We start from the raw sequence: 72,089 nt of genomic DNA, 5'->3' as shown, positions 1-72,089 counted from the left end.
GAAACAACATCCGCATGGACTTTCTGACAACCATACAAACTAATCTTTCTCAGCTGTGTGCAGTTTTCTACTGCATGCTTCACTCCCTTCTTTGTGACATCATTACAATTTCTAAGGGACAATTTCAAAATCCCACAAAAACTCTTTGAGATCGTATAAAGTGCTTCATCATCAAATTTTGTATGTGACAAGTTCAACACCTCCAATTTGGGAACTTCCAAATTCATTTATATTTTTTCTATTGAATGCTGGGATAAGTTCAAATGTCTAATGTTACAACATATCCTTAAAATTTGAACAATACTTTCTTCAGGTATGCGACAACAATTTCTCAAATCAAGTAGCTGCAAATTTGAGAAGATAGAAGCAAACATATATAATCATCAAATAACCATGGATTGTGAGTCAAAGGAAGATACTTTAATTGAAGGCAAGCAACAAAATCCATTCAAGATTTAGTACTCTCTAGACTCTTTTTCCCAATACATGTGTGTTCCATTTTGATCTCACTAAGTGAAGGGCAGTTCTTAAGGAGTGCAAAGAAGGCTGATTTTGTAAGCATTGAACAATGAGTCAATTTTATAGATTCCAAATCAACAAGAAACAAAGACATCTCCACAACATGTTCATCATTCAGAAAAACAACATTTTAAAGATCCAAGTGTTGGAAATGTTGACATTTAGATAGCAAAGAAAAGATTCCAGAATAGCAATATAGCTGGTGCAATCTTGGAGAACAAGCCTTGTCAAAGGAAGACCTTCACATGCAACAGAGGAGAGCAACTCATCTGAGATATTTGAAGATAACAAATGAAGAGAAGTCAAGTACTTCAAACTCACCAAAGAGGAAATGAATTGTGAAGTGATATAAGTTGACTGGCGTGTCCGATCTACAGGTCCAACAGTATTGGAAAACGATAGGTCCAACAGTATTGGCGTGTCCGATCTTCTTCTTTTTGTTTGAGTGGACTTCATAGTTGCAAGATGAGTGTCGCCTGGGCTTGCACCACGGAAGACAGTTTGAACCATATCAATGAACTCTTGTTTGTCCTGAGAGCCCGATTAATCATATTGTTGTTATCTGTTCCAAGGTCAATCATAAAGTGCTTTAAAACATAACCGTGCAAGGGTGGTACAGCACGTACGTTACTGTGGAAGTATTAGCATCCCTTTTCTCAGTATCTTCTAATTCTTAGAATTTTTTTTGGTGGAGTTGGATTTCGGGACTCATGTAACGCTCACAAAGAAAATATAGACTCATGGAACACTAACAAAGAAAATATAAAACACCCACGTCAAAGAGGTCTTTCGGCAACTATATCATTTTGTTGACTAAAACTTTGATAAAAAGTATTGGATAGCTAATAGCGAATGATAGTAGCTGAGGTAGTTCGTTGTTAATATTTAACGCAACTATAGCTCTAATTTTTGGCTTATTATACAATCAAATAACTTTGAACAAGTCTAATAATTATAATCATTAATTAGTATTAGATTCATATATATAATTGAATCTCACTTTTCTCCTGATTGATCAACTTATTTGTTCATTCAACCACACGTACACTTGTTTACATATTTTTAAACATCAATAATTTCATCTTCTAAAATATGACCAATTTCTTGACAAAAAAATAAAATAAAATATGACCAATTTAAACTATAAGAGATATCAAACATTATATAATTACTTGCAATTATGTGCATCTCATCATTTTATCAAGTATGTGTAGCTGGTCCCTTCCATTGTATGAGTCTGGGTTTGCCCTTGTCGGTTCATAAACAAAATGTAGATTCAACCTAGGTCCTCTCCACCTTAATGTTGGTCTATGTTTAAGGGAAAGTTTGTGAAGCTCAAGGAACACGTTTTTATTGTCAAGCGCGAGGCGCTAAACTAGTACGCGTGAAAACTCAGCCCTAATATTAATGACCGCACGTAGCACTATAATGTGTTGAGCCCCAGGTGACATTTGTTTAAGGATTCTATGATAAGTTTATTGCATTTTTCCTCCATGGAAGTCATGTTCAACTTTGCAAAAATTAGAGTGCATGGGAATTAGATGATAAGCTTGACATCCTAACTAGGTTGAGACACTAAATTCACTACCTATCATTTGCAACATCCTAACAAATTTATTGATAAATAAAGAAATTCAAAAAATGTCTTGGGGGGACTAGACTAAAACCCAAGAAAACTACAAAGAGTTTTGGACAACTGCCTGTAAAAACCTTATCAAGAAAACCTGTTGTTTTTCGATTTAAAAATTATACCGAACGAAATTACTGGGTGAGTCACGACCAGGTCGCTTTCTTTAAGACGTTTCGCGGCACTACCCTAGTTTGTGCAAGGTAGACTATCAACCACGCCGTCTCCAGGATAAAACAGCCCAGATCACTGTTACGAGTATATACTGCACAGTATATAGTCGCTCGAGAATTACACCTCAAAGTATGGTTCAATCGTATGATCGAAGCCACTAGATACGGTACGCAGCCGCTCTATTCGAAACCGATGGGACAGAAAGGAGTAGAAGAAGAAGAACGATTTAAAATCGAAGGGAGAAGAGAGAAAATCGCACAGGAAGCATCAACTGTGAGATTTTGGTGTGAAGAATGAGTGGGGGGAGCTCTCCTTTTATAGGCAGAGTTCGCGAGAATTACTTGGGGATTAAGTTTGCTTAATCCTTAAGCAAACGCGTTTTACGCGTGACTTGGGGATTAAGTTTGCTTAATCCTTAAGCAATGCAAACGCGTTTTCTTTAATTGGAAATATCCGGAAGTTTCTGGATACTGGTTTGGATCGGGTCGAAATGTAACACATTAATTTGTTACGCGAGCGCTTTCGTATAATGAAAAATGAAAAATTAATTAATTAATTTAACATTTTCAAGTGACAAAAAAATATATATCAATTTTCCAACCCACGACCCAAGCCCGGCCCGGCCGGTCGGACGGACGGCGGCGTCGTCGTCGCGCGTGTGATATATGTATTTTGTAAGCGTTCACCCGTTCACAAAAATGGGTACCCCAAGGGCACACCCTTGGAGGTCACCCCACCCTTATATAAACACTTACTAGTTGGGGTGACTCTCCAATGTGGGACATTTTTAAGTCACATACCCACACACTAGTTTCTCATAGTGTTTTCTTTCTTTCCAATTTTTTTCACTAGACTTTAACTAGTGTTCCAACAATCCCCCACTTGACTTCAAAATGGTTTCGAGAAATAACGTAAAATGTTTCCATAAGATTTGCTAATATACAAAGGTGTTGTTAACAACTTGAACCTTTGCATAGTGGAAGGTATTCTGATTTAACAAGAGTTGCTTACAGCATTGAACTCTATCTCAGACATAGAATCCACACACAAACCTTTTCATAGGTGTATTCTAAAAGCCCGTGCGTTTTAAGGCCCTGCACGTGTATCCCGGTTTTAACGAATGCTCTAGAAATTCTGCCTCAAAATTCCATAGGACCGGCCTAAGTTCCACATTCGTATAGGTGAGTCTATCAAGGGTACTCCTGTAGCTGTGTACCCCACTCAATTAGAGTATAGATCTCATTAAGAGTTACCATTAACTCATCCTTCTTTCGCTGCAGGATCATGCTTTCTATATTCTTTCTCTCATAGCATGTTCTACCACTTCATGACTTGTTTTTACCCATTGAACCTAAATCTTGGGATCTCCAGTCATATAGGTCGGGTTACCATCATTTAGTGGGCTATAGACATTAGTCCCATCCTACTGGATGTTTCTCGGACTTTCTCTCTATTAAGTCCTTTCGTCAAAGGATCAGCTAAGTTTTCATTCGTACGTACAAAATCAACTCTAACCGCTCCATTAGAGATACACTCTCTAATCGTGCTGTGTTTTCGCCTTATCTGTCGTCTCTTACCATTGTAATAACGATTCTTAATCTTTGCAATAGCCGCGGTACTATCACAATGAATTAACACAGCTGGCAACGGTTTCTCCCATAAAGGGATTTCAGCTAGCAAGGATCTTAGCCAACTTGCTTCTTCACTAGCAGTAGCTAGTGCTATCATCTCAGATTCCATTGTGGACTGAGCCAGAATGGTCTGCTTCTTAGACTTCCAAGAAACAGCTCCTCCAGCTATGCTAAATATATAGCCGCTGGTCGCTTTGGAATCATCCGACAAGGTGTTCCAATCTGCATCACTGTACCCTTCAAGTACAGCAGGATATTTTTGATAATGCAGTCCTAATGTCATAGTCCCTTTCAGGTATCTCATGACTCTCTCAATAGCATGCCAATGCTCCTTGCTTGGCCTACTTGTAAATCTGCATAAGAGTCCCACGACATAGGCAATGTCGGGTCTAGTACAATCAGTGGCATATCTGAGACTGCCAATGATGCTCGCATATTCAGTTTGTCTAACACCATCTCCAGTGTTCTTAAAAAGTTTTACGCTTGGATCATAAGGTGTGCTTGCAGGTTTACAATCAATGTAGTTGTATTTCCTTAATATCTTCTCAATATAATGAGACTGATCCAAGGAAATTCCTTTATCTGATCTAGTAATCTTGATGCCAAGAATTACATCAGCTTCTCCTAGGTCCTTCATATCAAAGTTGTTACTCAACAGTGATTTCACAGAATTTATGGCAGGAATGTTTGACCCAAATATGAGTAGATCGTCTACATATAGACATATGATAGTGCAAATGTTTTTATCATACTTGTAGTAGATACATTTGTCACTTTCATTCACTTTGAACTCATTCGAAATCATTAAGTTGTCAAACTTTTCAAGCCATTGCTTAGGGGCTTGTTTTAGACCATACAGAGATTTGTCTAACTTACATACTTTGCTTTCCTGTCCATGGACTACAAAACCTTCAGGTTGTTCCATATAGATTTCTTCTTCCAGCTCACCATTCAAAAAAGCAGTTTTCACATCCATTTGGTGTACTATCAAGTTATAAACAGCAGCCAAGGAAATTAGTACCCTTATGGATGTGATTCGAGTGACTAGTGAGTAGGTATCGAAAAAATCTATATTTTCTCTTTGTCTGAAACCTTTGGCTACAAGGCGTGCCTTGTATTTGTCAACAGTTCCATCAGGTTTCAGTTTCTTTTTCAAAATCCATTTACAACCTATTGGTTTGCAGCCTGGAGGCAGTTCAGTCAAGTGCCAAGTATCGTTAGACTGTAGAGAATCCATTTCATCATTTATGGCTTCTTGCCATAAGTCTGCATCCAAGGAAGACAAGTCTTCTTTGAGATTTGATGGATCCTCTTCTACTGTATTGACCACATATTCAGGTCCATACTCTTTAGCAGTTCTTGCTCTCTTACTTCGTCGAAGTTCTGTAACATCAGTTATGATGTTTTCATCACTATTTCTGATTACTGGATTGTGATCAGGTGTAGTGTTCATGTTTGCGCCCCCACTATTACCCCCACTATCTCTTGATAGAAAGGGAAATTTCGTTTCATAGAAATCGGCGTCATTTGATTCTATGATCACCTTAGCCTTTAGGTCATAAAACCTATATGCTTTACTGTTCAAGGCATACCCAATGAATACACATTCATAGGCTCTACTTGCAAGTTTGACTCTCTTGGGATTAGGAATCCTTACATAGGCTAAACAGCCCCATGTTCGAATGTAAGACAAATTAGGTTGTCTTTTCTTCAAAATTTCATAAGGAGAAATTTTGTTCTTAGTTTTAGGTACTCTATTTAGCACGTAGCTAACAGTTAATAAAATTTCCCCCCACCAATGAGGCGCTGCACCAGAATTAAGCATGATGGCAACTACTAATTCGGTAAAGGTTCTATTTTTTCTTTCCGCTTTACCGTTCATCTCAGGAGAGTAAGGTGCAGTTGTTTCATGAATGATTCCGTGCTCTTTATAATACTCATTGGATGTGTGTGATAAATATTCAGTGCCTCTGTCACTACGATAGCGCTTGATTCTTTTATTGAATTGAGTTTCAATTTCTTTGACAAAATTTTTAAACATATCAAGCGCATCACTTTTGTTTTTCATTAAATACACATAAGTGTAATCAGAGCAATCATCGATAAAAGTTATAAAGTATCTTTGCCCGTTTCTAGTCAAGTTACCATCAAGTTCGCATATATCAGAATGTACTAATTCAAATGGTTCGGTTTCTCTTATTACAGATTTATGAGATCCTTTTGTTATTTTTGCTTGACTACAAAATTGACATTTTTCAAATTCATTCAAAGATAACTTAGGAATTAAACCGAGATTGCTCATATTAGAAATGATTCGTTTATTAACGTGACAGAGTCGTGCATGCCAAATATTAAAATCACACAACATATAAGCAGAAGGAGAAATTTTATTCATAAGATTCAACTTAAACATACCATCAGTAGCATACCCTTTCCCAACAAAAACCATATCCTTAGTAATAGAGTACATATCACATGCTATGATTTGTTCAAAACCAGCCTTATTCAGTAAAAAACCAGAAACTAAATTCTTCCTAATTCTAGGAGTGTGCAGCACATCCTTCAATATGAGAGTCTTCCCGGAGGTGAATTTCAGCTCCACATCTCCGGTTCCAGCAACTTCAGTGGTGTGAGAATCTCCCAACAGCACCTTCTGATCTTCAGCAGCAGTGTATGTCTTGAACATAGCACGTTCATAACAGACATGGCGAGATGCACCAGTGTCTATCCACCAACCATCAGATCCACCCACCATGTTGATTTCAGTTATCATTGCAGTATACGGCTGCTCCTCATTTGTTGTCAAGTGAGCCTGAGCTTGAGCCGGTCGAGTGGATGGGTTTCTACACTTTCGTGCCATATGACCTGGTTGTCCGCAATTGTAGCAATTAAACGGTTGAGCAGGGTCATTCTTTGATGGTTGAGCTCTTGGGACCTTTTGTGGGTTCCCATTCTTATTCCGATTGGAATTCTTATTTGCAGGACGGTTCTGATTCTTAAATTGTTTGCCAGCAGGCTTCAGAACAGCACCCACAGATTTCTTTTTAGTGTTGCTGTTCGAGACAGCAAACACCTCTTCATTCAGTTCTTGTTTTCTTGCCTCTTCTTCAATACGAAGTCGAGTAATCAGACTTTCAAGAGAAAACTCCTTAGTCTTATGCCTAAGGGCATTCTTGAAGTCCTTCCAAGCAGGGGGCAGTTTATCAATTATCACAGCAATCTGAAACTGCTCAGGTAATTGAATTCCTTCAACAAAAATCTCATGAGCTATATTCTGAAGCTCCTGAGATTGTTCTTCGACAGATTTCTCGTCGTTCATCTTATAGTTTAGGTACCGGCTCACAGCAAATTTCTTTGAGCCAGCCTCTTCAGTGTTATATTTATTCTGAAGAGCATCCCAAACATCCTTAGCTGTCTTATGAATCAGATGCAGATCATATAGATGATCCGCAAGACAGTTCAATATGTAATTCTTGCACATGTAATCCTCTTCTTTCCAGAGGAGTATATCCTTTTCAGCCTGTTTCACCTTTTCAGCATGTTCGGCAGTAAGCCTTTCCAACTCAGCATTTGCTGCAGATATAGAAGCATCTGTAGCCACTGCTGTCTTACCGTTACTAGTTGTTTCCATAGGAACCGACATCGATGGTATCACGGGTATGTTATCCTTCAAGACGTGGGCAACCTTTTTCGTAGTTAGAAAAAACATCATCTTTGTTTGCCAACGCTTGAAGTTACTACCGTGAAACTTAAACGGTTTGTTGAAATCGACAGCTGTTCCAGATACAGTAATTTCGTTGTTGGTATTCATGGTGTCCGAAACGTCTTAAAAATGTTGTTTTTCGATTTAAAAATTATACCGAACGAAATTACTGGGTGAGTCACGACCAGGTCGCTTTCTTTAAGACGTTTCGCGGCACTACCCTAGTTTGTGCAAGGTAGACTATCAACCACGCCGTCTCCAGGATAAAACAGCCCAGATCACTGTTACGAGTATATACTGCACAGTATATAGTCGCTCGAGAATTACACCTCAAAGTATGGTTCAATCGTATGATCGAAGCCACTAGATACGGTACGCAGCCGCTCTATTCGAAACCGATGGGACAGAAAGGAGTAGAAGAAGAAGAAGGATTTAAAATCGAAGGGAGAAGAGAGAAAATCGCACAGGAAGCATCAACTGTGAGATTTTGGTGTGAAGAATGAGTGGGGGGAGCTCTCCTTTTATAGGCAGAGTTCGCGAGAATTACTTGGGGATTAAGTTTGCTTAATCCTTAAGCAAACGCGTTTTACGCGTGACTTGGGGATTAAGTTACTTAATCCTTAAGCAATGCAAACGCGTTTTCTTTAATTGGAAATATCCGGAAGTTTCTGGATACTGGTTTGGATCGTTACGCGAGCGCTTTCGTATAATGAAAAATTAATTTAACATTTTCAAGTGACAAAAAAATATATATCAATTTTCCAACCCACGACCCAAGCCCGGCCGGTCGGACGGACGGCGTCGCGCGTGTGATATATGTATTTTGTAAGCGTTCACCCGTTCACAAAAATGGGTACCCCAAGGGCACACCCTTGGAGGTCACCCCACCCTTATATAAACACTTACTAGTTGGGGTGACTCTCCAATGTGGGACATTTTTAAGTCACATACCCACACACTAGTTTCTCATAGTGTTTTCTTTCTTTCCAATTTTTTTCACTAGACTTTAACTAGTGTTCCAACAAAACCTAGTAGGATAAAACCTCATGAAGGAGAAGAGTGCAATTCAATAACACAACTAACAACAAAACCAAACTCAAAATAAAGCAACTAACCATCATCTAAATTTGTAACATTCTAAAGAAGTCTTCTTGATACACCTTGACAGTAATATAGTTTGAATTTCAACATTTAATTCAGATGAGGAGAAGGAAGAGCTGGAACATAGTTGTCCTTATAGAGAGGTGGGTGGAAATTTCCATCCCATAAGGTAGGAGGAGGAGATGGAATGATGTCCCTGTAAAGAAGAGGGTTCAAATCTCCATTCAATGAAGTAATATTAAAGTTGCTTTTTTTTTTGTCTTTTTTGATGTAGCACTTTGGTGAAGGAAATGCTTTTGGGCGTGGCTAGCAACTTGACTTGGAATTTTTGTACGAACATGTTCTGAAATCAATTTCCCATTCCTCTTCTTATAAATCTCGAGCCCCTCTACAAATAACCTATATAAATAATACTTAGAGCAAGTCAATTTTATTAGGGGAAATATGTGTAAACAAAATATTTAATCTAACTAAAAAATGAAATAAAAAAAATGACTTTTTTCCTAATTTGATTACGAGGCTCCAAATCAAAACTTGAATCGGTGAAAATAAACACTGTACTATATTTGTTAGTCAACAATACTTCCTCAATCTTATCATCAATACTTTTTCATCTATTACCTGATCAAATGAGAATTCTTCGTAAATTTATTTTATATCATGGTGAAGAAAAAAAAAAAAACATCGAAAACCCAACATATAATTTGTTAGTGTCAAGATACATTAACATTTTTTTTTATTTCTTCAAGTTTGTTATAACTTTCTTTTTAATCCAATTTAAGGAATTAGGTATAGTAACACAAAAATTATCAACCGAGAAAGTAATGATGCAGGGAAATTAAAATCTATAATGAATATTTCAATAGAAAAATGGAATGAAAGTTTTCCTAACAAAAGAATAAACGTTTAACAAAAAAATAATGCCCCTTTCATAATAAAAAGTAATATGTTCTTGCCTTTTGGAATAAAATACTTACAGCTCCATCTTTTTATGGAATTCTCATCATGCATTAAGACTCATTCATATGAGAAAGAAAGAAAAAAAGTTAAGATAAAAATTAAAATGTAAGTTAATTAATTTCTAAATAATTACATTTACATGTGTTCTTCTTCACTCAAATGTTTCACTCCACTTTATTAGTCTTATTCTTAATTGGAGGAGCTTTATTCTCATCGGTTGAAGCATTGGCTTTTGAACTAAAATCATCTGAGTCAGTTGAAAAATCGATAAGATCTTGCTAAATGAGTGCTAAGTCATGCAACAATGCCTCACAGTGTTCTTTTACTTCGGTTGACGATCGATCACAAACAAGAGACAGATTTTCCCATCGACCTTCTAGTACCTCCTCAGGCTATTTTAAGGCTTTGTTTACGTTTGGAAGGGAGGGGAGGTGTTTGAAAAAAAAGGAAGGAGAAAGTGGAAGAAATAGATGACATTGACAGGGGAAGATTGTGGGGGGTTAAAGCTTTGTTCCAACAGGTAACATTCCAACATCTTTGATTTGATGCTTCTCAACGACTCTTTTATATGTAAACTCTTAGAAGTCTTTCAATTGTGATTGAGCATTTGGTAGTCTCTTCCTTGTGTGCTTGAGCATTTGAAGTCTCTTGGTTTTGTCCTTTAGTAATTGCAATCAGTTGTGGTTATGGTGAAAATCCCTTGGAAGTGCAAGGGGACTGAATTAATCCTGGATTATAACTAGTATAATTGTTCTCTCTCTCTCTCTCTCTCTCTCTCTCTCTCTCTCTCTCTCTCTCTCTCTCTCTCTCTCTCTCTCTCTCTCTCTGTGTGTGTTTGATTTTATATGTTGCACTCAGACTCTGACTTGTGAAACACTTTCAAAAAGTTTGAAAAAGCCAATACAATTCAACCCTTATTTGTGTTTTTCTCATCGTCGAAGTACTCTCATTGATAAAGAAACCAATACAGATATTCTAAGGTGCATATGACTCTAATTCATATCAAATTAAACTCGAGTTGAGTTTTGAGCTTAACAAATTCTTATCGACTCAAGTCAAGATGAGCCAAGTTCGATTTGGTTCGAATAATTTCCAGCCCTAAGATAAGGAAACTGTAATGCTTATTATTTCCCGCCCTAAGATACAATGTGTTGTATTTGTAAATAAAACAAGTTATATATTGTAAAATATATATATATATATATATATATATATATATATATATATATATATATATATATATATGTAAAAAGAGGTTTATCATACATCTAAAATTTATGACCTCTCATTCATATTAGTATATGAATTAATATGTATATGAGACATGAGATTTGAGCCTTTTTAGCAAGTGGTCAAAGTTTTGATTTCCGTGCATGACAAAAATCAGTTCAAAAGATATATAAAAATCACTTTGTGTACCTACATATTTCTCGAAAGAGATTAACTACTGTTAAAGAAGGAGGTGAAAACTTTATAATTGTAACATGGGTTTTTTAACGGGACTTGTAATTCTTTTTAGGGGACTTGTAACATGAGTTAAAAAATTGTGCATACATGTATAAAATAAAGTGGAAGATGCAAAGAATAATTTCTTAGAAGCATCCCACATGATCTATACGGTGCCTATGTAGTAATTATTTGGAATTATCAATTGAACTTATATAATGTATCATTTAGAATTATCAATTCAACCTATATAATGGGGAAAAGAATATAAAGAGGGTCCTTCGTTAAGGAGGGTCACAGTTGTGGGGCCCATAGTCCCCATTCTTAAAAGTATAAACGATAGAACCACCCACTTCTTCTCCTTCCTTCCTTTCTCTTATCTTATTCTTCATTTTTTTTTTTTTTTTAATTTCTAATTTTTCTATTTGACAATTCTCCCACTCCACCCTGGCATCCTCGTCCGTACTCTGTCTTTTTCCATTTCCACTTGCTACCTACCCAACCGGTCACCCTTCTCACACGTGCTTCCACTCCTAAAGCACCTTCACACGTGCCACCCTCAACCATACAATTTAACTAGAATAACACCCGTTTGTGGTGGTGCAAGTGCAACAAATAAAAAGCCAGATAGAAACCAACCAAGAACATATCTTAGTGAGAGAAAGAAAGTGCATTAGGTGCTTTTTATTGAGATGATAGAGTTTATAAATTTATAAAAACATTGATTTTTCTTGCTTTTTAGTTTCATAAACTAGATGGGCTCTTAATGTTTTTTTTTTTTTTTTACTATCATTATTTTCTCCGAAATCTAAACCCAAATTTAGATCCTTCTATAGTATGTGATTTTTCATTTTTTTCCTTCTCCAAAGTCTATTGTTATTTATGAGCTAAATATTGTGACATAGATTCATAAGAACATAAATATAGTCTCTTGCAAATATGAGGATCCGAAAAGCTTACTCTACTCTCTCAGATCTCAACATGATCAACCGGTCACCGGTGGTGGTGCAACTCAACGATGCTACAACTACATCACCAAAACTTTCTTGCACTCATGACTTGGCTACTGCACTGTTATCTCTCTCGGATCATCCTCAGCCGTCTGATCAACTACTCCCACCGATCGGGAAACCAGCCAACGGCTGTGATGATTTCTTAAGCCAGCACAAGAAGCAAGAAATTTTGGTTAGTGAAAAAACATTATTATTTCATTCTTGAATAATTTTTTAATTTTTTTTTTAGGACATTTCTTTTGTAAATTAGTGCACTTTTGTCCAACCTTTTACAAAGTGTTAGATTGGTGTAATTATTTTATTTCACATTCATAAAGGGGTAATATTTTTGAAAGACACAAAGGGGTAATATTCTTAACCAACCATATTAATTTTAGTGGATCCTATGTATGTTTCTTTTTTGTGCGTGCGTGTGATTTGCAGGTAGAAGATGGGAGAGGGCATGTCAAGGAAGGGGGACAAAAGGGTAATGATACCAGGTAAAACCAAAGAAAGACACATGAAATTATTATTCCTCCATGAATATCTCATAGTAAAAAAAAGGTGAAAACATGGAGACCCATAACTTGATTTAACCGGCATGAAAAAACATATAGTTAAATTATTTTTTTATGAAATTATAAGGAGCACTAAGAGCTAAAAAGAAATACAACACTGTTAGTGAAATAGTGTTGAAAGTGTTTTAATTATTATACCCTCTTATCTAAACCGATCGTTTTTTTCTCAAAACTAGCTACCTACCAATTTGCCCTTTAGCTGCACAAGCAGGTAGATCGAGTGGAACCAAATGCTGGTCCCCCATTTACATCACATCTTTTTTTTCATAATATTACATTCTTTTTCTATCCTTTTCTTTTTTACCTTGAAGTGTATGGTGTAATTGTGTGATATATATATTTGTGGATGTGTCTTTTTTGTTAGTAGGAATGGAAGCATCTTGAGTGCACAAACTTCAACTGAGGTTTTCTCTCCTTCAAGGCCTTCTAGTCATAAACAAGGTAAGTTATTAATGTGTTATATTTATTGGAAGTATAATGCATGAATGCATAAATATATATATATATATATATATATATATATATATATATATATATATATATGTTGAGTGAGTATGTTATCTAGAGTACTATTGTCATTTATATAGATTGGAGATGGAACGACGGAGAGAAAGCTTTTCCTCTAAAGAAACGAAGAGGAAGCTTTGCGACGAATAGCAACAACGATAACAATAATAATACGAAGAAGAAGTTGAAGACAAATACAAAAAAGAAGTGTTATGATAGTAATGAATGGGATGAAGAGGAAGATCATAAAGAAGAAGAGGTAGTGGTCGTTAGAGAAACAAAACAAAAGAAGGTAAGAAGTGCATTTTCTCAAATTCTCATTTTTTTTTTTTTTTTGTATATACATTCTTGAAATCAAGATTATATATTAATCCTTATATGATGTTTATAAAATCAAAATAAAAAAGAAGGTAAGAGGTGGTGCACTTATGGAAGGTTCGCGGTGCAGTCGTGTTAATGGAAGAGGATGGAGGTGTTGTCAACCAACACTAGTCGGTTATTCTCTATGTGAGCATCATTTAGGGAAAGGAAGGTTGAGAAGCATGACAAGTGTAAGAAATAGGTCTATTGTGGCTGAAACAAGTTCTATTGAAAAGCCAATATCTCAAACTGAACCTCCATCTCTTGAAAAGCTAACCAAGTTTGATGGTGAAGACAATGATGAGAAGAAGCCGATGATTATCGCGAAGAAGAGGATGAAGATTGGAATGGTGAAAGCGCGATCGATGAGTAGTTTGTTGGGACAAACAATCAGTGATCTCGTGGTAGCTGAGAATAACAAGTAAGAGTACTAATCGCAAAATACTAGGGATGAAGAAATTGTTAATATTTCATGTACTTCAGATTGTGAGAGAGATCTAATAGTAATAGTTGACCTTATACGTGAGTGCAAGTTCAACTTCTTAATAATTTACTTGCATGTGTGTAATTTGTATGTTATCGTTCTTTGTTCATATTTTGTGAAGTTTTGATTTGTGTTGTAATTTCTTGCGGGTAGATTATTATTAAATTTAAGATATTGGACTAAGAATGCGTTGTTTGATTTTGGTTTAGAATGCAGTATTTAAACAGCCACTTGATTAGTTATAAGTTATATATCAATTCGTAGTTTATACTTTAAGTTGACTCGATCGTGATAACGGTGTCTTCTTTGACTAACAAAGAATATGCACTCTACAACACGTGATATACATTGTAATCAACAACATAATTTGGCAAAATAAACAATCCTTAATTTTTTGCTTTATTTTGAGAATAGTCAACTCTTGTAGTTTACAACAAAAAAGACAGTCAACTCTTGTATGCACACATGGTCTCGACGATTGAGTACAGTTTCGTCATATTATAGTAGTAACAAAGTATCGATAATGAGTATAAAAAAATAGTTTGTCTTATGGAACTAGTTCATATGGAGGAATGATAATGTTGATTGGGTAAGCTTCCCATCTATGGGGATGAGTGGTGGGTGGTTTATTAACATTGCGGGATAGTGGGAAGGGGAAATTAGTTTCATCTTTTAATGGTTGTGGTTACCTTGGGGTGTACCTTGCTTGAGCGGGGAAACAAAGAAAAAGTGTGTGATCCTAAATGTGTATGCGCGGTGTGATATTTTGGCAAAGAAAAAAGGTTGTGGGTTGATATTTTGGCGGCAAAACGGAGGGTGTTAGAAGACATGTGGTGTTGTGTAGGGGACTTTAATTCGGTGAGAGCGAAGAAGGACATAAAGGGTGGGGTGGTGGTCGGTGATAGAGCGGTGGTGAAAGAAGATATGCGGCTTTTTAATTTATTTGTTCAAATGCTTGGGTTAGTTAACCTTTTGTTATTGGGTCAGAAAAATTTCTTGGGTCCAACCAAATGGGGTTGTATGAGTCAATTAGATGCGGGTATTGGTCTCTTCTTCTAGGGCGGTATTAAGTCATGAGCCCTTTCGAGAGACATGTTAGATCTTTGTATCTTAATTCTTAGGTATACAGAATACGATCGGGTCCTTAACAATTTAGATTTGGACTGTTAATATATCCCTATGAAGGTGAGAAAAACACAAGAAGGGAGGTTGAATTGTGTTTTGAAATTTTCTTCGTTTCTCCTAAACTGAACACACTGATCAGAAGCAAAGTGAAACAACTTCTGAAGTGATAATCAGAATCTAAATGCAGCGGATAAAAACAGAGAGAGAGAGAAGAAGAAAGACACAAAGCAATTATACAGGTTCCTTCAACAAACCGGAAGTAGCCCTGTCCCCCTTGCACTTCCAAGGAGAGTTCACTAAAATGTAATATCTGATTACAAATGTTCAAGCACACAACAAGAGACTTCCTTTGTTCAAGCACACTTTGCAAGAGTCTTCCTATGCTCAAGAACACAATCAAGAGACTTCTATGCTCAAGCACAACTGCAAGATACTTCTAATCAAACAAGATTACAAAGAAAAATGTTTGAGGTTGAACACTTGATATACAATCAGAGGTGCTCACAATACAAATCAGATACAGACTCTTAAGACTTTAGAATTTTTAAGATATGAACTTGAGAAACAGAAATTCTAAGTGAACTTTGGATGTAGAATGATTTCAACAGAGTTTTGACGCTTTCAAATTGTTGTAGAGTCTTGTTCATTCTTCAAGTATTCACTCCTATTTATAGAGGTGTGAAATGAACGTTGTAAGTGCCAGCACATCCAAAAAGAGTCGTTGTTGAAGCTTGATCTTTCACCAATGATTCTTTGCCTGATTTAGTGATTGTCCTATGAAGGATCAATTTCAAATCCATTCCAGTTAAGAGGGAACATTTCTGCAGGCTTGGTTGTATCTTCAGAGCTGTTATCTTGTCTTGTAGTGGAGACACAAAAACAGAGTAGTGGAGAAGGTGGTTGTACAGATCGTACAAAGTACAATGTCAACGCTCTTGTTCCTTTTGCAAGCAAATGCCTTCAAATACTTTTGAAATGACCGTTGCAACGTTCCACTAGTCTTCTGCCATCTTTAGACGAGTTTCAATCCATGAAACAACTCTTGAATCCTTGAATTCTACAAATTCAGTTGATCTTCAGCTTCTGGTGAAAACAGCTTCTGATAAGGCAGCTTCTGATGAGGCAGCTTCTGATGACGTTGCACTTCAGAACCTATAGTCTTCAGAAGCACTAGTCTTCAGGAGCACTTTGCCTTCAGGAGCTTCTAAGCTTCAATCTTGTTGATTCCTTTGCTCTTTATTTGCTCATTCAGAACCTTTGTATGATGTAAAGTTTTAACTATGGTCCTGTACACTTGAACAAATATTAGCAATTCCAATTGTCAATTTTTAATACCTTGTTATCATCAAAACTCTAAAGGTTTATTGTTAAACACATTTTGTTCCAACACCCTAAGGACCTAAGAACCTTCCAAAAAGACATTTAGACCCTCCCAAAGGTCTTAGCGCCCTCCAAAAGGGCTTTAAGGCCCAAGGCGCGCCCTCCCTAGGGGGCCGCCTTGACCAGCTTCTAGAAGCCTCTAGACCTCGGCCTAAGTACCTAAAATACCCTTGTTACTTATAGCTTAAGTACCTACAAATCAAGCCCATGAAGGGCTATAAATACAACCCTTGAGAGCCTTCTTAAGGCATGACCAATAGAATACTAAATCCTAATTACGATTATTGTACTTTTGCAAGTACAGTTGGCGCCGTCTGTGGGGAGAGGTAAAACTAACCTGGACCACGTTTCTGAATCACAAATCGTGATTTGGAAACCCTAAGCTTAAAACTCTGAATCGTAGCCTCTGAGTACGATTTGGAATCCCTAAACAACCACAAAAACCCAAAATCGCATCTCTCACCGTGATTTAGGAATCCAAATCGCTCATCGCCATGGCTACTCTTGAGGAAGTCGAAACGATGAGAACCCATATCGCTCAATTAGTGGCGTAGAACGAAGCACTGCAGACGTCGATGGAAACCATCCAGCAACAACAACATCAGGAGAAGAAGGACTCTCATTATGGCGACCTAGACGAATCAGAACCCCAGCCATTATCAACAGAGATTTGGAACGCGCCCGTTCCCGATGTTTTCAAATTGCCATCTCTGTCTTCCTTCGATGGCAAGGGCGATCCAATGGAGCAAATCACTTCTTTCAACACCCGCATGGCCGTGATCATGGCCCCCGATTCTCTCAAGTGCAAGTTACTAGCAGGAACTTTGAGTGACGATGTAACAACCCAAACTGCTTTCAGGATTGCCGACTGACCCCACAAACCAACACGAGTCTTTTCAGCATGTTTTGTCCTCACTCACAAGCTCACCGGGAAACTTCCCAGTAGGTCACCCATCCCAAAATTGCTCCAAGTCAAGCACGCTTAACTATGGAGTTCATATGGAATGAGCTACCGAAAAGAAGATGCATCTTGTTGATATAGGTAGTACCAAACAATTCTTATAAGCCTTCCTTCAACCATGCAGTCCCATACCTGCACCGCCTTAGCATCCCTCTCATTCCGATGTGATTCAGTTTTGCCTAGAAGCATGCCAGGAGCCGGACCACTCCCCGCCCTCATCAGCCTCGAGCGTTACATGCCCACCAAGCGGAGGTGTTACAGACGCCGGCCTTCAATATTACATGAATCAACCCAGTTTTTATGTGATTAGTTATCGAGACAAGTTAGGGAAGCTTATCCACCAATTCTCAGCAAGTCGCCATCGTAAAGTTTCAAGCACCAACCTTTTCAACGTCCTCCAGGAACTAAATGAATCTCTGAGAAGCTACCTCGTTCGCTATAATGACGCCACAATCAAAGTAGTTCACCCCTACCAGGAACTGTTTGTAGGCGCCTTCCAGAACGGGTTGTGAGTGGGATAACTCAATGAATCTTTAGCCCAAAAACCAGCAGACTTCATGGAGGAAATCATGTCAAGAGCTGAATGTTACATCAAAGATGAGGAAAGTAATGCAGAAAAGAAAGCCAGGGATGCCAAAGAACGAGATAGCACCAGAGGAGATAAAAGAAACTATTACCCACTGCCAACAAGAGACAGAGGCACCTTCAAGAGACAAGAAAGAAGGACCTACAATCTGGACAACATCACACCACTAAACACAAGACCTGAACGAATATACAAGGAATTTTACCAGTTCAAACTCATCCCTGATCCCCCCTGAGCCTCGGAGTGATCATATGGGTAATGACTCGGAGGTATGGTGCAAGTACCACCGAATTCGATGCCATACAACTGACAACTGCTGGCAGCTTTAGAAAGAAATTGAGATACTTATACAGGAAGGAAAGCTTCGAGGATATATCAGAGGAGGACAAGGCGAAGACCAACGCCACCAAGAAGAAGAAAAGAACAAAGAAAACCGCAAGAAAGATACAAATAAAAGACACACCCTCAATACCATATTTGGAGGCTTTGCAGGAGGAGGAGAATCTAGCTAGTCCAGAAAGAAGTATGTCAGACAAGTGATGTTCATTGATAACAATGATATAGGTTCAAGGCGAGAATAGAGCATCACCTTATTGGCGGCAGATTACGAAGGCGTGGTTCCCCACGATGATGATCTGATGGTGGTCACCTTACAAATATTTAACTGGGACGTCCAAAGAGTCCTCATTGACCCAGGTAGTTCGACAAATAACCTTTATTATGAGGCTTTCGAAAAGCTAGGTTTGGACCTAGAGCAACTACAGCCTTTCAGAGGCTCTCAGGCAGGCTTTACTGGCGAACAAGTACACGTCCAGGGCTACATCACCTTGAAGACCACGTTCGGAGCATGAATAAATGCCAAAACGGTCAGAGTGAAGTACTTGGTAATCAACGTGCCTAACTCCTGCAATATCATCATTGGGTGTCCAACTTTCAATCTCCTAGGCGCTTTCCTCTCCACCAGGTTTTTGGTGATGAAATACCCTTTAGACAATGGAAAGATAGGAACAGTTCGTGGAAACCAAAAGACCACCAGGTGATATCATAACAGTCTGAGGTTAGAAAAAGGAAAGAAGAAAGCATGCACAGAAGAAAAGCACCTCAGCGTCAACATGATCGATCTTGATCCGAGAGAAGTGTATCAAAAAGAACGCATTAAACCCACTGAAGACCTCAAGGAAGTTTGCATTGGCCCCGAACCACACCAAGTTACAAAACTAGGCACTTTTTTACAGCTGGAGGAAGAGTGCACCCTGACAAAATTGCTTCAAGATAATCTTGATCTATTAGCCTGGAAGCCATCAGATATGCCAGGAATCGATCCAAGTGTGGTGTGTCATCATCTCGCTGTCAACCCTGGGATCAAGCCAGTAGTGCAGAGGAGGCGAAAGCTAGGCGGGGAGAGAAGAAAAGTTGTAGATGAAGAAGTCAAAAAACTGAAAGATGCACACTTTATTAGTGAAATAAAATACCCGACATGGTTGGCTAATACTGTACTAGTTAAGAAAGCTACACGATAGTGGAGAATGCGTGTAGATTATACAGACCTCAACATGGCGTGCCCGAAAGATGCATACCCCCTACCCAATATAGACTATTTAATTAACAACGCCTCTGGATTCAAGACTCTCAGTTTCATGGACGCCTACTCAGGCTACAACCAGATCAAGATGGATCCACTGGATTCTCCAAAAACTACCTTCATGACGAATACCCAAAACTATCACTATGAGGTTATGCCTTTCAGCCTCAAGAATGCAGGTGCCACCTTTCAGAGATGCGTGGACACCACCTTCGCAAAACAAATTGGGAGAAACCTTGAGGTATACATAGACGACTTGGTAGTTTAAACAAAAGAAGAGGGTAGTCACATAGAAGACTTGAAGGAGATTTTGCAACAGGTGAAACAATACAACATGCATCTGAACCCTGCCAAATGTACTTTCAGTGTTCAAGTAGGGAAGTTTTTGGGTTTTTTACTAACAAGAAGAGGTATAGAGGTCAACCCTGATAAATACCAAGCCATCATCGACATGAGGAGCCCATCCAATATCAAAGAAGTTGAGTAACCGACAGCAAGATTAGCTGCCTTATCTCGTTTCCTCTCATGCGCAAGCGACAAAGCTTTCTCCTTCTTCGCTTCCATCAAGAAAAAGGAAAATTTTGAGTGGACGCCTTCAACAAACTATAATATTTTTTATCCAGCACGCCCATCTTACACCACCCAACAGTAGGTGCTATTCTTTTCTTGTATTTATCAATATCAAACAATGCCATGAGTTCCGTGTTAGTCCAAGACTCCGATTCTGGAGAGAAACCTATATACTTCATCAACAAAGTTTTCTGAGGAGCTAAACTCAGATATCAGAAGATTGAACGCCTTGCTCTAGCCGTCGTAACCACAACTTGAAAGTTACGCCCATACGTCCAAGGCTAAAAAATCATCGTCAAGTCTAACTATCTCATCAAATAAATCCTTAGCAAACCGGATCTCGTCGGACGAATGGTAGCTTGGTCCATTGAATTATCAGAATATGATATCCAATTCTTACCCAGAGGAAGCATCAAGTCTCAGGTCCTAGCAGATTTCATGGTAGAACTGTCATCACTCATACAAGAAGAAACTCCTCATGTGTGGCTTATGTCCGTTGATGGATCATCCACTTAAAGGGAAGCGGAGCAGGAATCGTTTTAGAAGGGTCAGGTGAACTTCTCATTGAACAGTCTCTCATGTTCGAATTTAAGGCCAACAACAATCAGGCAGAGTACGAAGCCTGATTGCAAGAATGAATTTAGCACAGGAGATGGGCACGGAGCGACTCTTAACTCATGACAAGTGAGATAACAGGGGAGCACCAAACAAAGGATGCCTAACTCGCCAACTACCTAGCAAAAGTTAAAACCTTAGCAAGCAATTTCAAATTCTTTGAAGCAATCTTTGTTCCCCAAGAACAGAACGCCCAAGCTAACCTCTTAGCCAAGCTCGGCAGTACCAAAAAGCCCAGAAATAACAGAACAGTAATTCAAGAAGTAATATCTGAACTGAGTACTGAAGCAATAGACGTTAACATGATTTTAGAAGAAGAAGAAGGGTGGATGACTCCCCTGATCAAATACCTAACTTGTGCTTTTGTCCCAAAGAACGAAGAAGAAGATGTTGTACTAAGGAGTATGTAGAAGCCATATCAGCGGACGAGTCTTGGCGGCCAAGTTACTAAGGGCCAGATATTACTTGCCAACTTTGTTACAGGATTGCGTCGAATTTGTCAAAAAATGCGACAAATGCGAGCGATTCTCCGATAAGAAGCACGCCCCACCAAATGAGTTGACTTCAGTATTCTCACCTTGGCAATTTTGCAAATGGGTAGTAGGTATAGTTGGGCAAGCCCTTTGGCGTGTGGATTACTTCACAAATTGGGTTGAAATGGAAGTCGTCGCCAAAATCACTGCAGAGAGAGTTAAGAGGTTTTACTGGAAGAGAATCATATACCATTTTGGGCATCCCAGGGAAATAGTGTCAGACAATGGAACTCAGTTCGCCAACACTAAAGTTGTAAACTTTTGCAAACATCTAAGAGTTCAAACCAAATTTGTCTCCATCATTCACCCTCAAGCTAATGGACAAACAGAATGCACCAACAAAGTAATCCTGATTGGAATCAAGAAAAAGCTGGAAGTAGCCAATGGCCTTTGGGCTGAACAATTGCATGAGGTATTACGGTCTTATCACACTGCACCACATTCTTCCACTAAAGAAACACCATTTACTATGTTCTACGGCACTGATGCCATGCTCCTCGTCGAAATAAACACGCCCACATGGCGACGTGAAATTTCTCTGAGGAAGGTACGCAATCTTTTCAGTTTCAATAACCCTCTCTCTTTATATGTTCTAGAAATTTATTGTAGCCTCTTACAGCTAAACGAATGGTTTCCTATAAAAGCTAATGAGACAGGTCTAAGATGCACCACGGATATGATAGACGAGATACGTGAAAACGCCCACATCCGAGAGTTCGCCGCAAAACAGAGAGCTGCTCGCCAATATAACTCAAAGGTTATCTCTAGAGAAATGAAGGAAGGCGATCTGGTCTTGAAGCAGGTGGTCTCCCCTACCAAAATTGGAAAGTTGATGCCAAATGGGAGGGACCATACAAGATCAATGACAAGCTATCACATGGAGCTTATAAACTGGAGGAGTTGAATGGTGACCCAATACCAAGGCATGGAAAGCAGTCAACTTGCGTCATTACTTTAGTTGAAAACTCTACTTATGTTTCTTTATTTATGTTGTTTCATAGTATAACTTAAGGCGAGCACAAAATCATGCAGATGCCACCCATTAATGTTTCAACATTTTCAGTTTTTTAATAATAAAAGACGTAAGGTGGAACTCTTTTCCCCTGCAAGGATAGAGGTTTTTAACGAGGTGCCCTATTTTCTAAATTCTCCTCGCCTATCTACTTCATTTGTTCTACATAGTAATTTTACGACTACTGCAAATGGCGTCAACCCACGAGGCCCTGAACGCCCTGTCAACCTTAAGAGGTTGTGAACAGTTTTTAAGTCAACCCTACATGGTCCTGAACACTCTGTCAACCCTAAGAAGCTCTGAACTGTTTTTAAGTCAACCCTATGTGGCTCAGAATTATAGTGTCGACCCTACGAGGCCCTGAACGCCCTGTCAACCCTACAAAGCTCTGAACAGTTTTTAAGTTAACACCACGTGGCTCTGAACTATAGCGTCAACCCTACGAGGCTCTGAGCAGTTTTTAAGTCAACCCTACGAGGCCCTGAACTCCCTGTCAACCCTATGAGGCTTTGAACTTAGAACGCTAACTTACAAGACTCTTAAGTATAAAATTTATCATTCCATACAAAAACCTAAACTACTACGACCAACTTACACAACAAAATTTTGACCGCCTACAAAGAAATATTCAACTTCCGTCTGAATCGAGAACAACGTTCGTACAAACAACAGTGTAAATCAACAAGCAAACTTTTCAAACATTCAATTTACGAAAAGTAAAATATGACTAAGTAGCGAGCAAAGGAAAACGTTTTCTACAAACAAGGCATATAACAAATAAAATCAAAATAGATGTGCTACACAAAGATAAGCATAAATTATCAGCATAAAATATCGAAGCATAAAAAACATGTTTTTACATCTGAAATCGCCAAAAAAGGCTCTCCAAGAAATACCAGAATACGTTTAAGTTACAAATTTCCCAAAAAACGACAAAGTCATAAAACAACAAAAAAAGTATAAATTATAAAGCAAACGAAGAAAGAAGAGACGTCAGCATCACTCTTCATCCACTAGATTCCCATTAACCAAGACCTTGAAAGGGTCCAGCTCGTCCACATTAGCATCAGGATTGAAGTGGAGAATATGCGCCTTGGCGCGCTCAAAGCCATTATCAAAGTATAAGGCGGGCGCCCCCTTACCCTCTACTACGGCGGACTTAGACGTGGCTAGTTCCCCTTCAAGGTCGACAACTGTAACGCCCTATTTTATTATTTAATTATTTTCTTGAGATAGAGTCGAATTATATGATTTATTTAATTATGTGATATGTTGATATTTTATTGAGTGACTTTATTTTATTATTTATTAGAATATATTTAGTGGGAGAATATATTTAGTGGATGAATATATTTAGTGGAGAAATATAATTATTAGAATAAGTAGATTTGGGGGCTGAAATAAAAAGAAGAGAGTTATTGAGCCTAATCAGATTTAAGAAGAGTAATTAGTAATATAAATAGAGGAGAGATTAGGTTGAAAGATTAATATATGCAAAAACAAGGATTTGGAGAAAACAAGGTTTAGAGAGAAGAGAAGAGAAGAGAAGAGAAGAGAAGAGAAGAGAAGAGAAGAGAAGAGAAGAGTTAGAGAATGAGAAGTCTGTAGACCTTGCTGCTAATCAATCTAAGGTAAGTGGGACTAACCTTCTTTAATCATAAGTATATGGTTCTGAAATAGGGTTTAACATGTTTGTTGTTGTTTTATTTTGATGATTAGTGAAGTTAGGGTTTGAAAAGAAGATAGGGTTTTGAATTGAAATTTAATTGATGAATTATGCTTAGTTGATGATTTATGTTATGTTGGTGTTGATTTGTGGTTGGATTCATGATTATGAGTTGTGGTTGTTGATGATTGTTGTTGTTAATGTCATATTATGAATTGGGTATGAATTATGTTGAGTTGTTGTTGTTGATTGTGATGATTTTGAATGAATGTGAAGTTCGAATAATATAAGTTGCTTTTCTTGATTTTTTCTTATCTCTGTCCCGAATTTTGACATGAAAACTGGTATTGATCGGTGCGGAATTGGTCTTAGATTTAAACACGAAAGTTGTAGGTATGGATGTTAGCTTTCTAATGTCGTTGGTCTGACTTCAAAACGATTTATAGAACTTGAGTTATGGTCAAATTACTGCATGTAGGTCACAGTGAATTTTTATGAATTTCAGCACAGCTTTTCTGGAATTTTGATATGAAAACTGGTATTGATCCGTGCGGAATTGGTCTTAGGTGTAAACACGAAAATTGTAGGTATGGATGTTAGCTTTCTAATGTCGTTGGTATGACGTCAAAACGATTTATAGAACTTGAGTTATGGTCAAATTTCTGCACGTAGGTCACAGTGAAATTGCACAATGACAACATTCTCTGTTTCATGTTTTTAAGTTTTGTTCATATGTTTCTGTTTTGAATTGGTCTTTGGTATAAATATGAAAGTTGTTGATAATTGCGATATCTTTCCAGTAGACTTGGTTTGACATGAAAATATGTTGTGTATAATTTATTATGTTTTTACAAAGATGCATGATGAATTGTTGATGTTTGAATACGATGTTATATGATGTCTTAGTTGTTGAGTTGTTAAGATGTTAAGATGTTAAGATGCCAAGTTGTTGAGTTGTTAAGATGTTAGGATGTTAAGATGTCAAGTTGTTGAGTCTATTCATACAAACGATGAGGGCTTAAGCACTGGAGCATTTTGCTCAATAGCGACTAGGAATCAAGCCCTGGAGCCTTGTGCTCAATAGTGACGAGGGCTCAAGCCCTGGGAGCCTTTTATGCTCAATAGAGACGAGGGCTTATGCCCTGAATGGTACCACATGCATGATGTCTTAGTTGTTGTTGCATTGTCGAAGTTAAAGAGTTGTTGTTGCATCGTCCTTGATGTCTAGTCGAAGTTGTGGATGTCGTAGTTGATCTATTGTCGTTGTTGTCAAGTTATCAATAAATTAAGGAGTTGAATTAAGAAGTATTATGATGAAGTAACATAGTTAAATAAGTGTTATTTATGTTGTTAAATTCTACTGATGAATTATATGCTTATTATTATTGAATGTGAAATCTCACCCCTTCTGCTTGGAAATTGTTGCCTTACATGGGTAACTTGCAGGTGACCAAGAATAGTTGCAGTCTTGAGTAGTCTCCGCCGTGTTGTCTTAGGTTGCTCTGATACGTAACGGGATGGGGATATTGTTTGTTTCCATGTGTTACGTATTTGTCATGAACGATGTTATTTTATCATGAACTATGTTATTGGTCAAGAACTATGTTTGATTATGAATTATGTTGAAGAACCTTTGATTTGAATTTTAATAAGTTGAATGATGTTGAGGCCATAGTGTCATTATGATGAATTAATTAAGATGTTTTATTTGCCGCTGCAAAGTAATTGAAATATTGACAGGTGTTGTTTGAATAAATAGTGACTTTATCCTATTTTAAATCTGTGTAAGAAGTGTGACATCCTGTTTTAAAGTTGAAAACTCTGATTATTCATATTATTTATGTGTTGGGAAAACAGGGTGTTACAACAACCTTTTTCTTCAACTAGTCTTTCTCCTGCTCCACAACTTCTTTTTCTTCCTTCATATCTGTGACCACCTTATCTGCAATCTTCTTGTCCACCAAAGCCTCCTTCAACCTGTTCTTCAGCCCCGTCGCTCTGTGTTTCCACTTTTCCACATCTTCCGGGCGTCTTTATACTTTGCCTCCAAAGCAACATGTTTTTTCTCCATCACATGTCCCATCAGTAGGAATCAGAATGCAGATGTTCCATCATCAACCACTAGATCGCCAAATTTAGCTTTGGCGCCAACATCAACATCAACCTTCGCCAGTGGTACCTTCTCCTAGATGTAACTACGATAAAAGAGATAGCCTACAAATTAGAAACTTGCTAAACGAATAAACAGAATTTAAAAAGTAAATTCTCCAATCAACTCTCATACTTGCGAAAGTCAAAATTTGTATGCCAGAAGGACTCCACCACCTGCGCATTCAGAGAGGTAGTTCCTGCCACCTCTCCAGCATTGTCATCATCCTTCTCAATAGCAAAGAGTGTCTTCTTCGAATTGCCCTTCCCGGTCCTCATTTTCTTACGCCTTGGCGAGTCAGCCTGATCAGCCAGGACGCCATCACCGGTCGCCTCGACGTCAACATCCAACTCCAAACTTCCTACCACATCCACTTTGGAAGCCACATCTTTCCTCTTCACCTTCATGTGAAGAACGCAAGCCGGGTCACTGGCGGAGTATCTCTCCGCGGCCTTCATAGCCTTCGAATCAGCCAAGTATTTCTTCCTCTCCGCTCCAGATAAAGGCATCATTGTTTCTACAAAAACACAAAAGAAAGATCGAGATCAGAAATGCAACAATTGTTAAAAACAAAAACAAAGATCAAATCAAAACACTCACGCAGATAAGCATCAAGACTATTGGATTCACCCTCTCGATTCAGAAGCTCGTGGATATCCATGAGTAAAAACTTATCCCGAAAACACACCATTCCCTGCTTGTAAGGCAACATCTTGTTGAAATCATATCCCATCACAGCAGCCGGAACATTTGTCTAGCACAAAGGAAACTTCGTTTTTCCCTCAACCATCACAGGTAAAGTCGAACACTCATGCGCCCCCTGCACCTGAGAAAAAGAGTCGCGTCACTCCTTCTTAAAGTTTGAAGCATAAGTTGAGATCCAAGTTCATTTCTTCACATCTTTAGTTCCATAAAAATGGAAGAAGACACCAACAGAAGGCTCCAAACTTAACGCTTTGCTAAGAATTTCAAACCCACGGATGAATGCCCAGCTGTTAGGACGTATCTGCGAAGGCACCACATTCAAAAAATTTAGCATGTCCATCTCAAACGCCGTGAAAGGAATCATCACTCCAAATTCCTCCAACACCTCCATGTACATAAAGAAAGATTCAATCATGACGCCCTCCAGACGTTGGTCACATACTCTCTCGCCCACAGCACAGGGTAACGAATGACACGTCCAAATATAAGGACTCCTCCCTAAGAACCTCTTTAGCAAAGGAACTCATCTAATGCTCACATGGATATGTCAACAACAACCCCTCTTTTTTATGAAAAGACGGAGAATGCGTATAACGACAGATCTCCTGACGAGTTTCCCCCTCACAATCTGCTCCTGACATAGCATAGAGAAACACACAATCATTATCACTACCAGAGCTATCGCTAGTAGTGTCACTATCACTAGACAAATCCCCCAAAATGCTACGACCGAAAATCCATAATTCGTACGCATCCCAATAAATCAAGCCATTTGGCCGTGTTACATGCCTCAAACAATCCCTCCTTAAATGATCCCTTTTGACAGAATTGGAATGGGAAATCACTCTACCCCTATCATCACACTCCATAATAAGAACCATCCCTAACGTAAAGCTAAGAAATTTGAAAAAAAAAAAAGACAAAATGAAAGAGTACCTGAGAAGTTGAAGATCTCGAGACTGGAAATCCAGAAAAGCAGGTGACGAGATTTGTGCAAACTACAGAGAGTTCAGAGGCGAAAAAGGCAAAAATGTTACATATAAGGAAAGGAAATGAAGAGAGAACACGTTTTTATAGCACAACAATTAAAGTCGCCTCAAAAAACACGCTCACCTTCTTCATGAGTGGAGACATGTGGCAAAAACGCCACGATTCGAACACGCCACCAACATCAAAAGGTCACGAAATTTGAACCGTTGTATTACTCGAAAAAGCAAGGAGCTCACCTCGTATTCCTTCGAGATCTCCCTTTTAAAAATCATCACAAATGATCAATTCGATGTTAATAACCATGCTTCATGCAATGGAGCACATAAAGAGCATGTGAACATTATGACGTGATGAAAGATATGGTTAGTTACACTATTAGGGTAAATCTCTCTTACAATGAGTAAGATCAAGACGAAAGACCCTCGAATGAGAAAATGCAAGAGTTTTAAATAATGTTGAGAAAAATAAATGAACCATTGTTTGAAAGGACATCTGACTATAAATTATCCCTTTATGTGCGACTTTTAGTTTCCAAGTCAAATTGTCATGTATTCGATAAGTGCTTGGAGTCTTTCTAAAAAATGAAGTTGGATGTGACTCCTGTGAAACCTAATCTTCCAAAAATTTACATCAGTGTTAAGAGGTTCGTGTCTAAGTTAGGATTAGAATACAAAATGGTTGACTGTTGCAGTAAAAGGCCATGTTCTTATATGAAAATAAATTAGGTACAAAAGATGGCACATTGGGGGAGTGTAAAATTTTCAATGCATCAAGGTATTGTGTGCATAATGATATAGTTGACCATAAACAAAAATGAGTCTTTGTTAAGTCAATGTTTGATTGGGATACATGTTATGTCGTTTGTCATATCACGCCATATATATATATATATATATATATATATATATATATATATATTTGTATGTGTATGTGTATTATGCTTAGATAACGTTTGTGGAATTCAGCATATTTCCCTAGATAATGAGAGAGTATATGTTGCCATTAATGACTCTAAAAATGGTAACCACCTGGATTTCCCTAATAGGTTTGCAAAGTGTTTGAAGCTACAACATGATTTATAGATTAAATTGTATGAGGTGCGAGTGGTTGTGTTAAAGTGACATGGAGGGGAGTTGATTCAGAAGTATGTGAGTTTAGAGACAATACTTTATCATATACTTATGACAATTGTATTAAATACGATGAAGGGAGTTCATCTTCATGATCAGGACATTGTTAATGGAGGCATGGTGATACCTACAACATGAGTATATATTCTTCCTTGAAGTTGGTAGATTCAGAGAAGACGTTCCATATACGCTACTAGAGTTGGAAATTTTGTGCCATCAACAGCTCTTGCCCAAAAGGAAGGCTTTTTGTATAGACCAGACGTGTATAGATTGGTTTTCTGCTCTCAGCATGGAGATATCATTTGATGTGGAGAAGAAACTTGTAATATCCCAGATTGCTTTCAGGATTGCTGACTGACCCCACAAATCAACACGAGTCCTTTTAGTGTGTTTCGTCCTCACTCACACACTTTATGGAAAACTTTCCAGAAGGTCACCCATCCCAAATTTTTTCCAAGTCAAGCACGCTTAACTGTGGATTTCTTATGTAAGAAAAAAGATAATAGGTGAAGAAGAATAATTTTTTTGAGCGTGGTTGTTTATTAAGATACATCTTATTGATATAGGTAGTACCAAACAATTCTTATAAGAATTCCTTCAACCATGTAGTCTCATTCCTGCACGGCTTTAGGATCCCTTTCATTCCGATGTGATTCGGTTTTTCCTATAAGCTACCAGAAGTCGGACCACTCCCCGCCCTTATCAGCCTCGAGCGTTACATGCCCACCAAGCGGAGCGTTGTATGGACGAGACATGTATCAATTGGGTTTCTACTCTCAGTGTGGACATATTGTTTGTTGTGGTGAAGAATTAATACCTTACATATTTTGAGGAAGTGAGCTGCTACAAGATTTCAGTGTAGTCAAGGTCGCCTGCAGTTTCAATGGAGTTGACTTCTTACGAGTTGGGTCATTTTTCAAAAATGTATGAAGACGAGGTTACCTCTACGTTGAGAACACCATCAGATGTTTCTTGTTGTGTTTGTGGAGGTAATTGATGAGTCATAATTTAGTCTATTTTTATGTATTATTTATAATCGTTTTATTTAGATTTAGTTTTATTTTATTTTAATTTTATTTTCTTTTTGAATCTTTTACTTCAAGTTGCATTTTATTTTATTTCAGGAACGAATATATGATGGAAGGTGTCTTGGAGCAAAAGAAAGAGGTCTGGAGCAAATAAAGTGCAAAAATACGAAGATATGGAGACAAAAATATGTCTCCCACAAGTCAGAAGCTTGGCACGGCCCGTGCCAACATGTGGCACGGCCGTGCCACTCTCCAGAGTCCCTTTTGCTGCTTTTTCTTCGGGCCCAAGTTACTCTGTTGTAGTTTTACTGATTAGCCCTTATAGTTGCTTAGATTTTAAGTCAATTGTAAAGATATAAATAGAGTAGCTCTCCATCATAAACAATCATCTTTTCTTGGAATTCAATAAGTGACAATTGTCTTTCTAATAAAGGTTCATCTTTTTATTTACCTTCTTGTTATTTATTTTATGCTTTCTCTCTTCTCCCCCATGTCTACGATGAACATGAGTGAGTAGACTTCTTCTTGTCTTGGGATTGTTGGATAAGTCTAATGACATAATCCTAATCGAACCAAGCTTTAACCCTAATTTCATGTAACCGTAATTTCTAATTTAGATTCACCGTTTTAACATGAATTAACCATTATCAAACTGTAGAAGCAAAAGTGGAGGGTTTGATAATTGTTAATCCATCATCCCAAATATCAATTCATAAAGCGAGAGCGAAGCTTTGATATTGGAACAAGTGAATCTAGACAATAATTGCAAAGGCAGCGAAATAGTCTTTGCAATTATTGAGATATGTATAGTTTCAATCCTTATAAGCTTCTTCTAGTAATCAAGTTAGCGAAATAGGCTTGGTTACTAGGGGTAAACTCTCACCGGACTTTTATCGGAAAGGTGAGGGGCTAAAGGGAAATCGGTCTTTAGAAATTAAGGTGTAAACCATGAAATTAGAAGTTAAAGTCTTGGCTAGAGAAGGGTTTGTTATTATGACGAACCAATGATCCCAAGGATCCTTTTTATTATTGTTATTTAATTTCAACCAACTGAACCTCCTCTTTTTAATCTCTTTTCTACTCTAATATTTCTTTTAAAGTTAATTAGATTGAACAACTCCCTAGCGGAACGATACTCTTTTACTACTATTACTTCGATAGACGGTGCACTTGCGGTTTGGCCTATCAAGTTTTTGGCACCGTTGCCGGGGAGTCAACTAATTTAATTAACTTTTTCTTTTTGATTAGAATTCTTTTTCTTTTTCTTTTTCTTTTCTTTTCTTCTTTTATTTTCCTTTTATTTTTCTTTTCTTTCTGTTATCGTTAACTTCTCGAGTTCTCAACCTTTTATGCGAAGAACTAGAAATCGAGTGGTATTCATACCCGAGATCGAAAGGTTTTTACATAGAAGGAGGAGAGAGGCACAAAATAATACCGCCATGGCTAATCGCACTCTCAAAGAGTATGCAACGCCGTCTACGACTGAGCCACAAGCTATTATTGTGTACCCAATGGCTGAGGATGATAATTTCGAAATCAAGCCTGCCCTACTTAACTTGGTGCAGCAAAACCAATTTTCGGGATCCCCCACCGAGGATCCTAATCTTTACATCTCTGTTTTCCTACGAATTAGTTGAACCATGAAGGAGAACCAAGAGGCCGTAAGACTTCATCTATTTCCCTTCTCCTTAAGGGATAGAGCTAGCGCTTGGTTCCATTCCCTCGAAGTCGGTTCCATTACTTCATGGGATCAGATGAGGCAACCATTCCTTGCCCGGTTCTTTCCCCCATCCAAAACTGCTAAACTAAGGGACCAAATTACTCGGTTCAATTAAAAAGATGGGGAGTCTCTCTATGATGCGTGGGAGCGTTTCAAAGAAATGCTTAGACTTTGTCCCCACCATGGTCTAGAGAGTTGGCTCATAGTTCACACATTTTATAATGGCTTGTCTTATACCACTAAGATGTATGTTGATGCAGCTGCAGGTGGAGCTCTAATGAACAGGAACTACACGGAGGCATACACCTTGATTGAAGATATGGTTCAAAATCATTACAGGTGGACCGACGAGAGAGCCATCACTAGTTCTTCATCCTCCAAAAAGGAGGCAGGTATGTACGAAGTCTCTAACTATGATCACCTTGCTGCTAAAATTGATGCACTAACCCAAAAATTTGAAAAATTCAATGTTAGTGCTATCTCTTCTACTCCTGCATCTTCTTCTTGTGAAATCTGTGGTATAACTGGTCATGTTGGTGTTGATTGCCAACTAGGTAGTGCTATTAATGGTGTTGAGCAAATGAACTATGCTCAATACAACCAAGGGATGGAAAAAACCAAAATTTTTATAAAAATTAAAATCCCTATGGACAAGTAGCACCACCTGGCTATGCAATCAACCAAAGAGTCGCTCAGAAATCTAATTTGGAAATTTTGTTGGAAAATTCTATTGCCAGCCAAAATAAACAACTTCAAGAACTTAAGAACCAAACCGGATTTCTAAATGATTCTCTTTCCAAACTTAATACCAATGTTGATTCTATCTCTACTCATTCTAAAATGCTTGAAACACGAATCTCCCAAATAGCCCAACAAGTGTCCACTCTTTCTCAAGCACTGGGAGTCTTTCCTGGTCAAACCGAAGCCAACCCTAAAGCTCATGTTAATGTCATTTCTATTGAAGGTAGTAAGTTAGGAGATACTATTGCTAAGGTTCAAAACATTGAGAAAGAAAGTGTCAAGCTTTTAGGTGAGAAAACTGAGAAACCACTTGACAAGACCCAAGCTCCCTCCCCTTTTAAACTTGCTAAGCTCAACTTGGAGGGTCAATTTAATAAATTTGTCAACATCCTCAAGAAAATTTGCATTAAGATCCCCTTTGCGGAGGCTTTGTCTAGGATGCCTCTATATGCCAAGTTTTTAAAGGAAATTTTTTCAAAGAAAAGGGCTATGGAGCATAATCAGACAATAGCTTTAGCTAAAGACACTAGTGCAATCATCCAAAAGACACCCCCTAAGCTTAGAGATCCAGGTAGCTTTGCCATACCTTGTGAAATTGGTAATGAAACCATAAACAAAGCCTTGTGTGACTTAGGAGCTAGTGTTAGTTTGCTGCCTTTGTCCCTCTTTAAAAGGATGGGGATAGGAGAGTTGAAACCTACCGAGATAGAATTGAAATTAGTTGATCGTTCTATCATGAAACTAGTTGGATTTGTAGAGGACATACCTGTTAAGATAGAAGGGATTTACATCCCTACTGATTTTGTGGTCCTTGACATTGAAGAGAACAATGACGTCCCTATAATCCTAGGTAGACCTTTCCTTGCGACTGCGGGAGCTCTAGTTGATGTTAAGAATGGTAGGATTGTCTTTCAAGTGAGTGACAAAATGGTAGGATTTGAGTTGGAAAATGTTATGAAAGGTCCCGCTCTTTACTCTTGTTGCATGCTTAAAGATCATGATGTGAAAGAGCGTTTCATAGCGTCATCTACACATCATGATCTCTTTGATCCATTCTAAGGACTTTTTCTAACTGTCAAGCTAATGACTCTAAAAGAGCGCTTTGTGGGAGGCAACCCACACATTTAATTGCTTTATTTTGTTTGTTTTCCGTTGTTTTAAGTGTTTTGTAGGTAATTGTCCAAGTGTGATTCGAGAAAAACTGAAAATTTTGAAGCCCCTATGACCAGAAGGTTGGCATGGCCAGTGCTAAGGTTTGCACGGTCGTGCCAGATTTTACAACACAAAAGGCCAAATTACAGAAACTTGGCATGGCACGTCCCGTGCCAATAGGCGGCACTGCCGTGCCCGACTTCTACACCCTATAACCTCAATTTTTTTCTTTCTTCTTCCTCATTCCCAACCACAAACCTCTCTCATCTTCTAAACCTCTCTCTAAAACCTCCATAACCATCCACCTTTATACCCTTCATATCTCCATAAAAACTTCATCAAATCACTCAATGTTTTTCACCAAATCACTCTAAACTTCATTCTAAACACAATCCACCAATCAAATAAAACTTTCACCACCCAAACCCATAATTCACCAAACCCTTATTCCATTAGACCTAACCAAAACACCAACAATTTCTTAACCCATCTCCACAACTAAACTCATAAACCTTACTCTAACATTAAACCCAAACCTAAACCAACCTTTTTCACAAAAATTCTTTCCCAAACCCTAACCTTCACCAAACCACACAAAGTCAACTCAAGGTCAAGGACAATGGTTTCAAGGAGAAGTGGTAAGAAACCAGCAAGCTCTTTCGGAGGACCTCCATCAAAGAAAAGAGCACCGGCTAAGAATCATGGCATCGCCTTCAAGGATAACAACCAAAAGGAAAGGTATAAAGCTCTTGTTTCTAAACCTTTGCATCCTTGTAGGTACCTTGATTCTCATACTTTGAATGTCTTAGAGATTAGGGACAATGCTTTTGAATTGTTGAATAGATTAGGATGGGGTGAGATGCTTAAGCCTATGAGGGGGTATGAAAATTTCACTTATGAGTTTTTAAGTTCCATACAATTCAAGAAAGATAAGTTGAATTTAGATGACCCCGGTCATAGAGTCTCCTTCCGGCTTTAGAATATTGATTACGAGATGTCCCTCAAATTTTTTTGCAATGAAATGGGCTTCACAAATGCGGGGTTCATCCATGACTCTTGGAATCAAGCTCTAAAGCCGGAAGACTATGACCCTGCTAGCTTTTGGAAACGCATTACCGGTTTAAATCAATATGTTTCACGTTCCAACAAGGCTAGCAACATTCATAATCCTGTGCTTAGGTACCTCCAAAGAGTGATGGCTTGTACCATTTGGGGTAGGAAAGAAGTAGGAACATGTAGGACGGATGAACTCTTCATGCTTTGGGCTATGCTTACTAATAATCCCGTGAATACTTGTTTTTACATGCTTGATTACCTTGCCTCCATAGGAACTAAGCCTAATTATGTTGCTGATATAGTGGTGGAGGGTATCATTACATTCATTGCTAGGAAGTTTGGAGTGAGTGAGGAGGAGGGGATAAATCAAATTGAGGGCAACAATAGGCTTAACATAGAGACACTAATCTCTATGAAATTCATTAAGCATCATCCACCATTGCAATATGCCCTTAAACTCAATGTACCGATTTTATTTTTGCTTCCTAACCCATCTCGGACTAACACCGAGATGGAAGAAAATTGGTTGTATGTTGATGAACAGGTACAAGAGCACCATAATGAAGGCGAAGGTGCTAACTTGCACCATGAGGAGGAGCACCATGGCCATGAAGCTGGTGAGCTACGTGAAAATGAAAGATGGGCATGGATGCAAGCTGAGATTGAGAGGATGAGCACTGAGCAACAAAGGCAACGTGTTGAAATCTCTGGGCTTCACAATGATGTTCAAAGGGGCAACCGCTTAACACAAGAAAACAATGAGATGCTCCGCCGGATGATGCAACACCTTCATCTCCAAGGTTCTCCTTATGGACCCCAATAAATTGTGAGCTTTCCTCTTCCTCTCTTCCCTTCTCTCTTCTCTCTTTCTCTAAACTCCTTCTTCTTCTTCTTCTCCTTCTTTTTTCTTTTAATTTTGATTTTCTTTTGAATCATTGAGGACAATGCTTCTCCTAAATGTGTGTGTGTGTGTCTGTGTGTGTGTGTGTGTGTGTAGGGGGGGGGGGATAATAAAGTGTCTTGAGTCGTAGTGTTTCCAAACTCCCTTGAACTTTATTCTTTTGTTTTGTTTTTATAGCGAAAGGCATGATTAAGTAGCTTGTTTTTAATGTAAATCATGGCATAAAATTTTTGTTTTGTCTTCTCTTAAAAAGGTTGTTTCTTGTACATGAAAGTAATTTCTTGTGTTTTTAGTGTTCTTGCTATACCCACATCATGTTTTATTGTGAAAAATTCTCCAATGAGAAAAGCACCCGGTTGCAATCTTTGAGTAAATGTATGAGTAGGTATTTTAAGGAACTCGTTCTATCTTTAGTGTTAACTTAGACCCTTAAAAGTCTTTAGAGTAAAAGTAATATAAGTTTGTGTGGGAATAATCAATGTTCTTTATCGTTATATTCTCTAAATTGTTAAAGTTAAATGGGGCGGGAGAATGGCACCAACATGTGGAGGAAAGGACACCCTCCCTCTAACTTCCTAAATGTGGTGGTGACTCCCTAATTGAACTTAAGTTCCAAATCTCTCAATTGAGGAAAATAAATTCATCAAAGCCAGGGGGAAATGACAACTCATCCAAAAAGACTTCCTACGCGGAGATGAATAAAAATTTTGCAGCACTACTTAGGGTGATTTTGAATCTAGGGGGAAAGGACAACTCATCCAAAAAGACTTCCTATGAAGATAGATAGCCTCTAAGCATCTGCAGCCCCTTTGTGCTTAATTTGTTAATCTAATTTAATTTTAACTAAATTCCCATCACTCTTATATGAAATGAAGAAAGGACTTTTCTCGGTTACTTTAGCATTAAGGATAGAACCTGTTCCTCATAATATCTATCTTATACATGAGCAAGAAAAGGGTTGGACTGCACACATACACTCACTTAAGACTTGTTGTTGGGTTGAATAAGTTCACAAGGAATGCTTGAGGTTGTGATTAGTGTACTTGAAACAAAACCTTAGGAGAGGCATGGGTATTTCATCTGTGTTGCCATGTTTAATCTTTCTTGTTGCTACTATGTCTATTGCCTTTTGCTTGAGGACAAGAAAAGATTCAAGTGTGGGGGAGTTTGATGAGTCATAATTTAGTCTAATTTTATGCATTATTTAGAATCGTTTTATTTAGATTTAGTTTTATTTTATTTTAATTTTATTTCCTTTTTGAATCTTTTACTTTAAATTGCATTTTATTTTATTTCAGGAACAAATATATGATGGAAGGTGTCTTGGAGCAAAAGAAAGAGATCTGGAGCAGATACAGTGCAAAAATACGAAGATACGGAGACAAAAATATGTCTCCCACAAGTCAGAAGCTTGGCACGGCCCGTGCCAACATGTGGCACGACCATGCCACCCTCCAGAGTCCCTTTTGCTGCTTTTTCTTCAGGCCCAAGTTACTCTGTTGTAGTTTTACTGATTATCCCTTATAGTTGCTTAGATTTTAAGTCAATTGTAAAGCTATAAATAGAGTAGCTCTCCATCATAAACAATCATCTTTTCTTGGAATTCAATAAGTGACAATTGTCTTTCTAATAAAAGTTCATCTTTTTATTTACCTTCTTGTTATTTTTTTTATGCTTTCTCTCTTCTCCCCCATGTCTACGATGAACATGAGTGAGTAGACTTCTTTTTGTCTTGGGATTGTTGGATAAGTCTAATGACATAATCCTAATCGAACCAAGCTTTAACCCTAATTTCATGTAACCGTAATTTCTAATTTAGATTCACCGTTTTAACATGAATTAACCATTATCAAACTGTAGAAGCGAAAGTGGAGGGTTTGATAATTGTTAATCCATCATCCCAAATATCAATTCATAAAGCGAGAGCGAAGCTTTGATATTGGAACAAGTGAATCTAGACAATAATTGCAAAGGCAGCGAAATAGTCTTTGCAATTATTGAGACATGTGTAGTTTCAATCCTTATAAGCTTCTTCTAGTCATCAAGTCAGCGAAATAGGCTTGGTTACTAGGGGTAAACTCTCACCGGACTTTTATCGGAAAGGTGAGGGGCTAAAGGGAAACCGGTCTTTAGAAATTAAGGTGTAAACCATGAAATTAGAAGTTAAAGTCTTGGCTAGAGAAGGGTTTGTTATTATGACGAACCAATGATCCCAAGGCTCCTTTTTATTATTGTTATTTAATTTCAACCAACTGAACCTCCTCTTTTTAATCTCTTTTCTCCTCTAATCATTCTTTTAAAGTTAATTAGATTGAACAACTCCCTGGCGGAACGATACTCTTTTACTACTATTACTTCGATAGACCGTGCACTTGCGGTTTGGCCTATCAGTAATATGTGTTATTGTTCTACATGGTTATGGTTAGACTTAGGTGGTTGGACTTTTGTTTTGTTAACACCAAGCTAGAGTTATAACCTTCCTTTTGGGCCTTGTATTTTTACTCTTTGAATGTATAATGACTTGAATTTAATTTAGTCTTGGGATCATCCGATATCATTTTACGATGATTGTATTAGGGCCCTAAGATTATGATAGTACATAGTTGACGAGTAAAAAACTAAAGCCTTTATAATTTCTTTCGGTGATGTATTATTCTAGGTTTCATCACATTTCTCCTAATACATGTTATATATATATGATGCATAGGTATATTATTTCAGTTGTCTAATATGTTTCATTTTTGAAGGTGATATCATCTAATTTTATTTGAAAAAAAATGATCGTGATTATTAAGTGGCGTATCTAGGACCTTCAAGCAAGGGATGCAAAATTTTTACCTTGAATTAATTATTATTATTATTATTATTATTATTATTATTATTATTATTATTATTATTATTATTATTATTATTATTATTATTATTATTATTATTATTATTATTATTATTATTATTATATATTTATTAGTTATAACAATATATAAAGTGGATATATCTTTTTGTATTGAAATTTTTTCTTTCATTTTTACCCTTCATTTAACTATATTATCATTTTTAGAATATAATTTAAATTATCAATTAAAAAGCTGATAAAATCCCATTAAAATATGAACAATACAAAATAATAGAAACCATTAAAAAAACTTAATTTTAATCTTATATAACAAAATTTGTGTTTTGGTATTTTTCTTTCAAAAAAACTTGCTACCTAATTTATTTTTTTAGCATTTTATCGCTAGTGAGAGTTGAATTATAATGAATTGTCAACACATCACAATCACTCGTATGTGTGACTTTTAAAAATAATTATGTTTTCCTCTAAAAAAATATACACGTTTCATATAAATAAATTGATAGTATGTAATATGGCTTAACAGTTTTGGAGTTTTGGATGAAAGTGTTATAAAAGAAACAATTTGAAATGTTAAAATAATTTATTAGTGCTCCTAGTGTAGTAGCAAGTAGCAATATAGAATAACAATTTTGGTTGAATTCTCGCTTGAACCAAAATGTACAAGCCCTGTGTACGAGACCCATGTATCAAATCTGACTCATACAAACAGGTCCAAAGCCCATAATGAACCCTAACACTTCGTTGTTCTAAAAAGAAAAGAGAAGCAACAGTTGTTGCACATATTTTGTCCATTTCATATTTCTTGTCTAATTCACTTATCTTGTTGCTTCTTTAGTGCTTTTGCTTCATTCTTTTCCCGTCTTTCTTGTCAGTGAGGGAGAGAGATCAGGTTAGTGGTGCAAAACCAATTATATAGGGTGTTCAAAATGATAAAATCATAGGATGGTATGTGCAAATTTTCAATGTTTAGGGTCTGCAGCTCCGCACCCTAAGCTGTGGGTGGCTCCGCCCCTGATTATTTTCGTAAGTTACAGTTTTTTTTTTAAATAGACTCGCGCTATTAAAACCTGGAGTGTTACAAAGTTCGTATTCTTACCCCTTACCAATTAAAGTAACGTCTCAAAGTAGTTGGTGCATATACATACATATCCATCGCACTTAGAATGTGACAAAAAAGGAGGAAAACAAATTTTTTCTTTACAATCAGAGTCTTCAATACATCCTGCGAAACAAAAATAAGGAATAAACGTTACTAAGAGGAGATGAAAATGTGTGTAGAAAGTAAAGAAGAAGAAAAAAAATCAAAGGTTTGAACAAATAACAAGATTAAGAATATTTTGACATCAATATAAAATTATTGACTTCTAAATAAAATATAATTATATTTTAACTTAACTGGATTGACATTTACATCTTTGTGCATCGCATATCACAGAAAGAGGAGTACACACGTCACGTTTACAATCAGAGTCTTCATTGCACCATGCTATAAAATAAAAATAACAAATAAATTATACTAAAAGGGAATGAAAAATTGAGTATAAAGTAATGAATAAAATTCGAAACTCACAAAAGAAATTGTTTATCACTGTTTGGCATTAAAACAACTATAGGACTCTTGTCATACAGTTAACTATTTAGCATATTATTTGTTTTTTTTTTTTGTATTTTATATAAATTGTTACAATTTGAAATTTTTTGTGGTATGAATTCAATTAATTCATGGGGGAATAATTCTTAGTACTTAATTGATGTTATTAAGTGGTAGTAAAAACTTTCTTGAAATTTCTCCGTGTTTGGACAATCGGGTGACTTTGACCCCTATTAATTTTCAAATGAACTCATCAAATAACAAAATAAAATTTGCTAATTTACTTTATTTGAGATTTTATGGGGAAAGGTTATATTTTTCAATGGAAAAAATATTAAAATTATAATAATCCAGTTGTTTATTCAAACAACTTTTTGATAATGAATTTTATTGTTAGTGGTCTAATTTTGCAGCGTTAAAGGATAATTATCAAGGCAATTTTGATAGAGTACAAAAAGTGATTGGTCATGAATTTTATGGTAATTGCAATAAGAATGTTGCATTAATTTTACTTTTTTGTGTGGTGGCCTTTGGTGTGATATGGAGTGAGTTATTTGAAAACAATTTACTTAACAAAATCCTTCACTTTGTATTGTTGGTGGTGTATTTAAAAATTATAAAATGTTTTTTTTCTCACTCTCTTTGTTTATCATTAATTGATTGGTGTGATGTGCTGATGGTAAATGGGAGGATTGTGATTAAATTTTTTTATCCTAGAGATGAATATTATAGTTATAATGGATGTTATTGTTTTGTGAATAGAGATCAAAGGAGAAAAATAGGTTTCGACAAAGTGTTTTGAAAATTTAGAAGTGATTATGTTGTTGATTAATTGGAGATTGCAAGTAAATATTTTTCTAGTAATTTTGATTAGTAGATTGATTTTTTTTTTTTATGGATGTTGGAAAAATTAACAAGTCATATTAAATTGTTTGACGTTTTGAACTAGAATTTAAAATTGAAAAAAATTGATTGAAAACATAACTAAAACTTTTGCCTCTTGGGTGAAACTTATATTGAATTGTGAAGGTTATTTGAGCAACACTTGGTAAATATGTCATTAAACAATTTCTGGAGAAGGTTATTAGAGATGGTGATTCATTTTTACAGGCATGACATAAATTCTAACTAAAAATTAAAAGGAGTGGTGATAATTTCCTTTCCGAGAAAGTAGCGATATTTTGGAAACTAATGCATCTCCATACAGTATAAACCAAGGTATTTAGTGCTTATTTGGACTTTATGTTAATTTTGGTTCAGTCAGATGGTCATCGATAAAAATAGATGTCATTTATTTCAGTTGATTTTTTATTTAAGGGTGCTATATATATATATATATATATATATATATATATATATATATATATATATAAAATTTGTACACATTTGCAGGCTTTTTATTTCTACCTTAATATCGTTAAGTGCATGTTTTGGTGTTTTTATGCATGTCAATCTTGTATTTTAAATTGTATTTACTGCTTTTAAAATGTTGCAAATTACCCTGAATGGGTCTTAAAATAAAATGATTACATATTTTGTAAAAGTTAAAAAGAGTAATTACCTGAATAAATTACTTTGCCTCTGGGATTTAAAACTTCACCATTGACCTCCAAACATTGGGATGTTACAAAAAGAAATGAGAAAATCATGATTTCCATATTGCTCACAATCATGAGATGTTTAGCCATATTGTTTCTTCTATAGATGTTAAAAACTTAAATTATTTGATCACTTTATATTAAAAAATGAAAACTCTTTTAACTTTAATTCATTACCTTTTATCCCTTATCTTGAGTCATAAGAAATCCTTTCTAAAATTATAGTAATTTATAAATGTCTCTTAAATATATTGAAATATTGTGTTTGTCCTTTTAACTTACTCAGTTAATCATTCGACCTTTAGCTTATGACATGTGTTGTGTTTTTGTACTAACCCTTTATGATTTTATATCCTTTCATTATAAAGAAAGGAAACGATTCCAAACAAGAAATAATAGTGTTTTAGAATGTTTTAGTCATAGGAATAGTTGTCCAATGAGGGTATAACATAACATTCATAAACACTAGAGAAATTTGAGTGGTAGAATCATCATCATAAGCTAACAAACTTTAAGTGTTCAACAAAGCATAAGCCATGTAACTCGTCTTGAGTGGTCCAATGAGTCTAATTGATTTCAAGAATAATTCATTTATATTAATATTTTGATGATAGAAAAGGATGACAAGAATTTGTTTATGAAATGTTTTTTTTCTCAAGAGAATGACGTCAAGGATAAACAAAGTCCAAGGAATACGATTCATGCAAATGGTCCACTAATGGAAAAAGTTCCACTAGTTCAATGACAAAGTGAGGACTAATTTTTCCTCTACTGCAACATTGGTTCAAGACAAACCAAGGAGAACATATAGAGCACATTGTCTAATCATGAAGTCCAAGCATAGGCATACCAAAAAAACATCCTTTGATAAAAAAAAAAAAAAAAAAAAACATCGCGTCGGGTTAACTAAGCCATGTCTCAGATGTTTACTTACATTGAAGCCAAACTACGCCTTTTGATAAAAGAAACATCTTAGTTGTGCGTATAGAAAGAAGTGTTCAACAAAGCATAAGCCATGTAACTAGTCTTGAAGTTTCTGGTATAAAAGGTATGTGTTAGATGTTGAGTTAAATAAGTTTTTAGTCCTTATAAATATAAAGAATTTAATTTTTAGTCCTCATAAAAAAAGTGACGCATTTTAGTCCCTATAAAAATTTTCAGCACGTAGTTTAGTTTCTGTTAAATTAAAATTTATTTAACTGTGATTAAAATTTTAAATTTTTAAATGATTTTTTACAGACATGTTAAGAACATTATAAAAAACTCTTTTATAAAATTACAATTTTTTAACATCTAATGAAATAAACATGACTTTATTTAAAAACCAAAATTTCAAGATAAAACTAACAAAAATTTGGACTTAAAAATCAAATTTTGAGTTAATTTTTTGCAGATGAACTTTTAATAATATTTTAAACAATTTTGTAAAATATCATTAAAAAATTTAAAATTTTAAGCATAATTAAACAATTTTTAATTTAACAGGGACTAAAATTACGTGCTGAAAATTTTTATACTAACCAAAATATGTCACATTTTTTAGGATTAATTAAATAAATGGTTCCTATAAATATTCAGAATTTTATTTTTAGTCCCTATAAAATAAAATCGTACTTTTTAGTCTCTGTAAAATTTTGCATCAATATTTTTAGTCCCTGTAAAAAATTTCCATCAACACTTTTTTTCCCTAAAATGCTAAAGGAAAATGTCAGGGACTAAACAGTGTGATTTTATTTTGTAGGGACTAAAAACAAAATTCTAAATATTTATAAAGACCATTTACTTAATTAACCCTTTTTTGTGGCGACTAAAAACAAAATTGATTATATTTTTATTGACCAACAACTTATTTAATAATTTATGTACATCTATGCCAACTTACGCCTTTGGGTATTTAATAATTTATGTGTATTAAGACAACAGTTGTGTCTTTGGAATCATGACTTCAGTAAAACATAAGAGATGCCACTAAAGCTATGTTTGGATGATAAAAGAAAGTGAAAGGAAAGAAAATAGAAGGAAAGATTGTATGAAAGTGAGTAGAAAGTTGATGGAAAGTGAGATAAATTTTTAGTTGTTTGGAATGAGTGAAAGTGAAAAGAAAGGTGTATATTTAAAAAAAAATCATTAATACCCCTATATTAAAATGTTATATATTATTTATATATATATATATATATAAATGGAGTTTGATATTTTAAATGTATTAAACATGTAAATATATTAATTATTAATTATATTAATACAATAAGTGTCTAGCACAAAGACAAAAAGTTAAAAATTGCAACAGTGTATTGTGTGAGAAATGTTATTTGGCGGAAAAGTAAGTGGGCACGTGAAGTTTTACAAGGGCATTTTTGTCATTTTATTGGATCACAACTTCATTCCAAGCTTTTTTCTACGTGGGACATGCCTTAAACAATCTTTCCTTCCTGTCTTTAGAGAAACCAAACCATGGAAAGCATAGTTTTAAAACTCGGCTCGGTCATCGACTCGGCATAGGTACTGGGTCACTGAGTCGATGGTCGAACCATCGGGTTACTGGTTGAACCATATGACTGAATCGGATCAAACCGGATGACTCGGTAAGATAACATGGTGTTTAGATTAAATTTGTATAGGTATTTAATGAGATTAAATCGGATTGAACTGGTAACTCGGTTACTCCAAAAACTAAAATAATAACACATAGAATAAAAAATAAATATCCAACAAACATAATTTCATAGACTAATTATTATGAGCTTTAAAAAAAATATTTGAGCTTAATAATTATATATGCTTATGTTTTATTTTTGAAATAATTATATATGCACATGTTTTTGTGAAAGATTATATACATTTATATATGAGGGTTTATCAGAAGAAAAAAAATAAATTGAAAGGTAATTGCTTTGCTTTATAGTAAATAGTCCGAAAATATGAAATGATGTTTACCCAAAACACATGTTATTATAATCATGTTGAAAGAACATTAAACACAAAAACAGTTGGTGCTTCGGTGGTTTGGAGCGTTTTCTATTTCTATTATATAATTCATATTCAATTAAAATTTGTTGTTGCTTCAGACCGGTCCGGTTCAAATAGAACCGCCGGGTCACCAGGTTTTACCGGTTTAGGCCGAGTTGCACCGGTTCACACCGAGCTAGTTGCATAACCGATCCAAAACTTAGACCGGACGGTCAGGGTCCGGTTCACGATTCAACCGGTCGAACCGGTCGGTCCGGTCTGAGGTTTAAAACTATGATTGAAGGCAAACATATTTAGAAACTTTCTCTATTTATGCTTTACGCCGTGGCTCATTCCATGGAAACAAACAGGCCCTAAATGGTCATCAACTTGGAACCCTCCACTTGAGAACAAGGCAAGCGTCTGGAGTTTCGTGTATCAAATATGCATCGGGTTATACCTCCCTATACTAGTGCATTATCTGCACCTTATGGTTGAAGGGAAGTCAGCGTCACAATGATTAACATGTGCAGTGATGATCGAATTTAAAGTGTACGAAATTATTTATCAATTAATAAAGTGATAAGTAGAGTATCGTTTATGGATTGTCGTTCTAACTAAGCAATTCGTGTCATTTATTTAGAAATAATTAAAATAAATAAAAACAATAAATAAAGATAAGGGGGTTGTAATTTAGTCTGTTTGCAACAGAGGAAGAGTTTAGGAATTAACTTTGTTTTTTATTGTAGAATGTTAGGGGCGGTTAGAATTCTTCGAATCCCCTATATTCGTTTGTTAGACTAAATTAATGGTCAAACATTATTCAATTTTTAGCGTTTTCTATCTAAGTGATGAGTTCGTGGGGTTTTACTACCTACTAGTTGTCAAGTAGCACCAACTGATCACATGGGTTGGTACATGTGGGGTCTTACTCTCTCAGAGGTTTGGGTTCATCACCCTCCAGCTATTAGGTGCAACCTTCCTCAAGAGTTTCAAAGTGAGTGAATACCCAAATTCGTCCCTGAATTTGTACGAACCGTACAAAAATGTCCCCCAATTTATCGAAATGCACGTTTTGTCCCTAAATTTGTCATATCTCAATCAAATTAGTCCCTACGTCCATTTGGGGCGTTAACGGTGATGATGTGACCATTAACCTCTCACATGGATTGCCATGTCAGATACCACATAAGCAGAGACTAAATTGGTCGATAGTGACAAAAATTTCCAATGAAAAAATTGATTGATTGCAGAAAATGTTATGCAATTTTGTCCCTGTTATTTTTTACTTACTATCAAGTCGATCCTTAAATTATATTAAAAACCCGTCAAATAATTCCTTGAATTTTATAAACATATATCCAATTTGATCCTTGAAACATATATTTGCAGAACAAAGTAAAAAAGACAGAACACACAACTTCATCCTTCAAAATACCATTAAATAAGTTGTAAGTCTTAAGTATTAAGTTTGAAATATTACATAGGCAAAAGCAACCCAACTATGGGGCATTAATAAGTCATAAGTCATAGAAGGATGTTCTTAAATATTGCATAGCCAAAAAGAAACCCAACTAGGGGGAATAATTTAAACAAGTCGAAATATTACATTTCCAAAATCATAATTTAAACATGCATCAAGTATCACTTCTTTGGAAATCCGGGGGTTGGGATAAACTCCACGAACTTAGGTTGAGTCGAACCGGATGGACCATAATTTGGATATGGTACTCTAATAATGCCAGGAGTAGTTGGATGTGCTGGTGCAGGACCCCTCATTGGTGTTTGCTTAGGCCTCTCATTTGAAATAATTGGCCCTCTAATGCCATACCTCCATGTAGGAACACCCTACAACAACATTTTCAATCATATCCGTCCCTAAATAATAAAACATTCAAACAAATCAGTCCCTAAATTATTACACTTACTAGAGTTGCAACATCATTGACAACATTTTGTCCCTGAATTGCAACATTTCTAGCAACAACATTTTTCAGCATTTTGTGCAACTTGTCCATCATTTTCAGCAACAAGATTTCCAGGATTAACATTTTCAGCATTTTCTGCAACACCTCCAACATTTTCAACAACAAGATTTTCTGTATTTCCTGATACATTTCCAGCATTTTCTACAACACCTCCAATACTTTCTGCATTTTCAACATTTTCTTCTTCTGGCTCAGTATCAATACAATCTTTTGGTCTCCTATCAACACCTTGCTTCATACATCCTCTTGAGCTATGACCAATCAATCCACACCTTCCACATTGATTGTCATTGTAAGTCTTCTTCATTTGACTCCCACTAATTTCGTTCATACCTACTCTAATGTTCATCAATTTTAGTAACCAAACATAAAAACATGAAATTTTTAAGTCTTTAACACAAAACCCTAATATTATTAATCTAAAAAACGCAATCAAAGCAAGCATGAAATGAAGTTTAAAGTTGAAAACGAATGCCTAAAAACTGAAAACAAAAATCACAAAAACGGACACAAAAAAGGGAGAAAACGAACATGACTGAATGGAAAACGAAAAGGAACGTTGTTACCTTAAGAAATGACGAAATCTTACGTCAAAACGGAATCTTTTGCAACGTTCCTCGTCGGATATGATGATGAAGGTTTTAGCGGGAAGGAGAAAAGTCAGGGACGTGTTTGATGTTCTGATTGAAATGTGAGGATGGAAAGGTATGGGTAATAGAGGGGTAAATTTGAAAAAAAAAAAAATTGAATTCAAAAAGTAAAACTGACATTTTTAGCGTTTTCATCAAATTGGTCATTGTACATGTGGCTTCCTTGTCGACACGTGTACAAGACAACAGGACATGCAGGACAACAGCTCAACATCACTAACGGAGCATTTAGACGGAAGGACTATTTTGATGGACGTTTGTTAAATTCAGGGACAAAGCGTGCATTTCGATAAATTGGGGGAGATTTTTGGCCGATTCGTACAAATTCAGGGACGAATTTGGGTATTCACTCGTTTCAAAGTGTATATGTGTTTAGGGTCCCGCTTTACAATATAAATGAATCATTGATATATCTTTTCTTATTATTCTTTAGTTATTTATTATTTTCTCTTTTTTTAATTCTTTAATTTATCTATTTCATACCATTTATGAAGGACAATTTTGTAAAACAATTCATAATATCTCTTTCACATACATAATTAATTACATTTCTTAATACGTATGAAATGGTCAAAACAATTTATAATTTGAGACGAAAAAGTAATGATTAACAAATAAGAGCCAACCAAAATGCCACTATTTTTTCTTCTTTTTTATTTTCCCACTTGAAGCCCTTGGTGGCTAGAGTCATTCCGTCTTTGGTAACGGTGGAGGAAAATAATTGGTTAACTGTCATGCCTTCATTTGATGAAATTAAAAGGGCGGTGTTTGATATGAACGCAGATGGTGCTCCTGGTCCTGATGGATTTGGGGGGCATTTTTATCAGTTTTTTTGGGACATTGTGGCTTCGGATGTGGTAAGTTCCGTCCAGGAATTTTTCTGTACAGGAGTAGTTATTCCAAACCTGAATTCTAATATTTTAGTGCTGATTCCTAAAGTGCCCGGTGCTGCATCTATGGCTGAGTTTCGTCCGATTGCTTTAGCAAATTTTCAATTCAAAATTGTAACGAAAATTTTGGCAGACAGACTGGCTACTATCTGCATGCGCATTATATCTCCTCAGCAGCGTGGTTTTGTGCGAGACCGTCATATCTCAGATTGTGTTATCATAGCTTCAGAGGCGATCAATCTATTGTCTAAGAAACAATTCGGAGGTAACATTGCTGTTAAGGTTGACATCCGTAAGGCCTTCGACACTTTGGATTGGAATTTTCTTATTGCGGTTTTGCATCAGTTTGGGTTTAGTAATTTATTCTGTGAATGGATTATGGCCATTCTGAGTTCTGCTCGTTTATCTATTCTTGTCAACGGGAATGCAGTGGGGTTTTTTCATTGTAGTAGAGGTGTTCGTCAGGGAGATCCCCTCTCCCCTCTTCTCTTTTGCATTGCGGAGGAGGTTCTTAGTCGAGCTCTTGAGATGGAGCGGTGTTCTAATGCTCTGCAGCCTATGTCTTATTGCCGTGGTGTTTCCTTGCCAACTCATATTTTGTATGCGGATGATGTTTTTATTTGTTGTGTAGGTTCACGGAAAAACATCCGATGTTTGCTAAAGGTTTTCAATGCTTATTCTGAAGTTTCAGGTCAGATGGTTAATTTTGATAAAAGCAAATTATACACTGGTGCTATGTCAATTGCTCGTAGAAATTTGCTTGCTCAGTTGTCGGGTTTGTCGGTGGGTACCATTCCGTTCCAATATCTTGGGTGTCCCATTTTTCAAGGGATGCCGAAAGGTATTCATTTTCAGCCTATTGTGGACCGCATCAAAGTCAAGCTTGCCACTTGGAAAGGTGTCCTTTTATCCATCATGGGTCGGATTCAATTAGTGAAGTCTATTGTTCATGGTATGTTAGTTTACTCATTTCACATTTATCGTTGGCCGGTGCGCTTACTGAAGAGGCTAGATAGGTGGATTAAAAACTTTATTTGGAGTGGGGATATTCACACTCGCAAAATTTGTACGGTTGCTTGGTCGCAAGTGTGTCTTCCTTGGGATGCTGGTGGTCTTGATCTTAAGTCCACTCGTGATATTAATGACTCGTTACTTCTTCTGTTATGCTGGAAACTTTGTTCGCAGCCATCACAGTGGTCTACTATGTTTCAGGAGCGGTTCCTTTCTTATGGCCTTCCTCGTAACCGTTATTTTAAATCCTCAGTTTGGCCGGGTGTTAAGGATAAATTATGTATTGTGGCTACCAACTCCCGCTGGATAATTGGTAATGGCGAGAACATAAGCTTGTGGTTCGATAATTGGTTGGGGGATACTCTTGTTACATTGTTAAATCTGAATCCGCAACTGTACCCTAAGCTTAAGGCATCATTGGCTTCGGTCATTGTGGATGGGAGATGGCAGTTTCCTCGTTTTCTTGGTGACTACCCGCAGGTGGCCTCTCGTATTTTGAGTATCACGCTTCCGGTTACTCCGTTGCAGGATACGCGGGTCTGGATTCATGCTGCTGATGGTGTCCTTACAGCCAAGCATGCTTTTACTTTTATGCATCCGTCACCTACTATGCTTGATTGGGCCAAGACTATATGGCGACCATGCATTCCTCCCTCTCATTCTTTTGTCTTTTGGAGGCTTATGTTGTCTAAGATGCCTACAGATGAGAATTTACAAGCTAGGGGCTGTACCTTGGTTTCCATTTGTCCTTTGTGTTATAATAGCGCAGAAACTTCAACACACATTTTCCTCGAGTGTCAGTTTGCGCAAGCTGTCTGGAGGTGGCTTGGTATGAAGCTGCAGCGCAACATATCCCTGGCTTCTTTTGTTTCGGTTCTGGACTGTGTGCCTCATAGGTGCAGCTCGCAAATTCGTGATGTTATGGTAGCTGCTGTGGTGCACACGGTTTATTCTATTTGGCTGGCTCGAAATGCGGTAAGGTTTGATGCTACCACTGTATCTATTCATGCGACATTGGCCAAGGTTTCTTCCTTCATTACTATGTCTGGTAACATCTCCAACGGAAATTGTATAGCCTCGGATGTTGTCCTTTTGGATCAGTTCTTTATTTCTCCCACATACAGGCGGTTTAAAGATATTATCCCGGTCTTTTGGAAGGCACCTACCTTTCCTTGGGTTAAAGCTAACACAGATGGTTCGGTCAAGAATTTATTGGCGGCTTGCGGAGGTATTTTCCGTGATTATCGTGGCACTTTTTTAGGAGGATTCGCAAGCAATATTGGTGGCGGTTCAGTGTATGATGCTGAAATGTTGGGGCTGATCTTGGCCATGGAATTTGCGATTGATAATAATTGGAACCATCTTTGGCTTGAAACAGATTCAACTAGTGCGGTACAAGCTTTTCATAAGCCTTCTCTTGTTCCTATTTGTCTTCGCAACCGCTGGCATAATTGTACTCACAAAGGCTTGATTTTACTTTGTTCTCATATTTTCCGCGAGGGAAATTGTTGTGCGGATGGCCTAGCAGCCATGGGTCATGACACTACTGGTACTTCTTGGCTTACCTCTTTACCTCCTCATCTGTTGGCAGATTTTGCTAGGGACAGGAATGGTCTCCCGAATTATCGTTTTCCTTAGCTTTCTTTTTCTTTTTTTTAGCCTTGGTTTTTCTTTTTCTTTAGAGGGTCTTGGCCTAGTCCCCCCTCTCTTGTAATTATTTTTCCCCTTTTTTTTTAATAATATTATTTATTGGGAAGGCGGTAGAGGATGGGAGTGTCTGTTAGGTGCCAACCTAGTTGGGATGTTTCAGGCGCTCCCGGATACCCAACCTTTCTCTTGGCCTTATCAAAAAAAATAGGTTGCAGACAACCAGATCTCACGTGTCTAAACAAATGAAAACTATTTCATAAATTAATTATTTATATCATCGAAATGTTTGAAAATTATGAACAGTGTTTTCCTATGAAATTTTGATTTTGAATAAAAGTATAAATATAAATCTTTGTTGCTTTCAAATTATAACAAATAAAACTAACCATGTTTATCTATTTCATCCCTAAAAAAAATGTTTATCTATTTCAATGACACCGACAATATAACAGAAAAATATAATCTAAATTCTTATCTTTTTATATAACAAATCAAACTAAACATGTTTATCTATTTCAATGACACCAACAATATAATCTAAATTCTTATCCTTTTAATGACACTAACAACAATCATTATTATAGAAAAAATTGTTTAAGTATAATTGGGATAATGAAAAAGTCAGCACAAAATCTTATATATATACTCGATCTAATTTGTTACACATTTTAAAGCATAAAGGAAAAAAAAAACTTGACATATATTCATATCGTGTTTGTTACATTTTTTTTTATTTTGAATTCACTCTCATCAATTATCTTTTATAAAAAATAAAAGATAAGGAAAAAAAATGATATATCGTGTACAATAAAGATTGAACTTGTTACACTTTTTTTAATATTTAAATTTACTATTATTTGTTTGTTATATGTGTTATTTGTATTTAACGTTGATGGTAATTTAAGAAAGAGAAAATGACAATCCAAAAGAGTTGAAAGAAGTTATTTTCTTTATATATAATATAGAATATGGGTCATGTTAAACAGTGCCCCCGGGGCACTGGTTAAGGAAGCCAAAAGAAGAAATTGCTAGTCAAAAAATATACTTTTTAAACTTTTAATTCATTGATTACACAACTTTCAATACAAAAATTACTATATTTGCTTCCTTAACCAGTGCCCCGGGGACACGGGTTAACATTTCCCATAGAATATAAATGTATGGTAGTAGTTCCTTCAAAAATAAAATGTATGGTAGCAGTACAACCTTTTTTTTGGGTCTTTCTGCATGTGAGCATGCATGCACATTATTAGTTGTAGAAGTTGAATCATTAATGAAATGATTTGTTATTTTATAATTAAGAATTACGTTAACAAGTGTCTTGAGGATATTGTTTAAGAATTCTATTATTGGAAGATTTATCTTGAAAATATAAGACAAACACATGTAAAAGTAATAATTACATAAGTTTTTATACAAAAGTTGCTAATTTTAGTTGCTTAAACAATACTTCAAGAGCACTTGTTAAGATTTTTTTTTCTTTTGAAGCTGGAATGTTAGTCGTTAGTTTCACACAATTAATCTCATATTAACCACATTCATCGTTATTGTGGGCATAGATGACTCATTGAGATAACCAGTAATGAAATTGGAATGTTAGTGGTTAGTTTCACCTCAATTAATTTTATACTAATCACATTGTTAGTAGTTTTGGATGGAGATGTGGCACTCAATTATAAAATTGAAGTGTTAGTGGTTAGTTTCACATCGATTAATCTCATTCTAACTATATTGATAGTATTTTTTGGCAAAGATATGGTACCCAATTAAGTCTTGTCAGATATGGTACCCAATTAAGTCTTCTCAATATATATTCTTTCAAAAACAAAAAAAGTCTTGTCAGTACATTAGCTCGTTATTGCTTCCGGTAACCCTGATCAATATCATAGTTAAATTGAGTATATACCTGATAGTATTTTTTGACATGATTTTTATGATCATCGATATTAGATAGCCATTCGGCACAGAAAGTGTTACATATTATTTTGTTTTTTTTTTTTTTTATACAAGAAAGTATTATAGTTATTTGGTAATTTTTTTAATTTTTTTTTCATTTATGCTTATCATATGATATATATCTTTGAAATTTAGATGAGAGACTGATCTTGTGATAAGGATGCTTGTAATTAGGAGAAGGCACCATCGTATATACAACTAGAGCATGAGCTATAGTGAATCCAAATCCTTTTAAATTGTGGTTGTGTTTGCAATGTGATGATAATTATGGTTTTAAGTTGTGACGACCTTTCAAAATACAAAGCTAAGTTAATATGGTCGCAATCATGATTGTGATTTTGAATTGGATTTGGAACATGATTGGAGTTGAAATTTTAAATCATGACAACAATTCAAGTGCCCCGTAACAACTTATTGCCATATACTGTATTCATTGCCAAACGCAGTTAACTTTTTTTGTTTGTTTTTTTGACAAATATAATTTTTTTTCTTATATTTTGAACCGGTAATAATAAAAATAAGTAAGTTGAGTTGGTGCGTTAGCATAACCTGCCCATAGTTTGGCCAAACACATAGAGACATTAGTCTTGTGAAAGCAAAAAATAAGAGCCACTTTCTTTGTATATGTTTCTGTTTTAATGAAACATCTACTCCGTAATAACGGTAAGTTAAGTTAGAACAGCTATCATTCCGACTAGTTAAGATGGGACTTGGCTGGTCAGTTGCGTTGGTCCTGGGGAGAAGGGTTCAGATAGGGACTTGGCTGCTCAGTTGGAGACCCATGAGGCCGAGAAGCAATGGCGGATCTTGAGTAAATTTGTTAGGGGTGCCAAACTTCTATGGCAATTTACGGCACCCCTTTCCACTGCAACAACTGAATTCTGATTGATTTAATACACCTAATATAGTATATAAGGAAAATCTGGGGGATGCCATTGCCCCTGCCTGTCCCTAAAGAGATCCGCCACTGCCAAGAAGGTGGTATGGGAGATCGAGCGCGAGAGCCTCAACAACCTGCTGAAGAAAGCTGTTTTGACAATGCAGTGGCCTATGTGGAATACTTCCACAAAATGACGGTAGACAAGGGAAAGATGGACTGTTATCGCATTTTGGAAAAGATGACCTTGTGGTGGCTTCGTTGTTATTAGGAGAAGGTTTGGAAGCGGATCAAGCAAACACCCAAGATCCAACACAGGAGATAATCATGGAGAATGCATCAGACAAAGTTGATCCTGAAGGTGTTCCGTTGTAGGTGTTTGAATAGTTTACTTGTTGGGTCCTAGGCGTATTAATGACAAATTTAACAAATGCATCAAACTGCTTCAACTAATAAATTAGTAAGTTATCGTCTTCACTGTGATTGTCGTATTCTACTAGACAATTTGCAAAACTTATAATCACAAATTGTAAATTTGAGAGTTTGCAAGATTATTTGATTGTGATGAAAATTAAAAGAGTTTTGATTTAGAGTTTTAACGACGATTATGATTATTTGAATCTCATCTACTTCTTTATCCGATTGGTGCAAGTTCCTAAATCAACTTCATATCAATGATGCTTAATAACTTATGAACGTCAGATGTCAGATGTCATATTGCTTCACTATGTGAGTTGGGAATTATACTCCCACAAACTTCAAGATGTCGGATGTCATATTTCTCATCAACGTATATATGGGACTTATACTCTCAAAGACGTCCTAACATTTTAACCTAATCATACAAGAGAAATTTTCAATCTCTCAATGAACTACTCAAGAAAATTATATAACTATTCTGGTTAAATATGTGATACAAGTCACATAAATTTTAACCTATGATGAGTTCAAATTCTGAGAATTTGAATTAAGACTGTTATATAAAATTAATATAGTTCATATAATATTATTCATATAGTATTGAACAATGGAAATTATTATGCACTCAATTAGATGCGGCATCAATGTTTTGGCGGTCTTTTCTAGTGACTTTCCTTCAGAGGGGTGTATTGGATTGGGATTTTAAAAGACTATTTTGGTAGAAAAAGTTTTGAGATTTTAAAAGAATTTGTAGGATTGTATTGATTCTATGAGATTTTAAAAGATTTTTTTTAAAAGACTTTTTACAATCAAGATTTATAACACAGATTTTAATGGATTTATAACACAGATTTTAATGGATTTCAATGGACTTCATGGATTTTTAGGATTTCAAATGATTCAATGAATTTTTAAAGGACAATTTGATCTACATTTTGTTTGCAATAAAATCAATACAATTTTAAAATTTTCAATAACAAAGTGGTTCTGGTTTCATGTCTTCCTAAGTGATATTTCTTCACATACTTGAAGTTAAACTAATCTACCATAAATTATCATCTTATTATGTTGTTCCGTTTGAACAAAAAGTTCAAATTTAAAATAACTTTTTTTTTAACAATTAACGAGATGTATATTGTTTTTTTACTATGATTTTATGAGATTGACTACATATATAATAATAATAATAATGATGATGATGATGATGATGATGATGATGATGATAATTCACTGTGATTGTCGTATTCTACTACACAATTTACGTATTGATAATAACACAAAAAAGTAAACATGCAGTAACATGATCATGAGTGAAAAAATAATACTGTGAATGACGACGACAAAGAAAATAACACAACGACGAAAAACCATAAAACTAGAATCTGGTGAAAAGATTAGAACCCAAAACATAATGACCCTCAAAGAAAGAACATATAATGAGAATAAAAAGAGTCTCAAGAAATCTCATGTCTTTGTATGAGATTGTTAGTTTTACAATTTTCAACTAAAAAGTCTCACAAAATCCATTTTATCAAATAATCCATTGAAATCTATACATTTTTGAATACCAAAGGACAATTTTTAAGTTGAGAAAAATCTTGATTGAATACCACCGAATTTTGTTGGACTCTTTAAAAATTCATGAAAATCTTAATTGAATACCACTGGAATTATCTCTAATCTTTTAAAATCTTGATTGAATACCTCAAGATTTTTTTATAACCAAAAATTCTTTTAAAATCCTTCAAAATCCCAACTCAATACATATCTTCTATTATTTCTTTTTTCTAAACGTTAACCCTACAATTTCTAGAGGAAAGAGACTTTGATAATCAGGAGTTAAGCTATGATGTAAGGATAACTAGAGGAAAGAGACTTTGATAATCAGGAGTTAAGCTATGATGTAAGGATAACATGTTCAAGAATTGTTTCACGTAGGAATCGAACTCGGGTTCCCGAACGATTCATCTCTTGTAAAACTTATTACCCACTTAAATTGAATTGTTTGGTTTGTGATTTTTAGATGAAGATAGTGTTTTGAGCAGTTCATGATCCTTCTATTTATTATTGTAATCAATTTGTCTCACTAATTTTCATTCTTAATTTTGCTCAAGGAGTAAAAGATGAGTATATAAATGTTTCTCAACCCTCTCTACCCAAACTTTTGAGACTTTCTAAATTCACGATAGTGATACCCGTGTTAGATTAATGTCGATGTTTGATAGATCTTACTTACTAATCATACCTAGTTTTATAATGATTGTTTGTAATTATTATATGTTCAAACGATGATGATAAAGCAATCATCTTTTTTGACGGATGATACTGCTAGGACACTTGTTGTGGTCCATCACATTACAATTTATTTTATAATTTAATTTAAAAAACACTTTGTCAAACTAGTAAATTACTAATTTGAATGTGAAATAAGTCTAAACAAATTAAATCATTTAATATCATCCCTTATCCAGACTGATTACATAAGCGGGGGCTGATGATTGTTTCATATCTGAATTAGTTTCATTTGCAAGGGAGTTTATTTTTCATTTCAAATTATTTATTTCCATTTTTTGTTCAATATATATGAATTATAGGTTGAAAGGATAGTGTCACAAATTAAAATATGGAAAACCTTATAATGTTTGAATAACACTTACAAGAGAATTTACATTAATCTCCATTCAAAATCACTAACCGGTCTCGTACTCTAAATCCAAAATGTCTTTTTACCACTATATCATATTCTTGAGGTTTTATTTCATTATTGTACTTGCAAAAGTACGGTGATAGAATCTAGGGTTTAGACTGTTTATTGGATGCTTTGAGATTGTTCCCAAGGGTGGTATTTATAGTCTTCTTTGGGCCTGTTTTGTGGTTACTTAGGCAGCAAGTAACGGGGGTGTTTTAGGTATTTAGGTGCATTCTAGATGCTTCTAGAAGCAAATAGAGGCGGTATCCTAGGGAAATGCGCCTTTGAGCCTTAAGGCCCTTCTGGAGGGCGCTGAGGCCTTTGGGAGGGTCTAAAAGCCCCTTTGAAGGTCTTCTAACTCTTTAAGAATATATTGACGGTCTAATTACACTAGTTTTTGAATATTTGTAAAAGAAATCTTAAAAGAAGCAAACTAATTTACTTGAACATTTTTTTTTCTTCAAATAGTTTAGTGGTAAAAACTTCACACATAAAATATGGATAAATTAAAGAGAAATGTTGGGGACTCTCTTTTCAACACTCTCTCTAACACTCACTCTCTTATTCGATGAAACTAGTGTATGTTCCACCACTTTAATTGAAACTCATTTCCAATATGTGAGACTCACCTTGATTTAAATTAATAATAAAATGAGTGTTTGGGAGAGTGTTCCTAGCACTACTCTAAATTAAAAATCACCCTTTCGGATCTATGTCCCAACGTATTAAGTATCAATACAAGTGTCATATGGGTTGAGCTTACATTGCACCTTTCCCTCAAAACTGAAAGGGCACGTGGCCAAAGATAATTGGACAAGTTAAGGCATGTTGACCTTTCTACTACAAGCTAGATGTTTGCATATTCAATTTAATATCTTTTTTTTTTTTTTATCTAGAATGAAAGGATAAGGAAAAAACAACAAAGACTACAATCTTAACCCAGCAAGTAAGCAGCACAAATGGCATTCGGAAGGAGAATGTGATCCAACTAGGAGGGGTAAATCGTCCGTGAACAAATTAAGAGGCACCATGTTTAACTAGTCAATATACATACTCATTACCCTAGTAGAGAGCAGGTTGGAAAAAAAACAACCCAATCTTGACGACATAGTTGGAAATCTAACTAATCAATAAAGCATAAAGATGAAGGGGTTGAACCTTTAGCATGATTAAATCAAGAGTCATCATAGAATCAACTCAATCATTGTATACTTGTAAACCAAAAAAGGCCGTGAAAAATGGCATATAACTCTACCACCAATCTAGCAGTGATGCCACAGACCAAATAAACCCAATAAACAATCTCCATTGATATTCCTCATAAGTCTATTAAGTTTATCAATGTCCTCATGCAACACAGAATGAATAGATTGTCTAAAATATTTTCAATTCAACAAATTAAATCATGAACATTGAAAATCTTATCATTTCAAGCCTTCCATTAAACCTTCCTTAAAAAAAAAAAATCATTAAACCTTGTAATCAATTCAATATAATATAAAATTTCATCAAATTAAAAAACCGCTTAAATATTACTTGAAATAGCACTAAAACTACCAAATAAACTATATATATATATATATATATATATATATATATATATATATATATATATATATATATATGGAGATATTTTTCAAAAGAATAGAGACAGATACAAAACCACATACAAATAACGAGTATAAGAAATACTCAAACTAAAACAAAACAAAAAGATCACATCCACAGTTAAAAAAAAAAACGAAATAAAATCAAGGCAAAATACAAACTAACCTACTATCATAATCATCGACCCCAAACAACTAAGCACTTGATTACGTTTGACGTAAAAAATACATCTGACAAAAAAGTGACAAGCCGACTCAATAGACTCATTTTAGAAAACGCAATAAACATCATATGGTCAACTATAATCCTCCTAGAAAAGAGATTTAGACGAGTCGAAACCCCATTTTAAAGTATCTATCAAAAGAACGCCTTCACATTTACAGGAGACCAAAACTCGTACTTTAAAAGAAGCGGCACAATTTCTCTCGACCTCACATCCAACTCAAAATGCCAAAAAAAAAAAAAAAAAAACATTTCTTATTGGATTGAATTGGTCTTCCATTGATCATATGATGTAAATTGATCTAATTTAAATCAAACTGCCAAATCATAACATTCTTTTTTTTAGTGGACAAAATCGTCACATTTATACACATACGTCTAGTATTCGCACAAATTATCATACTAAATGAGTTAATATTAAACTTTATTTGAAAACCAATTCAATACTCTGAATGAGACTTAATTTCAAAATGAAATGATTGAATCAATGTGCCCACCAAATGAATATAATCCAAATTCCAAACCGCCGACGGTTTGCAAAAACAATAATGCTCATGTCACATTGCTGATCTACTAGCCAACAAAAAACAAAGCCAAATTATGATTGCAACTATAAAAAGCTATACATTTTGATTTTTTTTTGTGCAGGCTCTACTTTTCAAAAAATTGTCCAATGTGCCCTATATTGAAAATAAATATCCAACATGCCCTACTTTCATTTTTGCCCTTACATAGCTTCATCTGAGATGACACCATGTTCCTTCATGATGGCTCCATCTCAGATGGCGTCATCCTACTTGCCTTTTTTTTTCTTTCTTTTTTTTTATTTTAATTTTTTTTAGCTTATTAATTAATACCTCCTTTAGGATAGCTCCATCTCAGTTGGCGCCATTCAACTAGGTTCTTTTAATTTATTTTATTTTGTTTATTTTATTTTATTTATTTTATTTTATTTTATTTATATTGTTTTGTTTATTTTTATGTTGAAAATTTATTAAATGAATTTATTAAATAGAAAAAAATATAAAATAACATAATAATATAGATTGATATATTAGGAAAAAAAAATACAACAAAAGTACTACTGGCGTGCAAGATTAGAATTAGAGCAATTTTTACGATAATGACCCTCGTCCCGACACAATCCACATTTTCTTGGAACCTTTTCAACTTCATTCATTTCGGTCCTAATGCGAGTGGTGTTTAAATTTGGACGACCCTTTTTTGGTCTTCGCGTAGACAAATTCGGGCAAAGTTCAAATCCTACATATACGGACCAATAACTCTAGTGGTGAACTGGATTGATATATAAGAAGAAAAAAAAATACAACGAAAGTACTACTGGCGTGCAAGATTAAAATATGGGCAATTTTTTTGATAATGACCCTCACCTCGACACAATCCATATTTTTTTGGAACCTTTTTTATTTTATATTTTTTTCTATTTAATAAATTCATTTAATAAATTTTCAGCATAAAACTAAAAAAAATAAAATTAAAAGAATCTAGTAGGATGGTGCCAACTGAGATGGAGCTATCCTAACGGAGGTATTAATTAATAAGCCAAAAAAAATTAAAATCGAAAAAATAATTAAAATAAAAAGCAAGTAGGATGGCGCCATCTGAGATGGAGCCATCATGAAGGAACATGGTGCCATCTCAGATGGAGCTATGTAAGGGCAAAAGTGAAAGTAGGGCATGTTGGATATTTATTTTCAATGTAGGGCACATTGAACAATTTTTTTTGGAAAGTAGGGCCTGCAGAAAAAAAATTCACATTTTCCTTATATGAAAGCTGTATTAGTCGATTTAATAATGTCGGTTGCATAAGACAATAAGTGTCATTATCAAATTAGAAGCGTGCTTTTGAGAGGAATCAATATTGAATTTCAAAGCTGCCGGCCGATATTGGGTTTTCATTCTTTATTTCTTTAATACTCTATTGTTTCATAATACTTGTCACTTTTGATGAATTGACACATATCAAGACATAAAATAAATTTTGTTATTTTTAATAAAATTTTGTGTGTTTTTCTATAATACATTTAACAATTTATTATTTTATTCTATAATTTCTCTCTACAATAAATATGTAGTTGGGACCGACCCTAACTTGTCAAATTTTAGTGCAAATGTTATTCACAATATGCAAGTTTTAGGACTTGTCCCTTCTGTGGCCTAGCAAACTATGGATTTTTTGAGTGATTCTTGGGCTAACATGGGTCAGAAAAATGAAACTGTTGATTTAACAAGAGACACTGGCCAACCATTTCAACTTGTGGTCCCAAGAAAGAAGAAGAGCAAGAAGCAGCAGTCCAAAGCGTGTAAAGGTTTCAAGGTGGGTACCTCTAGCCGTTCGTCTCGCTAGCTCTTTTACGAGTCTTTTCTCTCCTGTTTTTGCTTTGGGTTTTGGTTTTCCTGTTAGCTTTTAATTTTCTTGAGGGTTTTGGTTTTGTCCCCCCTCATTTTTTGTACTTTTTTCTTTTTATATACGATTAGGGTTTTGCAGCAGGAGACCCCTCTGCACCCCTTCTTTTGCTTAAAAAAAATATGTAAAAGTATTATTGACAAATCAATAATAATTAAGGTTGCATTGAAACTTGAAAGTGATAAGTAATGTGAAATAAAATTATTTTTTAAAAGTGACAAATATTGTGAAACGGATAAAACATATAAAGACATTTCCACTAAAAAAAATAATTCACAATTGTCTAGATAATAACCATTTAAAAACTTACACGTATAAGTGAAGAATTTTGAGTTCGAATTACAATGTTCAGCTTAAACGCATTTAACTCCAAAAATTTGGTTCAACGGTAGAAATATATACATTACATTAAAAAAAATTGGGTTTATTATTGTTGTTGGAGAAAGATAAATATAAATCATTTGTAAAAGTTTTTTGAACGTTTAGATCTTCCTTACCTTGAACTGAACATCATATCCTCATAGTACCTCTTGTTTTGTAAAATTAAAACACCTTGAATAAAATTTCTTAATTAGCAAAATAAAAATTAATTTTATATAATTTTTTTTGCCTAAGTTCTTTCAACTCGATGTAATTTTATTTATAGTATTGACGAACAGTAAATATGCACTTCTCCAAAACAGTCGGATAACATTGTTGGAATCAAACTTATTCTCCTAAGTAGAAGCATTAGTCCAAAAATAAACTTATTCTTCTAGATTTAAAATCCCTCCCTTGGTATAGTGGGAATTGTTTAATTGAAATATAATGAGTGATGATTGTCGAGTGATGACTTCCCTCCCAACTAGGATATGAGAAATTTTTAGGTGGTCATAGACCAAGAAATTTTCTTTGGTCACAACCAAAGAAAGAAGAGAGAGAAGAGAGAGAAAATGAAAAATATTTGTTTATTTGTTAAGAGAGAGAGAAGACAAAAACTCTATGTGTGACCAAACCAAATTTCTTGGTCCTGGTTCACACAAGAGTTTCTCGATGTGTGACCAAACCAAATTTTTTGGTCCTGGTTCACACAAGAGTTTCTCCTAGGATATAATCGATACATATGATTGCAATTTGCAATGCACATGATACATGAATCTGTCCTATTCTTATTTATAAATCATTTTTTAGGACATTTTATATAATCATTGTATTTTATAACAAAAGTCGTTATTAAGACAGGGTCATGCATGGGCACAAAGAGATAAGCACAAGACCTAAACGACCCGTGAACAATATTATTAGTGCCTATAAAACCAAAAACCAATCCACCAAGATATTAGAGCTTGTCAAAACTTGAAAGGAAGAAAAAAAACTCACAAATTAAATTTCAATTTTTCAGTGGTCACCTATGCTTCGGGTGAGAGAAACACGTATCAGAGTTCATCTTTGTTTTAGACATCATTATTTTCTATCTAAGGAAGAAAAAATGGTTGGTCTTTATGTTTGATCCTATGATACATGTCGCTCTCACCTGAAGCAAAGCTGCCCAATGCTTTCATAACATCATCAGAGAATTGAGAAAGAAGCTGCCATCAAATTGGTGAGTTTGTGTACTTCTTTTCTGTTAAGATCTTTTTGATTTGGAAAAATCTTCATCTTTGCATTATTTTGGTTAGACAAAAATTACTTGAATGTTCTAACTGATAAAAAAACTTTTTTGCTTTAAACCATCTTTTATCTGAAGTCAATTTATTAGTTACATGAACCATGTTTATATATTATTGTAAAATAATCTAACATATGTTGTATGAATCAGATTAAGAGTCCACATCAATTAGGCACAAATTAGGAGCTTCTTGAAGTTTAGTTATCCATCATTCTATTAATGAAAACAGGACTGATTTCGTCATGTCTATGAAGTCAATTGTACACAATGCTACCATTAATACAACTAATCATCATGAGATCTCAAACTTTTCTTGTAGCGTTTTCAGCCATGTTTATGAACCTTTTGATGAAGGCATTAACCGATTCATCTACTTCTTGAGCATGGACTTACCATTGTTTCTCCATTGAGTCTCTTGAACTAATGGAGGGTTACATTGGCGAAATGGATTCGTTATATGTGGTTGCTCACCAGCATAACTTTACTGCTAGTCAAGGTGTCGTCAAACCCACCAGGGTTGGTACAAGTACACCAAGTCGTGGAAGGCTTGTCACAGGATTTGTCGATGCAAGTGTGTTAGGTTTGTAGACTTGTGTTGGCTGCATTTTGTTAAAACAAGAGTTCTAGAAAGATGTCGGACAAGATGTCTTGACATGTTGGTGCGACATCATAGCATGTCTTGTTCCGCTTTCTTGGAGATTACTCTTAAACGTGAAGATTCCTGAATATTCTCTGAAGATTTGTTCCACATGAAGAGTTGACCAAGAAGCGTGTGGTTTCTAGAAGTAGAGATAGACCAAGAAGCGTGTGGTTTCTAGAAGCAGAGATAGACGGTTTGTATTTAGCGTGTTTCTTAAGTATGTTGTTGCAACGTTTAAGGAAACATCTTATCTGCTTCAGATCTTTGTGTTGTAAAACCGTGTGATTCAGCTGGATGTTTGGCCAGATTTGTGCATCAATCCCATTCTGCATTCAGGCTATATAAAGGAAGACTCAATACCTAATTCACTACTGAAGCCGCAATTCTCAAAAGTGTCATTTAGGGTTTTAGTTTGTCCCTGTTATTTGTGAGCCATTCTTGTATCTCGTTGATGGATAGAGTTGGACTGTAGTTGAGTTGTAAACTCTAAATTGCTCAAAGCTTGTAAGCAAGAGCTGATTCTCTGTTTAGAAGTGTGTCTCCATTACTGTTGTTATTATTGAGTCAATCATTGGGACTTGTTTTATCTTGGTTTTCGGGTGTCAAACATTGATTACGTTTGAACCTTTCTAACCGGTGATACCTTATTTTTTTCTTGGGAAGGGAAAAAGTAAGCAAAACCCTTGAGAATCGAGGTCCGGGAGTTGTTTTCGCTACGGGAAGGTGTTAGGCACCCATAACGACTATAGTATCCTATAGGAACCGTCTTTAATTTCTACGCGCGCGCTTTATTTTTAAATGCTATTTTGAAAAATGTTATTAAAACCTAAAGTTTGCTAGGTGAAGAATTGGAGGGAGAAGAATGTTTGAATTTTTATTTTAGTTGAATTGAAGGAATTTTGTTCCTTGCCTACGTACCCGTTTAAGGGATCAAATCCACCGTAGTTCTCTCTCAAAAAAAATGTTTTTATTTTTGTTGGTTGATTCACTACTAGAAAAATGCAAATTAGAGAGGGATTTTAGGGAGGGACAAAATTCCGTAACTAATTGTGACGGATTTAGAGACGGATTACGGTATTAAAAACAAAAATTGAATTGCCAATGATTGGTGAGGGAATGGTTTAAACATCCCTCACAAAATATCCCTCACAAAATATCCGTCCCTAAATCCCTCAGCAAATTAACAAGTTTAACGTTTGTAACGGAATTTGGCATGGAAGTGATCCTTCTCTAACGATTCCCTCACTAAAGCCATCACTAATGTCCACTACATAGTTGGTGAGGAAATTAATCCCTCACTAACAATTATTGATATTAATAAGAAAACTAAATTATTCCCCTACCTTGTTACACGTTTTCGTTTTCCCTCTTCTTATACTGAAATCTTCCCCCTCTATTTTTCACAAACCCTAAAAATTTTTCCCCAAATTTTGGCTCCAAAGTGCAGACATCAAATTCCAAAATGCACAAATCGAACTCCAAACAGCTTATGAACTCAAATTTTTCTCCTCAATTTTTCTCACGATCCTAAAACAGCCTATGAACTCTAGCTCCAAAAATGCAGAAATAGAACTCCAAACAGCTTCACTGAATCTCCTCAAATCACTCCTAAATCCTCATATCCTCAAATCAAACCAAAATTTCACTGAATCTTTCTCAAATCATACCAAAATCAAATCTCAAATCTTCACTGAAATCAAACCTCAGTACCAAAATCGAACCTCCTTCCTTCTTCCAGAATCGTTCCCTCAAATCTTTCCTTTTCTCAAAACTCACGGTAATCTCTCTCTCAATCTCAGATTTTTTTTATTTTATTTTTATTTTTTATTTTTTATTTTATTGTTATATGATTTGGGTTTTGTGGGGGGTTACAGTGAACTCACTCAGATTTCTGAATCCAAAATCGAAGTTGCTCTGAAACAGGTGAATACAAACCCTTCCTTTTGTTTGTTAATAATTTTGATTTTCAATTTTGTATTTTGAATGATTGTTGTTGAAGAATGGGTTTATTTCACTTTTGATTTTGTTGAAGATTGGTAGTATGAGACTTGTTTTAGATTAGATTTTTGAATGTCTTACACTGTTGGTTCTGTTCTCTGCTATTTTCTCTACCATTCTAGTATTTTGTGCTCACTTGAACGTTGAAGAAGAAGCACTCTTTTGTGTATTATGTTTTGACTGTGAAATTGGAACATGTGATTGTTCCTTATAATTCTTATTTTGGTTTTCACTTGGTTCTGTGCATTTGTAAGTTTTAACAAGATTTCAATTGAATGAAGTAACCTTTTCTGGTGAATTATGAATCTAGTTTATGCTATTACTTTTTTGTTTCTTTACGTGTTTTAATCGTATAATAGTATCCTTTTTAAAATAACTTTATTTATTTTATAGGTGGTTAATAAGTTGATGAGAAAGCAGCTGATTATGCATCCGCTTATTAAGTTTGTTATTGTCGCAGTGTTTGTAAGTTTATCACACTGGCTGGTATAGATGATACTAGAAATTTACATGTGCACAATTGAGATTAATGTTGGTTTTTGTCCTTGAGAATTATGGGACTTTGTTGCATATATAGTCATGATGTCTTATAATGTGTCTCATTTTTGACTCATAATTTGATAGAATGTCTTTTACAAACGATAGGAAACAGGACAGAAGCTGGAGTGTGTGCCAGACAGCGCCCCTGCACTCTCAAATCCGGACTGCTGTCAACAACAAGCACACATGCAACAGCCCCATTTCGTAGATCAACAGATCACAGCAGCAGGACGAACCAGCATCACCAAAAGAAAATGGAGGTAAATATTATATTTTTGCATTGAGTTTAATTAACTTATCCTTACAACATATGATAAAAGAGTTTTTTTTAAGGGGTTGCCATATGACAAAGGAGTTGAGAAGTTAAAGTTAGAGAGTTCAAATCCCAACAAAGGAGAAATTATACTAACATTATATCATTTATAATTTTTTTTTTTTTTACAAAATCAGTTTATAAGGTGATGAATGTCTATCTCTATAAACACTAATATATTTTCTACGAGGGACATGAATTTTTTTCCGATACACCTTCTCAATAATCATGAGTGTCGGTTGTGCTGTTTGCATGTGCTTGTTTTTTGTCTGAAAATTTGGAGTATTTCATATGTGAAGTGAAAATTGTTTTTGCCACCCTGCCCTTTTCAACCTTGGACATCAAATTCAACTTGTTAATTGTTATACTTTTTCAACCAAAATAATTGTATATTTTATAGTACAGTATGAATGATAATGATTGTCACATATGGATTTGTATATTGGAATGTGATGTATATACAATATTGTTACTACAAGTTGTTACTGAGAAAAGTGATTTTTCAAACCTACAAGTTGTTACTGAGAAAGGACTTAAGGTGTTCACTTTCAAGCAGCTGCATTCTGCTACTGGAGCCTTCAGCAAGTCAAATGTAGTCGGTCCTGGTGGATTTAGACTTGTTTACCGAGGAGTGGTCAACGATGGAAGGAAGGTTGCGGTTAAATTAATGGATCGGGCAGGAAAGCAAGGAGAAGAAGAGTTTAAATTTGAGGTTTGTACATTTTTGTATGCACTTGATTTGCCTTGTTATCAAACCAATAAAATTTGTAGAATATGGATCATAATGATTTTTCTTTCCCCGGCATTGAGTCGATGAATTCGATAGAGATCAGTGACCTGGGAAGACATTTTGTTTTGAGAATTGGTTGATTAATTGCATCTCATTGTAGGTGGAATTGCTTAATCGGTTGCATTCTCCGTATTTGCTTGCATTGCTTGGATACTTCTCTGATCATAATCATAAGCTGCTGGTGTATGAATTTATGGCAAATGGTGGTCTGCAGGAACATCTTTATCCTGCCAGCAATAACAGTAAGTAATAAAATGCGCACAAATTGTGTTTGCACCTTTACAGATGGTGCTATTTTTTTTACCAATTTATGTTATTTGTAATGTTGGAGTTGATTTTGATGAATTTTTTTATTGTAGATTCCAGTGTCATGTCTGTTAATCTAGATTGGGAAACTCGGTTAAGAATAGCACTTGAAGCTGCCAAGGGTTTGGAATATCTTCATGAACATGTCAGTCCTCCAGTGATTCACAGAGATTTCAAGAGCAGCAACATCCTCTTGGACAAAAAATTCCATGCTAAAGTTTCTGATTTTGGATTGGCAAAGCTTGGACCTGATAGAATCGGTGGACATGTTTCAACTCGTGTTTTAGGCACTCAAGGATATGTTGCCCCCGAGTATGACTCATAACTCACAATCTGTTTTTACATTATTTTGTTTAGTCTCTTAGTGTATCTTAATTATTTTTTTTATATGTGTTGCTTTGAGTAGTTTCCTCATATAAAAAATTATTGTTTAATGGTACTAGAACCAGCAGCCCCATGAGGAGTAGTTTCCTTGTGACTCTTCATGTATTTTGAGAGTTGGAACAATGGTTGTAATTGTAAACTTCTTGACATTTTCCTTATGACTTTTATGGTGATGAATGTCTGTGATGGGTATGAAGACAATTTATCAAGTGTTTTTTATTGGATATTTCCAACATGTTCAATATGGTTTAATATAGTAAATGCAGTTAAAATATGAATATAATTAATTAATGAAATCTGGCAGGAAATTGAACATTACATTAGTGATGCAAATTTCTGTTTCAATTAGTGAGGGAATTAGGTTCATCACTATTAGTGTTATATGCCTTCACAATTTGAGAGGGAAAACCAATCCGTGACTAATTACTGACGGAAATACTGGTAAAAATTGATGGAATAGTCCCTCACTATTAGAGAGGGAACCAGAATCCCTCACTAATCACTGACGGATTTGTCCAAGATTTAGCACATTTCTAGTTCATATTTAGTGACGGATTTATATGATTAGGGACGGATTGTAACCGTGTCAATTAGGGACGGAAACCAAAATCCCTCACAAAAATTTAGCAAGGCCAATATTCTTAAGGGATTGCCGGTCGTCACTAAATCCCTCACTAAATTCGTTTGTGAGGGAATTATGGTAGTTTAGTGACGGATTTCTACCCTCTCTAAAATTGATTTTTCTAGTAGTGATTTTAAGTTTGAAAATGGGATTTTGAAGAATAGAAAGAGGCCTCAAGGGCATGAGATTAGGAGATTGTGAGATTTGATTAGTGAATTGCAAAAGAAGTCAAAGTTTGATTATTTTCATTGAAATTTGATTAAGAAAATGGAAAAGAAAATACAATGGGATGTCGGATCCCAAGGTTTATTTGGAAAAGCTTTGAGTGAAATTGTTCACATTTGTTTGGAAAATTGGTTTTTTCTAAGTATGAGTCCTAGGCATTCATCTAAACATACAATCCTAAGCATACATCTAAACATGCATATTCTAGCTATTTACCTAAAGTGGTGTGTGTGTATGTGTCGGTGCTTGTGTCGGTGTACATTATTAGAGTCCATTGTCCTTATTACATCATTGGCCTAGATACATTCTATGGCCTCTTTGCCAAGAAATTAAAATTGCATGAAGGTAAAATATTACAAAACCTCTAAGTATTTACATTTTTTAACTTAAAATGCAAGAAATTAGATGAAGAAGAAGATGAAGTGGGAATGCTTATGATGAATATGAAACATGAAATGGAAAGGTTAGTAGCATAGAGCAATATCAAAGGGAATAAAGCAAGAGAAATACTAGGACATAAAGGGTAGAAAATAAAGGCAAAAGAGTGCAAATATAGCTAAAATTTATTCATAAAATGCAAGAACCAAGTGACCTATAATTCCCACATTCCAATTACATTTAAAAAGGTTCATAATAAAGTTTTGGAATGGAAATTAAGACTACATGATTTTCTTGGCATTTTAAAACAAATTTTGAACATACTTGCATTATTTAACTATTTAACTAACTTGCAAGCTAAGTAACCTACTAAGATTCATACTCATGCACTAATGTCAAATACAAACAGTAGCTAAACCCTATGGAATCAAAAGATATAGGTTACCAACATTCAATTGGAATTAAAATCAAATGAGTTTTCATTTATTTTTAGCACAAAATGTCACAAAACATTAGGAGAATTAACCACACCATGCTCACCAATTTTTTATGTACAATTAACACCAAAAAGTCACATAATTGTCAAAAAAAACACTCGTGAATTTCTTTGGAATTTTTTCAAAGAGTTTTGATCACGAGAACATGTAAAAAATTTCACAAGATTTAACAAATGCAACAAACTAATAATAAAAAAAAATGCTACATACTTTTTTATCCAAATTCAACACATAATAACATCACAAAAAGATCAAGAAACTAGTCCAAAACACATGAAAAAAAATACTTGGAATTTTTAACAAATCTTTTGAGCATAAAGGTGTGCAAATAGCAAGAAACAGTGGTAAGAATAGCAACAAAACAAGGAGACACGCAGGAAACTAAGCCCAAACCCAAGCCCAAAGGATGGATGGATCCTGGATCCTCAGGGAATCACAGAAGGCTGTTGGATTGATCCAACTGGATCAACCCTTAGATCTAACGGCCAGGACACAAAGCCAGTGGTCCAATGACTGAACCAAACCGGTTCAGTCTGCTTATAAAAGGTCTTGAAGACCGGTTCACCTCATTTTCCCATTCGTTTCTCTCTCTTCTCTCAGAGTTCTCTCGTTCTCTCTTCTTCTTACTCTAACCCTAGCGGCGCCGTTCATGGCATTCACACATCAAACATGATTTTGGACTATGAACTATGAATCAACACACAAATCAAACATAGAATGGATGCGAAACACTTCGATCTTGCTATTTTTCTGAAGAAAGTTGTTCGAACCGTTTGATTTTGACTTTTTTAGAGAACAAGAGTTCGAAACGTTTCGATCTACACGTTCTTTGAAGACGAGCGTTCAAAACGTTTCGATCTATATGTTTCTACAGGTTTGATTTCGGATTCTTTTGTTTTTTAGGGTTTCAACTTTCTTTTCAAAAAAATTTTGAATCAAAACCCTAATTCGAACTACTTTCTTCATTATTCATGGATTTGAAACTCAATTGATGAAATAAACGGTGAATTTTGGACGATTCATGTTTCTAGGGTTTCGTTCGAACTTCTTCGGATCTTTTTCAAAATCTTTCTTCAATTCACCGTTCATTCTTGATCTCAAACCTTCGATGATGATTTCGACGCAAAAACGAGAAGGTTTTCCCTGAATATACCTGGATTTGTTTGGAGATTCGAACGTAAGGTCCTTGAGCAAGCTTCGGCTTCTTCTGGTGAACTTCGAGACCGAAAATAAATCGGTGCTTTGGCTTTCTTCTTCTTCGAACTGTGATCTTGCTTCAATTTCCCCTTTCTTCTCTTCTTCGAACTGTGATCGTACAATTTCCTTGAAATTGTGCTGGAATTGCAGTCTTCAATTCGATGATGATGATTCCTTCGAATCTCTGAGAATTGCGAAACAAAATCACCTCAATCTTGAACTGTTTTCATTGTGCAATTGTTGAATTTGAGCTTTCTGTGATGAATTTTGTGGATTTTTGGTTGTGAATTGATGAATTTGAGAAACTTTGTGGCGATGATTGATTTGGATTGCGGTGGTTTTAGTTTGTTACGGTGGTGATTGAATTCTGTTACGGTGGTGATTGGAGAGAGAAATTCTGTTAAAGGTCTCTGATGGTGATGTGTCACTGAGTAATTGGGAAAGTTCTCTGTAATTGGTGATGTGGCCTCAATTTATAGGCCAAGTGTAATGTTCTGGACCAATAGCCTTGTGACACCTGGACATGGACTTGGAATAACTCGGCCTTGCTGGGTTTTTTGCTTTGAGGACCTTTCTGCAAATGTTGAAAATGCATGGACCATTCCTGTAAATTTAAAAAGACTGGACTGCAAATAATAAAAAAACAATAAGCTGGACAAAAAGGACTTAGCTGCAGTTTGACCAAAAAAGAATTAAGAAATTTGACCTAAAAAAGAAAAAAAATTCGAATCAAAAGGACTTAAAAAGAAAATAAAATGACTCAAGGACTAAGATGCAACTTTAGAATTTTAGGACTTTAGAAATTTTTAAGATAAAATTGGATTAAAACTGGTAAAATGGAAAACAACGTAAAGCGGAACAAATAAAATTGACAAAACGGACTAAAATGAACCAATGGCCTAAATGAGGTACTTTAAAGTACCTCTCTGCCGAAATTTCGTGTGAAATGACCAAAATGCCCCTGGGGCTAAAACGACTGCAAATGACTTAGATACGAATTTTAAAATGGGTTTTTAACAAGGAACTGAAGCAAAGACTCATTCAAGCAAAATTAACAGACTCATAGACAATTTTTAGGATTTAAACAGTAACTTGACACTTGAAATGACCAAAATGCCCCTAGGGGCAAAACTGACTCAAAATGACTTCAAAATGCAAATTTTGGAATGGATTCTGACATAGAATTGAAATGAAGACTTATTCAAACTATTTGAAAGGACTCAACCAACTTTTTAAAAGACTGAAAGAAATTTGACATGGGAAATGACTAAAATACCCTTACATGTGAATTTTGCAAATAACATTGAAATAGAAAGCAGAGAAAGATGTAATTGATCAGAGACAGTTCAAGTGACTTATAATGTAAGCAAAGAAAAAATTGACTAGTATTTTTAGGTCCAAAATTAGGGTATAACAGGACTGTGGTTGACAGGAAGTGATAGGGGGATCTCATATCTAGGAGAATCTTAGATAGAAATTGCACGGG

At 35.5% G+C, this 72,089-nt stretch overlaps 3 protein-coding genes, 2 long non-coding RNA genes, 1 other non-coding gene and 1 pseudogene across 10 annotated transcripts; 5 read left to right on the top strand and 2 right to left on the bottom strand.

Moving 5' to 3' along the window:
• The first annotated feature begins 11,765 nt into the window (after window positions 1-11,765).
• Window positions 11,766-14,265, top strand: LOC146955244 (uncharacterized). Of its 4 annotated transcripts, none has more exons than XM_085720818.1 (5): window positions 11,766-12,346; window positions 12,598-12,653; window positions 13,099-13,172; window positions 13,319-13,530; window positions 13,649-14,265. In XM_085720818.1, exons 1-5 carry the CDS (start codon window positions 12,101-12,103, stop codon window positions 14,021-14,023), a joined length of 963 nt encoding a protein of 320 aa, XP_085576944.1. In that variant the 5' UTR covers window positions 11,766-12,100; the 3' UTR covers window positions 14,024-14,265. The 4 variants fall into 4 exon arrangements, with proteins under 4 accessions (XP_085576944.1, XP_085576934.1, XP_085576938.1 ...); XM_085720808.1 differs by having other exon boundaries at window positions 13,646-14,265; XM_085720812.1 differs by having other exon boundaries at window positions 13,096-13,172.
• A 15,743-nt stretch (window positions 14,266-30,008) lies between these two features.
• On the top strand, window positions 30,009-32,112 carry LOC146955242 (uncharacterized; annotated as a pseudogene).
• Window positions 31,523-34,720, top strand: LOC146955241 (uncharacterized). Its single transcript, XM_085708309.1, has one exon. The coding sequence runs from the start codon at window positions 32,675-32,677 to the stop codon at window positions 33,632-33,634; it is 960 nt and encodes a 319-aa protein (XP_085564435.1). The 5' UTR covers window positions 31,523-32,674; the 3' UTR covers window positions 33,635-34,720.
• LOC146955243 (small nucleolar RNA R71) lies at window positions 31,917-32,023 on the bottom strand. Its single transcript, XR_015025159.1, has one exon. It is a non-coding gene; the product is annotated as a small nucleolar RNA R71 (small nucleolar RNA).
• Window positions 34,721-39,633: 4,913 nt separating the features above from the next.
• Window positions 39,634-41,744, bottom strand: LOC146955240 (uncharacterized). Its single transcript, XR_015016543.1, has 3 exons — window positions 41,691-41,744; window positions 39,950-40,024; window positions 39,634-39,760 (listed from the first exon to the last, which is right to left on the bottom strand). It is a non-coding gene; the product is annotated as an uncharacterized LOC146955240 (long non-coding RNA).
• A 20,640-nt stretch (window positions 41,745-62,384) lies between these two features.
• LOC146955239 (uncharacterized) lies at window positions 62,385-63,939 on the top strand. Its single transcript, XR_015016541.1, has 2 exons — window positions 62,385-62,647; window positions 62,864-63,939. It is a non-coding gene; the product is annotated as an uncharacterized LOC146955239 (long non-coding RNA).
• Window positions 63,940-64,339: 400 nt separating this feature from the next.
• LOC146955238 (putative serine/threonine-protein kinase PBL23) lies at window positions 64,340-67,893 on the top strand. Of its 2 annotated transcripts, XM_085720785.1 has the most exons (7): window positions 64,340-65,130; window positions 65,228-65,276; window positions 65,745-65,816; window positions 65,997-66,151; window positions 66,761-66,916; window positions 67,095-67,236; window positions 67,354-67,893. In XM_085720785.1, exons 4-7 carry the CDS (start codon window positions 66,146-66,148, stop codon window positions 67,623-67,625), a joined length of 576 nt encoding a protein of 191 aa, XP_085576911.1. In that variant the 5' UTR covers window positions 64,340-65,130; window positions 65,228-65,276; window positions 65,745-65,816; window positions 65,997-66,145; the 3' UTR covers window positions 67,626-67,893. The 2 variants fall into 2 exon arrangements, with proteins under 2 accessions (XP_085576911.1, XP_085576916.1); XM_085720790.1 differs by lacking the exon at window positions 65,745-65,816.
• Window positions 67,894-72,089: the final 4,196 nt, after the last annotated feature.

The sequence above is a fragment of the Medicago sativa genome, chromosome 1, assembly GCF_051527215.1.
Source record: "Medicago sativa cultivar Bolivia chromosome 1, Bolivia_mono, whole genome shotgun sequence".
Lineage (NCBI taxonomy): Eukaryota > Viridiplantae > Streptophyta > Magnoliopsida > Fabales > Fabaceae > Medicago > Medicago sativa.
The sequence above is the reverse complement of the archived record's forward strand: the minus strand, read 5'-3'. Positions and strand labels throughout refer to the sequence as shown.

Bases quoted from the DNA above. Each gene is read 5' to 3' on its own strand.
- LOC146955244 (XM_085720802.1), top strand. From the start codon at position 12,101: ATGAGGATCCGAAAAGCTTACTCTACTCTCTCAGATCTCAACATGATC. The intron at 12,347-12,597 runs GTTAGTGAAAAA...TGTGATTTGCAG, and splicing joins ACAAGAAGCAAGAAATTTTG to GTAGAAGATGGGAGAGGGCA. The intron at 12,654-13,095 runs GTAAAACCAAAG...CTTTTTTGTTAG, and splicing joins CAAAAGGGTAATGATACCAG to TAGGAATGGAAGCATCTTGA.
- LOC146955241 (XM_085708309.1), top strand. From the start codon at position 32,675: ATGCTTGAAACACGAATCTCCCAAATAGCCCAACAAGTGTCCACTCTT.
- LOC146955238 (XM_085720790.1), top strand. The intron at 66,917-67,094 runs GTTTGTACATTT...ATCTCATTGTAG, and splicing joins AAGAAGAGTTTAAATTTGAG to GTGGAATTGCTTAATCGGTT. The intron at 67,237-67,353 runs GTAAGTAATAAA...TTTTTATTGTAG, and splicing joins TTATCCTGCCAGCAATAACA to ATTCCAGTGTCATGTCTGTT.